This window comes from Mus caroli, unplaced genomic scaffold (assembly GCF_978045245.1).
Source record: "Mus caroli unplaced genomic scaffold, Mus_caroli_1 scaffold_7, whole genome shotgun sequence".
In the NCBI taxonomy this organism is placed as follows: domain Eukaryota; kingdom Metazoa; phylum Chordata; class Mammalia; order Rodentia; family Muridae; genus Mus; species Mus caroli.
The window spans coordinates 19,206,028-19,278,116 of NW_028227262.1; the positions used below are offsets into that span (position 1 = coordinate 19,206,028).

At 37.0% G+C, this 72,089-nt stretch overlaps 1 protein-coding gene, 2 non-coding genes and 1 pseudogene across 3 annotated transcripts; 2 read left to right on the top strand and 2 right to left on the bottom strand.

The window, feature by feature from the left end:
• Positions 1-2,795: 2,795 nt before the first annotated feature.
• On the bottom strand, positions 2,796-2,936 carry LOC115030332 (small nucleolar RNA SNORA48). Its single transcript, XR_003835912.1, has one exon. It is a non-coding gene; the product is annotated as a small nucleolar RNA SNORA48 (small nucleolar RNA).
• A 4,981-nt stretch (positions 2,937-7,917) lies between these two features.
• LOC110295816 (killer cell lectin-like receptor subfamily I member 2) lies at positions 7,918-17,757 on the top strand. The gene is made up of 5 exons (XM_085839577.1): positions 7,918-8,131; positions 9,195-9,287; positions 9,427-9,495; positions 16,334-16,488; positions 17,642-17,757. The coding sequence occupies exons 1-5, from the start codon at positions 7,918-7,920 to the stop codon at positions 17,648-17,650; spliced, it is 540 nt and encodes a 179-aa protein (XP_085695703.1). The 3' UTR covers positions 17,651-17,757.
• A 10,442-nt stretch (positions 17,758-28,199) lies between these two features.
• LOC147003790 (natural killer cells antigen CD94-like) lies at positions 28,200-37,024 on the top strand (annotated as a pseudogene).
• Positions 37,025-57,439: 20,415 nt separating this feature from the next.
• On the bottom strand, positions 57,440-57,580 carry LOC115031384 (small nucleolar RNA SNORA48). The gene has a single exon (XR_003837025.1). It is a non-coding gene; the product is annotated as a small nucleolar RNA SNORA48 (small nucleolar RNA).
• Between the last annotated feature and the right edge of the window lie 14,509 nt (positions 57,581-72,089).

The window sequence follows — 72,089 nt, forward strand, 5'->3', positions numbered from 1 at the left end:
AAATCAGTCTGTGCTAGGTATTTTTTTAATATATATTTTAAATTTTACTTTAAACATTTATCTTATGGGTGTTTTGCTTTAGTGTCAGGGCACCACACACATGCAGTTTCTGCTGCACAATGAGGATAGTGTTGGATACTCTGGAACTGCAGTTACATTCCTTTCTTAAGCACTTTGCTGTTTTCCGTAACTCAGGAAATTAAGTTTTATTTCGATTTATTTGAAAATATACTTTAAATCCCATTGGTTTTCTCTTATGGCCAGTTACTCCACAGTCCTTGGGTTATAAACACAAGTATATCACACCAAGGAACTTGTAATACTCATAGCAGAGGACATGGGGTGAGAGCATGGTAAGAGTGTGGTCTTTTATGTCAGTGGGGTATGGGGGTGTTTAAAGTGGCCACACTCAGAACAGTAGCAAGTTGTTGACTATTAATGACCAAAGAAGAGTGCGAAATGAATATATCCAACAAGACACTGAGTTCAAAGACACATTTCAGTGTTTTCCATAGGCTCCAGAAAAGCTACAAATAGTTGACAAGATATTTTTTCACTATTACAGACTATAAAGAATCAAAAGAGGAAGTATAAGCTGACACTTGCTTGGGAAACAAGTGCAAAACAAAGAATCCATTGCAATGTGTAAAAACCAAACACATAATGTGCAGACCAAATTGTCAACAGAAACGTAACATATGGTCTTGACATTTCTGCCCACATCTGGCAACACAGAAAGTACTCACTGTTGCTAGGGATGTGGGTGGAATCTGTGGCTTTCAGAGGACATGAAGCTCTGCCTGTGATGTCAGAATGGTCAGAGGTGCTGTTTGCTATTTGGCTGAAATTTGGCCTCAGTTACGTGTGAAGTCTTTCACCTATGAAATTTTTTTGAGTCAATGACCCAAAGTGACATTATAAATTTATTGCAAATGTCTATACATTATTAGCTTAGTTGTGTATGTCCTTATGTGTATGTATGTATACATAAATGAAGCTGACCTCAGAGACCAATAGAAGACTTTAGATCTTCTAGCACATGAGTTATAGGTAAGGAAACAGTCTCATATGCTGGGAACTGAAGTTGAGTTCTCTGAAAGAGGAGCTATCACTCTTAAACATTAAGTCATCTCTAGTCCCTTACTCCAAATAAGTAATATTGTATTTCCCTAAGTACCAATGTTTCTTTATTTGTTTCAATATATGAGGTCTACTATATTAACATTATGGGTCCTCCATAAAATCTGTGTTGTCATGCACATGGGTTTTGAAAATAATGCTAAAATACTTCAAAACTGAAAACAATTTTGTATCTCTGTTTTCCAGGTTAAAATAACTTTTAAATTTTTAAATCTTTAAAAACTTTATATTGATCCTTTATGAGATTCACAGCATGTCCCCCATTCTCACTCATCTTGATCCTTCATATCCTATCTTTGCTTTTGCAAACTCCCTCCAAAATAACATACAACAACTACAACAACAAAGCAAAGCCTATAAGGCATCTCATTGTGGAAGCTGTAATATGTCTCAGAGTGTTCCACAGTATATCCCTCTGTCCACACATCTTCACTTTCAAGGGTTCATTACAATGAGCACTTGATCTGGGTCTGGGTCAAGATCTCTGGCTTCTGTGACACCATCAATACTGGATCCTCATCAGGACTCCTCCCAGTTATACTGTAGTTGCTCTGTGTCAGACAGACTCTCCAGTTTTGGAACAGTAAGACTGGCCTTTTCACATGTCTCAATGATTGAAAGATGATAAAGATTTTGGGGTGGGCCATCTCAGAGTCCTGGAACTGAGCCCGGGTGGTAACATAGTTGGTCAGCCCTATGACTCTCTCTTACCTGCACCACTAGGGTGAGCTCTCCAGCACTGTTCTGGTGATGACACCCAGTACTGCCATCAGCAGGGTGCAGCTTTAACTCTCATGCTCTCATGCCCTCAGTGCTGGCTCACCTGTGCCCCCACCACCAGGCATAGCTCTTCTTTGCTGTTCAGGCAAGGTTCAGAGCCCACTATCCAAAGTGATACAGTTGATGAGGGTGAAGGATAGCTCTCTCTAGCCCTTGCCACCACATTGCAGGCTCTTGGCTGGGTCCCCTCTCCTACTCTCCTGACCCCAGTGCCCAACTTACCCACACACCTGCTATTAGATACAGCTTTACTGTCCTGCCTAGGCAAGGCCCAGGGCCTGCTCTCCCAAGTATTGCCTGCTATGAGAGATGGAGCCAGATCTTCAGAAGGCTCCATCCATGAGGTGTTTAACTAGGTCTAAAGCTTTAGAGCATCCAGATGATCCACAGTTGCTGGCCTAACCAGCAACATCTCCATGTTGTGTAGTGATAACCGGAGTCACAGAAATCAACAACCAACCCAACCTGTGCCATGCATAGCCACAGTCCCAGACATGACTTTGAGTGGTAGCTCAGGCTGGGAAACTCACCGTTTCCCCTGGTGACAGGGCTGGCTACTCAGCAGTTCACTGTTCTCCAGCCATGAGGCTTCAGTTCCATCTTTCTTCATATGCTCAAGATGCTCCATTTGTTTTCTTTTCCATATGACCACCATACACTCAACAATCTGTGGTGGCTCCAGCTCCAGCTTCAGGCTGTCTCACATGGCTGTCGGGCCCCTGGGTGACATCCTCCTATACCTGTAAGCAGGAGTCTATGGCCTACCTGTGTTGTACACTGGAGTGCAGGTCTGTGGGTGGCATGGTAGTCTGCAGGTTTGTATCTTCCTCCTTGCACATTATGTTGCCTGGGTGTGATTTGATTTGGTTTGGTTTTTATGAGTCTTAGACATAAAATAGCTCTGGTCACCAAGCCAAGCATCAAGCTAGGATGAACAAAGGACTGCCATCTGCTCTGCTCCTGACTGATATAAGAACACTAATAATAAGGTGCCTCTCTGTCCATTGCCAGGGATTGGATGAAATAATAAAATTTTCAAATTATCACTTCAGTGAGTTAAGAAAATAATTGGGCTTTATATACTTGAAGTATCTTATATAGAGAGAGAGATAAGATTTAAGGGGGATTAATTCAAAGTGTCATTTTCTGTCTATGTTTTGTTTGATTGATTGATTGTTTGTTTCTTTGTTTGTTTTAATGCTGTGGTGAATGTTTTGCTCTGTTCTTGTTTCTAATTTCCAGTGAATAGATTCGACAAAATTCATCTATGCAGATTATGGGAGGGTCTTTTCTTTAGTTAAGTCACACAAAATCAATTAGAGATGGAGTGAGGAAGAAATGAGAGAACACAAAATTGAATTCCTTAAATGCATGGCTGCCAAGATTTTCTCAATTACTGGGATTCTCCTATGAAATGCAGTGACAGATGCTGGTATATATTTGAGGCTAGGCTGGTCCATAGGAAGTCCCAATCTTCCCAGAACTACTCTGTCTCAAACAAATAAAAAACAAAATCAAATACTGTAGTTAAATGTCAAAGAATTTTAAATATATCATGAGAAGAATGATTCATCCCATATGAGGAAAACCCCACAAAATTTTAGTACATTTTTCTGCAGAAATTTTATGGGCCAGAAAACAAAACAACAACAAACTAAAAAACTAGTTCTCTCAATCTCTCTGTCTCTCTCTCTGTCTCTGTCTCTGTCTCTGTCTCTGTCTCTCTCTCTCTCTCTCTCTCTCTCTCTCTCTCTCGGTGTGTGTGTGTGTGTGTGTGTCTGTGGTGTTTGGTTTATCTTGAGACAGGGATTGTCTAAATAGCTTTAGTTATAACAGAACTCACTATAAAGATCGGGCTGGGCTTGAACTCACAGAGTTACCCTTGCCTCTGCTGCCAGACGGCTGAGATTAAAAATGTAGAAACAACTCAGTGTAATATTTCTAGAACATAAGGGTTGGACACTGATAGAGTGACCATGCTCAGTGAAGAGCCCCATTTCCATGAACTGGAATCTGTAGATTATAAAAATTAAAACAAATAAAGAAGATGCAGAGTTTGTAGGGTGAGGCAAAAGGGTGGTTCTTGGAGGAATTTGTGGGAGGAGTTGTGAGAGAAATATATGACTAAAACACATTGTATGAATGTATACTATTCTCAAAGTATACTACTCTTCAACATTAGGATAAATGTAAAAGTTCTGGCAAACAAAAACTGGGAAACTTCTTATAACTATGCTTGCTTAGCAAAAGATATTCAGTTTAAAATGAAATGATTCCACATAACACAAAAACATATGAGGTCAAATGTCAAGACAAAAGTAAATAGGAAAAAATACAGCATAATTTGTTAGTGTAAATGTAATGTGTAATTTGCCTTTATTCTTATATGAAATTAAGAAGAAAGAAAATTAAGAATAGAAGGATTAGGAGATATGCCCTTACTGGACTAGGTGAAGCCTTGTTGGAGAAACTGTCTCACTGGGTTGAGGTGGGTTTGGGGTTTGAGGTTTCAAAAATCCCACACCAAACACAGGAGATCTCTCTCTCTCTCTCTCTCTTTCTCTCTTTCTTTCTCTCTCTCTATCTCTCTCTCTCTCTCTCTCTCTCTCTCTCTCTCTCTCTCTCTCTCTCTCTCTCTCTCTCTCTCCCTCTCTCTCTCTCTTGCCTATGGGTCAGAATGTAGCTTTCATCTACTTCTCCAACTGTCTTGCTTTCTTCTGTAATGATAATGGACTGAGCCTCTGAAACTGTAAGCAAGCACTCAGAATGCTTTCCTCTATAAGAGTTGCCTTGAGAACGGTGTTTCTTCACTGCACTTGAACAGTGCCTAAGACAACAACTAAGGATGGGATTTTAAAGGAAGGTTAGTGGGGAAACTATTTGTGAAATCTGCCAGACAGGTGCGGTGGTTTCAGATGAGATGAGACTAACATTTTCAGAGAAAAAGTGCACAGTATACTGAGAGGACAGGATCAAGGCCTGACAATACAAACATGCAGGGAGTGGCTAAGAGTATGTTCATCAGATACCCTACAGGCTCTTATTTCCTTCTGATATGACTCATCCATTAAGAATGAAAGATAATGTGGAATAAACAGAGATTTGACAATATTGGAGGACAGGCAATAAAATAAAAATCAGAACTGTGAGAGACCAATGAACAGAAATTTTATAACAGCATACTTGTCAGAGTCAAAACAAATTTTTCAGTTTGATGACCTTGAATTCTTATCATAGGAAATTGTGTCTATTCTACAATCTCTTGGCTTCTCGTACAAGATATAACTTCATAAGGAATTATAATTTTACTAAGCAAGAAAAGACCAAATAGGTAAAGATCAGTGTAGAGTGTTGGAAGAGGTTTTCAAATAGACTCCTAGAATCATCCTATCTCTATAGGGGGAGAGTCATCCTAGATGCATAGGTCAAATGGAGTCACAGAATCATCCAGCTGTATAGAAAGGAGATAGTGGGTGGAGACTTACAAGTGTCCCCAGTATCAGGAAAAACCCAAATGAGGCAGGACTAGAGATCAGAATCATGTTTAGGTCTATATAACCTACAATGCTGCTTCAATATTTTTGGCTGTGAGTTTAACCTTTAAAGGCTGAATCATCTTCCCTGACCATGCCTGAATATTTTAAAATTGGAAAATAGCATAATTTCTTAGTCTGACACATCTTGGTCATAAGATCTCATATCTAGTTTGACTCTTCCAGTGGGTGCTTACAGTTGATTTTATTCAGTTGTTTCATCTATGTTTCTGATAGCTGTCAGTTTTGGATGTTACACCACACCCCATTCATGTAATCTGAAGGGATATCTTGAGGGAAAACAGTTTTTATGAAGTCATGTAATGTGATCATTCTATAAGCAATAGAGTGACGAGTCCAATCATCTTGGAGTTGGTTTACTTCTTTTGCCCTCGACCTTTCTTTTTTTGGTGGCTGGGGAAGAAGAGTTATTGAGCTTAGGCTCAATAACATCTACATGATTTCTACATCACAGAAATCATGACAGGAACTCCAACCGGTTAGTGATCTGGAGTCAGGGGATGATGCCATGTTCATGGAGGGGGTGCTGCTTACTGACTTGCTCCTCGTGTCTTGCTCATCCTGCTTTCTTAGAGAATTCAGTACCACCAGCCCAGGGGTAATAATGGGCTGTCCCCTCCCCCATAAATCATTAATTTAAAAAATGACCAAGGCAGTCAACACAATCAGGGAAAAAACCCACTCCCATAGTTAGAAGACCTGCTTGAAGACCATGCTGGCTTCATATCTGCTCTGTATGTAATATGTGTTGGGGTTAGGTCAAGCTCTTGCATGCTCTTTGATAACTGTTTCAGTTTCTGGGAGCCTGCAAGACTGCAGACTAATTGTTCCTCTATCCCATCTGCGATCCTCAATCATTCTGCAAAATCTTCCACAAAATTTTCCAAGCTCCATATAATGTTTGTCTATAGGGAAGAAGAAGGTCAAGACATAATGTGAACAAAGCTAAAACAATCTCCAACACAATAACTCAATATTCAATGTCTTGAACTCATTCTCAATCTGCTGAGTTCCTCCAAGAGATTTGACTCACTTTACTAGTCTGCTGTCTGCAACACACACAGCTTGGCCTCTAAGCTCAGGCAGGATCTACTCTAAAACTGCTGCTGTTCTTGTTGGTCATCCCATTGTACTAATATCTCTAAATGAATGAGGTCTTCTGTTTTCACTGAGGATATAACCTCAGACAACAGCCTTCTCAGGCTTCTCACAGTGCCAAGCCTCAGATACTCTATATGACCCCTTCACTCTTTCAAAATTCATGTCATCTAGGTGGCTCTTACACTACCAAGTTCAGCTGATACCCAGAAGTACAAACTTGACCACATCTGAAACACATCATTGATGTGCTCTCAGGAAACACTTCCAAGATTTTACCTCAGTACTGATGGTCTCTTCCTAAACACAATGAATTTCTAAGCCCCAGTCTTTACTTTACACTTTCAACAATTGTCAATCTTCCCAATTATCAAACAATATATAAGTAGACCGCTATTTTCTCAGTGTTTACAGTGGTTCAATCAGTAGGGTACACATATTACTTAGCTTTCTGCACTTTCTGACAAATTCTTTCCTAGAAAGATGGACAATACAGTTAGTATTTTATCTAGTTGCATATGCCAAAGATACACATTTTGTTTTCCTCCATGCTCACCAACATGTGCAATTACAGATGATTTTCCAGTTAAGAATGTCATATCATAGACCTTTTCATTTGCATTTCTTCTTCTTTTCAATTAATGATAGAAAGCTTTCGTTTTTCTTTTGTATATAATTTTATTATTAACAAAATGTATTTAAAAACTTTTTCTCTTCTACATATACCTAAAGCTTAAACAATTTATCTATTCTTTTCAGTCTTTTATCATGTCTTTTTATTTACACATTTTGGTTTATTTAAAGTTTGTGGGTGAAAACCAAATGAAGTTAGTAATGCAACTCTGTGTGAGATAGAATTTTAACTGCTTCCTTCTAGTTTTATCACTATGATTATTTTGTCATTTATTTTTAAAGTAGTGGATATTTTAATTTCTCCCCTATAAAATTATATAACTATAATTTATAAATATTTGATCAGCAATATTTGTATAATCACACCACTCTTTGAAGTAAACTAATATGTGTGTGTGTGTGTGTGTGAGAGAGAGAGAGAGAGAGAGAGAGAGAGAGAGAGAGAGAGAGAGATATTCACAGAATAACATATTATGCCTGTAGGTAGCTTCTCATTGTCAGTGTGTATTTCTTTTTACCATCACAGATGCACTTGTCATTGTTCCCTCTGCATAGACTGTATCAGAACTAGGGCATCTCTCACTGGTGTAGTAGGAAGTGAGAACTGTACACTTCTTTATGTTTTTGTTGCATGGAGGAGGTTACAGAGCAGTAGAGGCAAGTTACCAAGACTGAGAGGAAGGTAGTCCAGTCTTTTCAGGACAAAAATAAAATGCACAAGAAAGAGCAAAATAAACATGGAACAAAGAAGCAGGAGATTATTAACATAGGAACAGAATCTCCCACATTTCAAGAAAAGCAGAGACCCTCGAAGACAGAACAAAGATCTACTGTATGGAGAGAAGAACAGAAAAAAAAGGAACTGAAAGTTCACAGAGTATTCCACCCCCAGCCCAGGACAGGATTCGATGTGGGCAAAGGAACAGGTATGATAATATATTTTGTATGTATTTTGTAAAGGCTAGATCTCAATTCTTGCATGTGGGTTGTTATCTCCTCAAAACCATTAGATTGTGACACTATTCTAAAGGTCTGGTTTTTTTGGCATCTTAACTATTTCAAGATACTACCATGAAACAGATTAGTGCTTAAAGAGTCTCTGTTTATTACCCCTAAAAATATCATTGACTCAGGTCTCAAGAGATTGTATTACTTGATGGAATGGTGCACATAACTCTATAGAAGTTGTATTCTTTCTATTTATCCCCATGGTATTTGAAAAGTAATTATTGATTTACAAAAATACTATTCATCATAATTCAGCCCCACACAAACACATGGCACATTATAGAAAAATTGTAAAATACATTTTGGAAGTAAAACTTATACGATTTCATACTTAGCGAGTTAATGGTACTAAAATTTAGAGGTTGAGTGATGTTAGAATATAGGGTAACAAGATTCTTAGTTTAAATGATTGTTTAGTTTAGTAAATTTACCATCCATGAGAAAACGGTTTCTTACTATTGGTTTATGCAGTGAGATTCAGAAGATGAACAGATGCAGCTCAGTAACTAAGAGGGAAATACCCATAAAGACATTGTATTCAAGCTGCTGATCTCCAACGTGGAGCCAGGGATGGTCAAGAAGGACTGATGTTAGAAGGCAGTACTGCAGATAGAAACTACTGAGAGAAAATGTTTATCAGAGAGAAGCAACTTGCAAGATTTCATCATAAAGAAAGGATCACAACAAGGAGATATGAATTTACAATGAGGAAAAATTAGAAGTAAAGTATATTAAAATAGGAAGAGGGGTCACACAAGTGTGATAACCAACCCTGAACTTCAATGTGTAGAAAGAAAAACAACAAGGAGTTGACATGAAGGACTTTGGAGCACAAAGGGGGCTGGTAAGGCCACCAAGAAACTTCAGGATTGACCTCTGAAAAATTAGACAGTATGATGAAGATTTGGGTGACTCAGAAGGAATTGTCTTCAAGCCTTAAAAGTGAGAAACTGTCTCCTGTCTTCTTTTTGTTGTGTCTAGATCCCTGGTTGACAACATGGCGAATGATAACTGTCATCTTAGCAACCTTGTACATTATTTTGCTTACAAAACTGGGCTTCGTGATTCCAAGCTGTAAGTAACTATAAAAAGAATTTGTTCTTCTTATAATCAGCCTACTGTTGCTATAGCAACTAACTATGAAGACAATATTATATTGCACTAGCAAATGTATGCTAAATACTACTTATTATTGATGCAATTTTTGTTACAGTATTTTCTAGAGGAGAAAAACAAAGCAGAAATTTCTTCCTTCTTGATCCTCTATGTGACAGGAATGATGGTAAGTATGTGCTTTGTACAATTAATTTCCAGCACTTTTGATTTGGGGGTAAACTCTTCCTTAGATCCACAGACTTCAATGAGAACAATGAACAAATGTAGTGTTCTATGTTCACTTTTTTCCTCAGGGCAATAAAAAAATAACAGTAGAATGTGAAAAAAACTAAATTATTATAAATAAAAGTGAATACTGTTTTTTTAATTGTTAGGTATAAGTATAGTGAATGCATATATGAACTATTCCCATTGTTTCCCCTTATCTATATAGCTTGAAAACAATATCAAATGTATTGTAATTAACCAGCAACAAATATAAATCATAATCCCAAGTGTTAGGACTTCACACTATGAGTACAGAAAATATGTGAAAAGACGGGCATGTCAGAATATGGCCAGCATGCTATGCAAGAAGAGTTTGCCCACAGCCAAGCAACTCTTCTCTTGGACATTAAATAAAGAAAATAAAAAAACAAATGTCTTGGAGACAAGTGAGTCAGTAAAGTGCTTGCATTTCAAGCATGAATATCATAACTTCCCAGAACCCATGTCAAGAAGCCAGGCAAGATTGCTTTTAAAATCCTAACCCTCTTATGGTTAAAATGGAACTCTGGAGTTCACTTCTTGGTGAGTTATAGGTCAGTGAAAGATCTTGTCTCAAAAGTCAACCAAGAAATCCAAAAGCTGCAATGAAAATTTATAAACAAACAAAAATACACACAACACAAGGTGGGAGCGGCTACTTGAAGCTGTCTTCTGATCCCCACAAGTATACACATAAACATGTGTACATGCACATGCGCATGCACACACTAACATATACAAAGAGCTGTAGAAAAGTTTTCAAACATTCCTACTTCCTGTAGTTTTACTAGCTGTTTATCTGATTGGTTGGATTATCGCTTATTACCCCAACCTTTAGCTTTATTAGTTGTTTTGCGGATTTTATGAAACATGATGGAGTCTTTTGTAGTTGATTTAACCCACTTGTTCAGCTCATGAAATATATTCTTTCCTGCTTCTATCAGTTAACTCTGTTTTACTTACAATCCATGCTTACAATTTCTGTGTATTTTTACAATGCCAATTTAATCATCACAAATTGCTTTAGCTTGTATTTGCCCTGAAATACGTAAAATTTCCCAGTTGATGTTGACAGATACCTTTGGTGACTACCAAAATCTTGGTTGGCTATCAGTTATTTATTATTGGGTTTTTAGCTATCTGATCTCACACTTTCTTTACTTTTTGGATTTTTTTTTTAAATCAGGCACAGTTTAACATTTGCTGTTATGTTTTTTCCTCACTGATTTTAACATACTTTCATTATATTGTATTCTTTATATCATTATTATATTATTCCACACAGGGATTCTCTACTCCAGTCTATTTTGGTGCGAAGTCTTTCTTTGTGTACATTTCTGCTACAATTTAATTGAACATATTTTATGCCCTATTTTTCTACACCTTATTTTATTTTTCTCTGATCCTTCTATCGACAGATACTTAGCTTTTGTCTCTTTTTCAGATATGAAAGCTGTACTTACATTTCCATTGATTGCCCACATGAATTATAGCAGTGAATGTGTTTCTTCTTGACCAGGCCCTTCACCTTTGTTCAGTTCATTTTCTTTTCTATTTGTCCTTATTTAATGATGATATTTTTATTGTGGCTTTTTATTTTGTTCTGGTTTGGTTTTTGTTTTGTTTTTGTTGTTGTTGTTGTTGTTGTTGTTTTGGTTTTGTTTGGATTGGTTTTGGTTTACTGATTTTTTTCAAACATTTTCATTTATTTACTTATTTGCGGTTTTTTTCAGAAATTTAAATTTTATTGTGGCTTTCTCTTCCATAATACTTTTTCCTCTATATTGTTGATTTCTTTCTCAAGGTCATGATTTGATTGTATTATCTCATTCATTACTAATCTCTAATAAGTCACTGATCATTTTACAAGTAGAATAGTGAATAGTTTTTCCTTGCATTTTACTCATTTGGGGGCATTATTACTAATAGTTCATCAAAGATGTAAAGAAACATCTATACACATCACATAGGATACTGACAAACTACAGAAATAATTTTATTGAAATCCATTTTGTTTATCATTGTGCTTATTGAGGTTACTTTAGGAACATGGGTGAGTAAGGAAAACTGTATCACTGGAAAGTCCCACACTAGCATTGGTAATATTACACTAGCACACTGGAATTTCACCCTCAGCCAACACTCCCCTTCCTATATAGTCTAGCATTCACAGAGACCATGCTCAGCAGAAGGCAGTGCATCAGCATAAGGCAGTGAAGGGTAGAGTGCCCACTACCTCATGAGGGATTATTACCAAGTCCAATATCATAAGCATGGCTTTCTGCATTACTCTTGGGTTTTGTTATTTTTAGCTGCCATACAGCAGACATACAGCCATACAGCATTAGATGGTGACCTCTTTTCCATGATTGCCAAGAAGAAATAACTATACCTTGACACCATGCCCCTCTCTTTGAGCTCAGCAATGACAGAGACCTGCTTTTGGGAGATGATATTTTCCATTGCTTTTTCATGTTTTTGTGCTTCCATGCTGTGATGGTGCATCATTCGTTTAGATGTCGTCCCATCTCATTTGGGGCTCTTCTTAGTGAGCAGCCTGTTACTGAAGACATAAAACCCAGAACAAATAATAGAGGAGAGGGGGAAGAAACTATTGTTACATCAAAAATATATTCAAGCTCACTACTAAGTCCTCAATGACCAGAGATAGAAAATGGCTAAGCTAATGCAGAATGTGCAATAAAATTAAAAGTTATCTGGAAAAAATGCACGAATAGCAAATTTATAAGACATTTTAAAATGCATAAAAAGGCCATAAAAAGGTGTGGTGGCACACACCTATAATCCCACCACTTGTGAGGCAGAGGCAGGTTGATTTCTGAGTTCAAGATAAGCATAGTCTACAAAGTGAGTTCCAGGACAGCCAGGGCTATACAGAGAAACCCTTTTTCAAAAAACCAAAAAAAAAAAAATGCATAAAAGGGAGAAATTGCTGCAGAAGCAAGGCTAAATACAAGAACAACAAAAATGAAATTATCATCATAATAAGTACATGAAAACAGCAATAAATTTTAAAAGATTTCCCAATAAGAAAAAAATTGTGTTTAGCAGTGGTGGTGCATGCCTTTAATTCCAGCACTCAGGAGGCAGAGGCAGGCAGATTTCTGAGTTTGAGGACAGCCTGGTCTACAGAGTGAGTTACAGGACAGCCAGGGATACAGAGAGAAACCCTGTCTCAGAAAAAAAAAATACAAAGAAAGAAAGAAAGAAAGAAAGAAAGAAAGAAAGAAAGAAAGAAAGAAAGAAAGAAAGAAAGAAAGAAAGAAAGAAAGAAAGAAGGAAGGAAGGAAGGAAGGAAGGAAGGAAGGAAGGAAGGAAGGAAGGAAGGAAGGAAGGAAGGAAGGAAGGGAAAGAAAGAAAGAAAAGAAAAAATGCATAAACATACAAGTAGAGAAATGATAATGAAGTTTAAGAGCTTGTGTTTCATTTTGTTTGTATTTATTAAAAATAAAAGAAAAAGAAAAAGTTCTCTTAAAAGTGCAATTAAAAGAAAAAAGAACAAAAATAAGATGATGCACTAGAGTAGTGTTTGATTATCTAAATTGGATTCTGCCAGCTGGATCGTGAGAAAGGATCTTTTGTACTTGAAGACTTTTTGTTTCATATATATATATATATATATATATATATATATATATATATATATATATATATATATGTTGAGACAGGGATTCTCTGTATAGCCCTGGCTGTCCTGGAATTCATGAGAAAGAATCTTTTGAAATTGAAGACTTTTGTTTCTGATATATATGTATATTTTTTTCAAGACAGGGTTTCTCTGTGTAGCCCTGGCTGTCCTGGAACTCACTTCGTAGAAAAAGGCTGGCCTCGAACTCAGAAATCAGCCTGACTCTGCCTCCCAAATGCTGGGATTAAAGATGTGCACCACCACCGCCCAGCTGTTTCTGATATTTATGATGATGCCTAAATACTGGACAAGTGGAAATCAGAGGTTTCTTCACCTCAGTATCCTTCCTACTAGGAATAGCAGAAGCCTCTTCTCCTGTGAAGGCTCGATGCCACAGTGTAGGGGAATTGAAGAGCAGGGAGGCTGGAGTGTGTGTTTTTTGGGGGGAACACCCTCGTAGAAGCAGGGGAAGAGGGGGAGGAGATAGGAGGTTTCTAGGGGGGAACTGGGAAAGGGATAAAGATGTGAAACGTAAATAAAGAAAATATCCAATTAAAAAAAAATGAAAACTTTGCAGATTGTGGACTGGGTAGGCTCTCCCAACCTCCTCATGTACTTATAGAAACATATTAGGAAAAAAAATGTGGCAAGACATTTGATGCACACTTAGTAAAATGACTGAAAACTTTAAAACAATATAAAATATACATTGTGAGTTATTTCAGATATATGGGCTATATCTTATAAAATAATGTACATCTGTCTGCTTTTCTTAACATGATTATTATCTGCAAAACAATGGGTAAAAATGTACCACAAAAGTAACTTTTATTTGCCTGATGTAATTGTTATTTCAGAGACTTACTGCTGGATAAACTAACCCTTTCTAGTTCCTTCTGAACTCTGGCTAGTTGGTTAAACCCAGCAGTTTTAGGTCAAACTCCTCCCCAAGGTGACTGTCACAATGGGGCTTTTCTTCTTAGCTTCACTCTTAATTGCACTGCTTGAACTTATATTAACTTTGGAAATATGTTCTAATCTTCTGGCTCCTTCTCATTCTTAGGCTCATTCTACCTTCAATTGGAACCTGTGTAAAATTGTCCCGGTAAAACCGAATCCCTCTCCTTGCTTGCTCTCTTAAGTTGCCTCCCTTTTCTATATTGTTCTCATGAGAGCTGGGTATAACCTAACTCTGACTTATTCTGTCAAATATTTCTGTGATTCACCACTTTGCTTGCCCCTCAGTTAGACATCACTTTCAAACATGATTGCTTCCTCTACAAAATCACCTTACCTACACTCTTTGGGATTAAAGATGTGCATTAAGGGTATCTCTGTTTTTCAGCCAAACCATATTGTATCCCAGTGCATGTCTGCATTCCAGCTGGATCATATAGACATAAAAGGTCTTTGGATGTGATCCCTAGCCAGAGCAGTCATGTTGCTGGATTAAAACTCCTTTGCAAGATACTTTTGTGTAAAAAATAATGCAATTTATATTTCAGTGAATACATTATTATTAAGTAACTCTTAAGAGATGAATAGAAGCCAATATTTCTCATCACATTTGACAGAGGGAGCTACAGCCATGTTAACAATAAACTAGCTTTGTTTCCTTTGTTGTTATTTTTAAAACTTACAAACATGAGACAATGGGCATATGGTACATGCTTACTGAAATGCTAGTGTGTACATCATAGACATCAGCTATTATGTACATATTTTTCTACCAGGCATGAAGGTAAAAATGAGGAATCTGTGTTATTTACATACTATCTTTATCTTATAAACCATTAGCTTTATCAATTTTTATACACTTTCCTAGACATATATAAGCTGTAAAATATTTTTCAGTGGTACCAATGCTAACTCAATATTAATTAACCAAATTAAGAAACATAATTTATACTTAATAAATACCTACTGTTTTCAAAATAATCATGTGAAATAAGAGACAGAAAGGAAATGCTCATTTTTCTGAGGACAATGATAACTAACTTGATCTTGGATGATTACATATGTTATAGAAATAAAAAGCACACAGTTCATTTATTGAATAGTTAGAATGCCATTTGAAATGTACTTAAGCATTTTAATTTGGGGTACTCAGAGCCATTATTGACCAAAAACCAGTTATAGATTTAGAATCACTTCAGTACCTGATTTTTTATATTTATATAATTATATGACATTTAGTCGCTTAAATGTGTATATATTATGACAAATATATAAAAATGTGTGTCTCACAAGTACTAATTTATTTTGATTTTATGGAGTAAAATTTAAAACAAAAACTTGAATCATTAATTGCTGTCAGATAAAGATTATTTAAAAATTACTCATCAGTTTTATACCTTCTTTTTTGTTTTTAATTTGTTTAGACTTTACTTTTCTGAGTTTTGTTTATTTTTTCCAATTTACATAAATTTATTTCTTTATTTATTTTATTAGATATTTTCTTCATTTATACTTCAAATGCTATCCAAAAAGTCCCCTATACCCTCTCTCCAACACTGCTCCCAGCCCACTCACTCCTGCTTCCTGGCCCTGGCATTCCCCTGTACTGGGGCATATAATCTTCCCAAGATCAAGGGCCTCCCCTCCCATTAATGGCCTACTAGGCCAAACTCTGCAACCTATTCAACTAGAGACACAAGCTCTGGGGGGTACTGGTTAGTTTATATTGTTGTTTTATACCGTTTTGTTTTGTTTTGTTTTGTTTTGTTTTGTTTTGTTTTGTTTTGTTTTGTTTTGTTTTGTTTTTTGAGACAGGGTTTCTCTGTACCATGGCTGTCCTGGAACTCACTTTGTAGACCAGGCTGGCCTCGAACTCAGAAATCTGCCTGCCTCTGCCTTCCAAGTGCTGGGATTAAAGGCGTGAACCACCACTGATTGGCTGTTTTGTACATTCTTAAGACTCGAGAATAGGTCATTGGCAGGAGACAGGTTGAGAATCCTTGCACCTTTCATCAACCTGGGAACCAGCAAAGGCACTTGTGAAACTTTGCTCTCTATGTAGGAGTCATGAGTTTCACAAAAGCCTAGTAACCATGCTAATAAATAGTCATTATAGTGATGAGCACTCATTTCACAAATGTTCATTTTCTAGACTCCTCCTGTGATTTTTGTTCCAGTGACTGGATTGCTTTTGGAAACAATTTCTATTGTGTTATTCGAGAAAACTCAAAAACCTGGGCAGAGAGTCAGTCTGCCTGTGAGGAGCTGAATTCTCATCTTGTGATCATAGACTCCAAAGCAGAGCTGGTAAGTCACACACTTCTGCCTTTCTGTCTCTTTGTAACTGTTGGCACTGGGAACAAAGGCCAAGAAGATCAGAATTTGACAGACTGAATCTTCTGGAGGTCATGTGACACCTGCTCATGTGGATTTACTATTATCCTTAGAGAGAACATAGTGAGGGCTCTCCAGCATTCCAAGACTTGATGCTATAAGAAATCCAAAGCAGGAAATGACCTCCAGCTGGCATATTCTATGCTGTAGGACCCAGAGCTGCTCTTCAGTAAAGAAGAGACATTTTACCCAGCACAGTCACTACTCCCTGTAGCCCTAGCACTTGAGAGGATGAAACAGGAGGACCACCATGAGTTTGAGGCCAGTTTGGATTACATAGTGAGACTCCAGCCCAACTTGGGTTGTGGGGAAAAACTATGTCTTAAATGTTTGGATAAAATGGGCTTTGCTGAAGGTAGAGGGATTGCGGAACATGTGTGCTCTGTCTCTATGCAGCACAGAGGAAGCATTGAGAAGAAAGGAAAGCACTCGGTTATGGAAGGAGTACTCTGAGGGCCATAACAGAGAAAATGTTAGCCCTAAGGAATCTTACCGATAGAACATTTGTGTTTTTATTCTACTAGATTCCCGGGAGACATTATGTATCATTTAAGGAAGTTTGTAACTCAAAAGCAGTGATTCTCCATCTGTGGGTTGTGACCCCATTAAGTGCTGAATGACATTTTCATAGGCGTTCCATAGACGATATTCTGCATATCAGATATTTACATCATAGTTCACAACAGTAGCAAATTTACAGTGATGAAGTAGCAACAAAATAATTTTATGGGGTCACCACATCCTGAGGAACTGAACTAAAGGTTCTCGGCACTAAGAGATAGAGAACCAGTGCTCAAGCCTTGTACCATTTCCTAGTGATTTGAATCCCAGTCTCACTTTTGCAGACAGTGTAGCATTAGTTTGTGTGTGGTGTTATATATTATCAGTACTGTTTGACAATTAAAAGTTATCATCTACTCATGACTTTTTGTTTTCTTCCTGTATCAATACATTTTCATCTCTTTGCCCTGTGCTAGATTTAGCTAATTCTAACACTAAAATTAAATATGGGATCTCTAGTTATTACCTTTTGATTTCTGATTTTTTTTAAATTGTTTTTACACAGAATGAATGATTCAGAAAAGAAGAATCATAGCTGCCATTATCTGCGTGGAAACCTAGACATTCCTGGTGACTGTTCATCTAAGAAATCATACACTTGTGAATTTAATATATGATGACACCTATTTCACTAGAATAATTTTATTTAATTATGAAAATCAAAATTTCTGTAATTTGTTGAGTTTATAAATTTTACTCTCAATCTTAGTCAAAAGGCCAACAATGATGGTTTTTAAGTTTTGAAGATTTTTTTACTGAATTGAGAAGATGCTGATTATTAGTTTTGTCTTCCATATTGTATTGGATTTATTAATATTCTTACCAGAGAGCATCACTCTTAAATATTCAATACCATTTATGTAGAGTAACTTTATAACACTCTTAAAGTAATGAAAGAATCCCATATCAATTAAGTGGTATTTTTAAAACTTATCTGTGTACTTTTCATGTATAAGAAACGGACTCTACAGAGCATGTGGAGGTCAAAGAGCAACTTGGTGGAATTAGTTCTTTTCTACTTTTATGTGGTAGACCAGAAATGCAGCCTCACCCAGTGTGATATTCCTACTGGGCAGATATATCTGGAGATTGTTCAAAAGACATATTGATGATTCTGCTTGAAATAGCAAGAACTGGTTTAGTGGGAAAACAATAAATAACAAATGCAACTTTGGTTGAAATAGTTAAGAAGCTTAGAGTCTGGAGCTCAGTCCCAGTGAAGGCTTTGAGGTATAGAGTGCATTCGGCTCTGCAGAGGCTATGGGTTCAATTCCCAGCACCCATTTGCCATCTCAAAAAGCAGCCTCTAACTCTAGTTCCAATAGATCTGACATCCTCTTCTCATCTTCCTGGGCTCCTACATGAACATGGTACACACAAAAACTCACAACTGTACTCCCAGATCTATTGAAGTGACCACCACCATACAATATTCATACCATATTCTTCTGACTCCATTTTGTACTTGCTTACACCACCTACCCTAGAAACACAATTAAATTCCCATGTTCCAGCTGTACTAGCCAGAATAACAAATATTTATACCAATTTAAGGTAAGCTAAATAACTGGAGAAGGTATGACTCAAAAATTGTCATGCTGTGTCTAAAATTATTAGAATGTTCTACTAAAAATTATTGTTTCAAGGTTACTTTGATCCTTGTCTAACCTTGATATAAATTATGGTCTTTGTAGGTTTTGCCTTTAAAAATACTGTGCCCTTGAGTTTCAGCATCGAGATGTTGAGACATGAACTTGCTCTTGGTCAACAGCTAATAAAGGATTCATATATTTCCACTTAGCTTTTTTAAAGGAAGGTTTGTATCTTTCTTGTATGGATTATTACAATAAAAAATACCAAGTAAATCAACTTTTGAAACAGAAACTCAGTTTGGCCACAATTGTAAGGCATTTCCTTTTCTGGAAAGCAGCTAATACTGCACTTTCAGCCATTTGAAAGGTGACATGGTGATGAGAGAACAGATGAGAGAGCCAAGAAAGGAACCAAAACTATCATGGGAAAACACAATACTTGTGCTAAAACGTCCCAAACTGAACATTTAAAATTCTTATAGTTCAAATCTTTGAAGAAACAATGGTGAACAGTTCTCCAAATGTGGTTCTAAAAATTATTATTTGGGTTAAAATACAATAAGCTGTAAAACTATGAAGAGGAACTTCAGAGAGGAAAACCACAGCTATGAGCACCATTGTCATACTGCTGACATTTAGAGATGATGACTGTGGGGTTGGAGCAAAGGCTCCATGACTGAGAGCCCTGTCTTCTCTTCTAGAGGACTCAGATTTACTTTCCCGTGCATCAGAATAGCTCATAATCATTTGTAACTCCAGTTCCAGCGAATCCAATGTTCTCTATGTTTTCAGAGGGCACACATATGGTAAAGACACAGCCAAAGGCCCATACACATAAAATAACAATGGTGATGCTGGTGATGACTATATAAGGAAAAACTAATAATAAAAATAAAGATGATGACTCTACATGCAATACATCCAAACATAACTGTTATGATCAATAGAACAATAATATAGATATTTTATCAGAATTAGTAAATTTAAAAACCTCTTCAGACTTTTGATTTGAGCCAACAAACACTGGGTGCTTTGAAGCAAAGTAATATAGCAAACAAACAAAAGAGTCCATGACCATAATGAAGGATTGTTCTTACACAGTATCTTCTGTACATTGCATGTTTGTGGAACTTGTGAACTTACTGAAGCTATGGTAATCAAGGCTCACTCCTGGTTTAATGTGTTTGTATATATGTGAAACACATGAGTTTGGTTTTTCCTACTTATGTAAGCAAGCATGGGTTATTTACTGGAATATAGGCAACTTCCCCGTAGCCACACCACTGAAGAAATTGATACATCATACCCTAACACACATTTATTTCCCTAGTTTTTTTTAGTAAGATATGAGGCCTCATGAGTGCATTGCCATTCATGATGACAGGTCTAAGGAAGTCTCTCTCGAGGGCCAACTAGAGATTCCAGCTGCTCTTAGGATTGGACTGATGAAAATTATTTTTTTTCATTTGTCTTTACAAAGCATCCAGATTACAGTGTTCTGTTACACCATGTACTGGCTGGTTTGGGGTGTCAACTTGACACAGGCTGGAGTTATCACAGAGAAAGGAGCTTCAGTTGGGGAGATGCCTCCATGAGATCCAGCTGTAAGGCATTTTCTCAATTAGTGTTCAAGGTGGAAAGGCCATTTGTGGCTGAAACTGAACTAAAGGTTCCCAGCATTAGGTAGATGGAGAACCAGGACTCAAGCCTTATACCACATTCCCTGTTTATCTGAATCCCAGTCCCACTCACACAGACAATGTAGGATTAGCTTGTGCCTGATGTTGTCCAATAAGCTTACTGTTTTACAATTAAATCTCATCATCTGCTCATGGCTCTTTGTTTTTGTCCTGTAACAATATATTTTCATCTCTTCAGCCTATGCTGGTTTTAGCTAATTCTACCTCTAAAATTAAAAATGCGATCTCTAATGACTACCTTATCATTTCTGATTTTTTAAAATTGTTTTTGCACAGAATTGATGATTCAGAAATAAAGACTCATAACTGCTATTATCTGTTCACGTGCATAATTTTATTTAATGATGAAAATTAAAATTCCTGTTATTTGTTGAGTTTATAACTTTTACACTTTATCTTAGTCAAAAGGCCAATAATGATGGTTTTTAAATTTTGAAGATTTTTTTTACTGAACTGAGAAGATGCTGTTTATTTTTTTTGTTCTCTATATTTTATTAAGAGTTATTGATATTCTTACCAGCAATCATCACTCTTGTCATACTTTATGTAGTTATTGATAAATGAAATATTCAGTACCATTTATATTCAGTAACTATTCAAAACTCTTAAAATAATGAAAAGATCCCATATCAATTGAGTGGGATTTTTAAAAAGTTATTTCATGTAAAAAGAACGGGGATTCCACAGTGCAATTGGAGGTCACAGGACACCTTGATGGAAGTGGTTCTCTTCTTCCAATTTTATGTGGATTCCAGAGGTCCCCAGGCTTACCTGAAGTTTGCTACCTACTGAGCTGTGTTACTGGCATGGTTTTTGGTTTTAGAGTATGCTTACACTATGTTGTTCAGCCTGGTCTGTATTCCCAGAGCTCAAACTAGTTTTGATTCTCAGCAGACCTAGTAGATAGACTAGAGATGCAGCCTAGCTTACCCAGAGTAATATTCCAAATGAGCAGATATCTTTGGAGTTTTTTCAAAAGACATATTGATGACTCTGCTTGAAACAGTGAGAACAGGTTTAATGGAAAAAGAATAAATAACAAGTGCAACTTCAGTTGAAAGAGTTAAGAAGCTTAGAGTCTGAAGCTCAGTGTCAGTGAAGGCTCAGAGGTTAAGAATGCATTACTTCTAGACCTGAGCACTTGCTCAGTGGTTAAGAATGCATACTGTTCCTGCAGAAGTTACAGATTCAATTCCCAGTACCCACTTGGCATCTCAAATCAGCCTGTAACTCTAGTTCTAGTAGATCTGATATGTTCCTCTCATCTTCCTTGGCTCCCACATTCACATGATATACATAAAAGTTCACATATGCACTCACAGATATACTGAAGTGACTACCATCATACTGTCTTCTCCTTACTCCATTTTGTGCTTGCTTTCATTTCTACCCACCTACACCATCTACCCTAAAAAAAAAACACAATTGCATTCCCATGATCCAGATGTATTAAACAGAATAATTAATGTTCATATCAATTGTTGTAGGGTTTTACTGCCATGAACAGACACCATGGCTAAAGCAACACATTTAATTGAGAATGGCTTACAGGTTCACAGAAGTGGTGAACCCATTAAGGACTGAATTGCACTTTCACAGGGGTCCCATTGAAGATATCCTGCATATCATATATTTACATTATAATTCACAAGAGTAGCAAATTTACAGCTCTGAAGTAGCAACAAAATAATTTTATGGAGTCACCACTTCCTGAGGAACTGCATTAAAAGTCCCCAGCATTAGGTAGATGGAGAACACCTGCTGAAGCCTTGTACCATTTCCTGTTTATGTGAATCCCAGTTCTGCTTTCTCAGACAGTGTAGGATTAGCTTGTGCCTGATGTCCTCTATTAACATTACTATTTGTCAGTTAAAGCTTATCATCCACTCATTGCTCTTTGTTATCTTCCTGTAACAATACATGTTCATCTCTTTGCCCTGTGCCAGTTTTCGATAATTCTAACTCTAAAATTAAATATGGGATCTCTAATGACAGCCTATGATTTCTGATTTTGTAAAACTGTTTTTACACAGAATTAATGATTCACAAAATGAGAGACAAAGCTGTGATTATCAGGTTGGAAAACAATTCATTCTTGGTGAATGTTAATCTAAGCGACAATACACCTGTGCCTTTAATACATGATGACACCTATTTCACTGATATAACTTTATTTAGTTATGAAAATCAAAATGTTATTTGATGACTTTTTGCACTCAATCTTAGTCAAAAGGCCAAGTAATGATGGTTTTTAAATTTTGAAGATTTTTTTGACTGAACTGAGAAGATACAGATTTTTTTTTTAACCTTCTACTTTGTTTTCTTACAGGTGATCATTACTCTTATAATTTATGTTGTCAATGATAAATTAAATATAACATGCCATTTATATTCAGTAACTTTATAAAACTCTTAAAGTAATATAAGGATTTCACATCAATTGAGTGGGGTTTTTAAAGGTTATTTGTGTACTTTTCATGTATAAGGAACAGGGACTCCACAGAGCATGTGGAGGTCACAGGGCAACTTGGTGGAATTGGTTCTCTTCTTCCACTTTTATGTGGATTCCAAGGCTGAACCTCAGGTCCCCAGGCTTATATGAAGTTTGCTACCCACTAGCTGTGTTACTGGCCTGTTTTTTGGTGTTGGAGCACACGCTTACACTATGTCTGTCAGCCTGGTCTGTATTCCCAGAGCTCAAACTAGTTTTGAGTCTCAGTAGATCTAGTAGGTAGACCAGAAATGCAGCCTACCTCACCCAATGTAATATCCCAAATGATCAGATACCTTTGGAGATTGTTCAAAAGACATATTGATGATTCTACTTAAAACAGTGAAAACATATTTAATGGAAAAATAATAAATAACAAATATATCTTTGGTTGAAATATTTAAGAAACTTAGAGTCGTAACTAACCCTAAGTAGTTGCTCTGAAGTGAAGAGTGCTTTTAGACTTTTAAAATTACTGTTCACCCGAGCTTCAGCATTGATATGTTGAAGTATGAACCGGTTCTTGGTCACCAGCTAATAAAGAAAACACACACATACACACACACACACACACACACACACACATATATATATATATATATGCATATGTATATGCATATATGTGTATATGAGTATATGTATATTTGTATATATGTATATGTGTATATATGAATATATGTATATATGTGTATGTGTGTATGTGTATATGTGTATATGTGCATGATATATGTGTATATGTGCATATGTGTATATATGTATTATGTATATATGCATATATGCATATATGTACATATGTATATATATTACTTGGCTTATTTAGTGTGGTTTTCTGTATCTTTCTTGTATGGATATTACAATATAAAATACTAAGTAAATCAATTTTTAAAAATTAACACAGTCTGGCCACAGTTGTAAGGCATCGCCTTTTCTAGTGAGCAGATAATACTGAACTTACAGTCAGTTGAAAGGTGACTCAGTAATGATGAGAGAACAAATCTACTGAAATATTAGCTCAGTATCAAAAGACAGTATGTCTCCATTTTATAAGCAATAGTGTAGGGTAAATCGAGCTATCCTTTCTGTACAATTTTTTCATTATAATTTTAATTTTTCCAGCTGCCTAGCCTCTCTCGAAGTGAATTAATATGTCTCTGTTTGTTCACTACCTTCAGGTGTTTGCCGAGCAGGTGGGCATGTCGTTTTGTTTTTTATGCTTACTGACAAATTCCTTTCCTGACAAGTAGATAAAATAGTTTATCGTGTGTGTGTGTGTGTGTGTGTGTGTGTGTGTGTGTGTGTGTTAGTCTGTGCCCATTGGTCTGACTTGTACCTTTGAATTTAGTTTTTAAGTATTTACTGGTTTGATAAAGGAAATGACATGTCATTGATTATTTGTTTGTATACCTGTGACTAATGGTGAAAGTCTTTCCATGTGAGTCTATGTAGTTACAGCTCCATATATTTATCAAATATTTTCCTCACTTGTGTGTGTCTAAAATTTGCTGGAATTAATTTAACATTTTTACTGTTCTTATTATATTCATTTAATGAGTTACATGTACAGTTCTCAGACATTCAATCATCTGATCTGCATAATAATTTTCTTGTTTCTTTTATTGAAAGTAAGTTTTTTCTTACATAATATCTGAAAATTACAGTTTCCCATCCAACCCCTTTATGTTTATCCAGAGAAAACAAACAGACTTCTTCACACTGTTCCTAAGCTTTTGCTATGGGAACTGTCTTCACACACTACTTCAGGTGTGTGAAGACAGTGTACTCATTTAAATAAAAATAAACAAGTAAATAAAAAAAAGTTTGCTTCAATTTTGTCTTTTCATAAAATGATTCCCTAGGAAAATTCATCAATATCAAAAGTGCTTACACCTCAAGACGTTTTCTACTATTCTAAAATATTCAAACTTAAGCAATTTTTAAAGATGTGCTTTAATTTCAAGTGAAGTAGAAACCTTTTGAAATTCCCGCACAAACCTGCAGCCACAGCATACTGCAACTACATGAGTTTTTATGCTTGACAAGAATATCTGTTAGCATTAGTGAGCCACCTGGTAGGCTAGTGTCTCAGATACTGTAACTTACTCAACTCCTTACTCAGGACCTTTTGTTTTATTTGTTTATTTTTTATTTATTTATTTGTTAGTTTGCTTATTTATTAGGTTACACTGAAATGAATTGATATTTTAAGTACCAGTGAATGAGCGTTTCTGTGTCTGTGCATGTGAGTGTTTATGAATATCTGTATGTGAATGTAACTGTGTATATGTGTCTGTGTGTGCGAGGGTGTGTATGTGTCTGTGTGTTTGTGAATATATATATGTGTGTATACATTTTGATGATAGGAAATACTTTTAGAGAACATATTTTGATAATCAATATATACTCCAATAATATTATGCTTTTATCTATAGAAAATAATATTAGTCAAATGTTTAGCTCATCATTTGTTAGATGTTTTAGAATACTTTATATTTATTTTAATTTAATAAAGTTGGTAACAGCAAAAACTAAAATATAATTCCTTGTCTTTGGCTGTTTGCCATAAATTTTATTTTTATATATAATTTCTATGCATGTAATTTATACATATCATTTATTTATCATGTACGAGGTACATATTGTATGTATCAGAGGATTTGATAATACTAAGAATTTTAAATGTAAAAGTAGATAACTTTAAAAACAGAGAAGCAATGCATTACTACAATTACTTACATGCTAAATTTAAAACCAATTTTCTATTTGCTGTTAAGGGGCTGGAGAGATAGTAAGAGAGCTTGGTGTTTTTTCAGAACCCAAGTTTGGTTTTCAGTAACCAAGTCAAATGGCTCATAGCCTTCAATAACTCCAGCTCAGAGGATCCAATGTTCTTTTCTGGCCTCTTGGGAAGGTACATATATGTGGCATACATTCTCACAGACATGCACATGAACTTGCTCATGCACAGACACATGCACATACACATAAAAATAATTCTAGAGAAAAAGTATGCTATTAAATATTCATTTGTTAAATGACACATATTGATTTTCACAGACTGAGCTGAGCATCATGCAATGCAGTAATCAATACCTAATGAGCTCAGAGCATGGCTCATGACCATGTCTATAGACCTGTGCCTGGATGTAAGGAACCTGCCTGGAGAATTCTACAATGCTTCCTTATTATTACTTATGTTGTAAACTGACTGCTGGAAAGAATCCCTTAATTCTTACATGGGGAAGAAAAAAACACAAATTAAGTCAAAAGCGAGTCTACCTTCAAAAAAGGCTAGAAATTTCTAAAATATTTCCTCTGAGTTAATTAGTATTCAAAGCTAGCTCAGTATAGTCTGCATTGCTATTCATTATAAGTAATAAGATTATCTGGACCTGCACTGAGTGGTTGAAATTACTGGCTAGAACTTACTTGCTCTTTGATGTTTCTGCTTTTCCAACAATAGAAAGCTGTTGCAGGGTTTTTTTTTTTTTCAATTCTATAAAAAATAAAAATTTTTCCAGACAGGATATATAAGCACATACCTCTCCTACTTTTGATCATTTATAAAACTTAGCTGTTAATTAGTTCCCATATTCATCAAATTCTGAGATTATACCTTCTTCAAACTCACTAACATCAAGATTTCAAGAAACAAATGTTTCCTGACACAGGTTTTGTTTCTTACTCTGAATTGACACCAAATTGGAAAATGTTATCCTGACTTCCTTGAGACTTTTGATATAGGAATGCAGACTCAGATCATAGACTGTCCTCTGCTATCATTACGCTGAGGCAGTGACAAGTACCAGTAAGCCCCTCCCAATGTCTCTGTGCAGATAAAAGACTAGCAAAGCTAGCTCATCGTAGGTCTCAGCTAGCTTCCAGACCATCCCTGCTGTCCAGCCGGTGAAAACCAAAAGTAGACTCAGGAAACATCAGAGACTGTGAGTGTGGGATGGGGATTGTGCTCTCATGCTGTCTGGAACAAAGGCATAAAGTGGAATGCCATAGGAAGCTGGATAGAAAGTTTGGAGGGCTTTGAAGGGTTGCCAGAGAGAACTGACCTGAGCCTGCACACTCATATCCAGGTTTAACTTCATCCCAGAGGTGACATAAGACTGGATCATAATGAGCATGTATTTAAAAATTATTTACCATGTAATGTGCAGATGATTTTTTAACTTATCAGATAATTTAGAAAATATTTATTATTTTGTAGACATCCTAAATAGGCATTATTTCCTCCACTGTGAATCTAATTTCTTCAAATTCCAGAAGAATCACATAGCTAGCTACTAATGCATATGTCATCAGTAGTTTATTTTGAATTTATCCAAATTATATTCTAAACATGACTTTTATGAGATGCATTAAAATATAACTGTAACTAGGCTACCTTGTCAAGCCTCAATAGAAGATGCGATGCACCTAACCTCACTGCCAGTTAATGTGCTTGGAGGAGTAGAGAGAGAACAAGCTGTAATGTAAAAATAAATAAATAAATAAATAAATAAATAAATAAATAAATAAATAAATAAATGGAAAATATGAATGCAACAAGATTTTAAGTACTTCTTATGAGATTAAGAATTTTTCAATACTTTTCTTTTTGCAGATCTGGGGACCAAACCCAGCTTTCAAATACTTGTTAATTTGTCTCTCCCCAACACCTATTTTTTTTGTAAAGTATAATCTTGTTAAGGCAAAAACTGTGTCTCAAATGATCATATTGCTTTAGGAGACAAAGAAATTAAAGTTCACAAGATTGGGATATCACTGTTTCTTTTGATAGATTTTGTTTTCTAGAAATATTGCACTCAGCCTGTAGAGCTCCAGGGTTTCAAGCACATACTTCTAGTGCTGATAACCTGGTTTTAGTGTTGCCCATCTGTACTTTCTTTGATTGCCTGCTCCTGTCTTGGAAGAAAAAAGTTTTTGTTTTTTTTTTCTTAGTAGCAGTTATTAGCTCAGAATAAATTGTTTTCTATGGATTCAGACTCTTCCCTTGATTTCTGGTGAAGGGAGCTTATTTTACACATTTTTAGACTTGCTTGGATGAGTTAAATTTTTGAATTTATGTATATCCACAGAATCTAAGGAATGTCTATTATTTGTTGTCTAATTTGTGGAACACTATTTTATTAAATATGTTATCTTAAACTAATAAACATTTTTGAAATAATTCTATTGGTGGCTAAAATTTAGAAATAAATATGCATTATTTCCACATACTTAGATTCATATACTTGTAAATGTTTGCTGTGCTCCTTCTTATAGCAGCTATCAGAAATGAATGAGGAAAGACCAACATCTGCAGAGCTAAAATTATCCCTGAAGAGTAAGAAGAACAAAAACCAGTCCACTCAGAAAAAGAGAGGTAACATTTTTCTACCTGACTCTGTATGTGTATGAGTGTGTGTGTGAGTGTGTGTGTGTGTGTGTGTGTGTGTGTGTGTCTGCCTGTGCGTGTGCATGCATGCATGCACACACAGAAAACATAATATCAAATATGAAAAAGATAAACTCATATTAGTCATGTTCATATATATTTGATGTTACATGTCTGTCTCTTTCACATATTGAAAAATATTTTTATGGGTGAATAGCCAATGAGAGGAGATCAAATCACAAACCTCATTCAAAAACATCTATTCTGCTCTAATTACAAGGTTTTCTTGTTTGTTATGTATCCTGCCTGTTGGTCTCATGCAGAATATCCATGGCGCAGAACTGTTGTGATCCTGGGAACAGTATGTCTTTGTCTTCTAATATCAAGCAGAGTCAGGATATCTGAGTGAGTATGATATGTAAATATTTTATGGGAATAATGAAATAATAAACAGAATTACAACTGTTAAACCTGTGTAAGTTTTGAAATTCTGTAGACATTCTAGCAAGTATGGGTATTGGTGATACTGATGATGGTGATAAAGATTTTAGTAGCATCTTATATTTCTGCTTTTATGATATATAAAAGAATATACTGCTATAATTACATAGAAATATCATGAGTAAGTATAATGCAGATTGATAAATATATACATATGTATAATTTATATATAATTTCAATGTGTAAAATATCAGTGTACTTCTTAAGTTGGGTAGATTGTTCTTTCTTTCATGTTTATAATTCAATGTATTATTGAATTGACTTCCAGTCACTCAAGAGTCACACAAGAGTCTAGAGAGATGTCTCAGTGATTAGGAGCATTTGTTCTTGCAGTTCTTGCAGTGGTTAAGAACACAGCTCTAGTAGGATGATGGTTCAGTTCATAGCACCCATGTGATGGCTCACAAGCATCTAGAACTCTGATTTCAGGGGGATTTTGTTGTGCCCAGCTCGGACGGCAAGGAAGACACAACACGGTCAGATTCTTCTCAACAGCCTTTATTGCAGGAACACCTCGATGCTGCTGAAGGGACCCCGGGAAACCAGGGAGAACTGCTTATATGCACCCCAGGACAGGAGAAGGCTCCGTGGTCCCCTGGGGTTGGTCAGTCTGCTGGCACCTAATTTGCATGCACCCACTCGGGAGGGGTTGGCACCAGATTCAGGCTAGCACCTTAGCAGTGATGTTGTTTACCACAAAGGCACACTGGAAACCGGTGCCATCTTAGAGTTGGCTTCCTACAGGATTTAACTTCTGGTATTCAAGGACTCTGAATGGACATGGTGTACATACATATATTCTGGCAACACACACACGTAAAATAGATTAAATGAATAAAAATTTAAAAGTCAGACAAATGCTTAACAAAAGACTTCATTAAGCAGGATATATGCTGTAGGAAAAGTGAGCAAGTCATTTAATAAAACTTGATATGCATGTGCACTTCAAGTTCTCAGCTTCCTGCAGAACCACTAGAACCACAAGGCAGACTAAACCCTTTGCTCCATGAGCACAACACCATTTATCGATTCTGATACATCTCTAATCAGTTAGTTTAATTGCTTATTTAGTTGGTTTTGATGTTTAAACAGGATCCTTTCTGGTGGCCCTGGCTAGCTTGGAACTCACTGAGATCCACTTGCCTTCAGCCCCTCTATCCCCCAGTGCTAGGAATAAAAGCTCAGTTTTCTTGCCTGGCTGAAGGTTTTTAATAATTTCTCATCTTCTTGTCTTTGTCTCCCAGTGAAGAGATTAAAAGGCTATAGTGATACATCTGGCTCTAATCAATTTTAAAAATTGTACTCTTTAATTCCTTTAAGTAATCTTTTTCTATTTGTTTAAAAACATTTTGCTATAAAGTATTTGGTTTATACATTTAATAAATAACTTTGTTTATCTCTCCTGAGTCAAAAACTATGTGTATCACCAATCATTTTTTAAAATGAAATGATTGCAATTATAAGGGCATAAAGAGATTTTATGTGAGTGGCTTGTAGCATCTCAATGTTAAGAAAGCTTCCTGCTGAAGACAGTAATGTACGTTAAATAAGAAACAAGAATTAGGATACTGACAGAGAAAACCCATCTAAGTTGAGTGAGCTGCACGAAAACGGAACAGATTTAGAGACTCATAGACAGTTCCAGGTTAGTGGAAGAATAAGTTAAATGTAATCTTGGACATTCAAATTGCTTATCAAGGGGTGTTTGCACTGGGACAAGGAACTTTAGAGTTCATCTGGAAGCCAAATGAAATAAGAAGTTACATGGGCTGATAAGGCCTTAGGAATGGGCAGGCTCAGTAGATTGGAAATGGTTGGGGATGTGAAGGAAACTGTTTCAGGAAACAAATTCAATGACCATGATTGTACACGCTAGCATCATGATAGAATTATTAAGTCATACAGGGAAATATAGGAGGAATGGATGAGATACAGAGGGACTAGAGTGTACTTGGTCAAGTAAGGGAGGGACAAGATGGAATCAGTGACTTAGCTTCATGTCAGGCTCATGTATCTGTGCAGGCAAAGTATTAAATGTTAGAGAAAACATGAGAACACTAACCTATGATATGACATCTATCGAGAGACAGAAACAGAGACAGAGAGAGAGACAGAGAGAGACAGAGAGAGAAAGTAATGGCAAAAATTAAAGATTCAGGAGCATATGGCACATCAATGAACATAAACACAAATCTTAGGTTTGAGTTAATTCTTTAAAGTAAGCTGTTGTCAATAGGTTCAGAGCATCAACACACACATGAGATTAAGATAAATATCTAGATTAGAAATATTATTTTTGTTGATTTGTGTTCAGCAAATTCATGTAGAGTAAATTCATGAAACCATAATAAAATGAGATGGAAGGCATATCATAAAAAAAATTCAAAACCAAGGGGAAATATAGGAGGAATGGATGAGATACAGAGGGACTAGAGTCTATCATATTGTTGTTCCACCTATAGGGTTGCAGATCCCTATAGCTCCTTGGGTACTTTCTCTAGCTCCTCCATTGGGGGCCCTGTGATCCACCCAATAGCTGACTGTGAGCATCCACTTCTGTTTTTGTTAGGCCCTGACAATGTCTCACAAGAGACAGCTATTTCAGGGTCCTTTCAGCAAAATCTTGTTAGTGTATGCAATGGTTTCAGCGTTTGGAGGCTGATTGTGGGATGGATCCCTGGATATGGCAGTCTCTAGATGGTCCATCCTTTCGTCACAGCTCCAAACTTTGTCTCTGTAACTCCTTCCATGGGTGTTTTATTCCCAATTTGGAAGAAGAGGTATGCTCAGTGAACACAATTTGTCTGTGGAGGTGACTATGGAGCAAACAATGAAACACTAAATATCCATGTCTTTAAATGAGTCTGTGGATAATGGTTGCTTTTATTTTAAGGAAAAGGCTGCTGTATGTGTCAAGGAGGATGGTCTTGCTGTGGAGAAAAGTGTTACTACTTTTCAGAAGCAGAAAAGACATGGGATGAGAGTGAGGCATCCTGCAAAGTCCTGGGTTCTCATCTCGCTAAGATTGACAGCAGAGAGGAGCAGGTGTGTGCAGTGTTGCGTGTGTGTTTTACAAGAAGTATGGTTGTGCAATGATAATAATCTTTGTTTCTATGCCTTTCTCTGCTGCTTAATGGAATCACTTGCATATGTTGGTACAGACTTATCTGAAAGAGAGATGAGCACAGATATTTAAAAAAAAATACTCCGGAGGATGATTTTATATCACAAGAAATAGCCCTAGTGTGAGGATCAAGGGGCAATTCTCTGCCGTTTTATTTGTTTTTCCCCTTCAGTTTTTATAGAGCAGATCATTTATCATTAATGAAAGCTACTCAGAAAAGCTAACTTTGATGATTCAAGTGGTCCAAAAAGGCAACTATTTTTGAGTTCTCTTCATTTGCCATCAGGACTTGGAAAAAAAATGTGCTTCCAGGGTGAAACATGATCTCTGTCATTGAACATAGGAAAAATGGGATTTAAAATAACGACAAAAAAATACAAGGTAGAATCATCCAGCAGAAATATTTTTTTTTTTTACATGTAGCTCAGGATGACAAGAATTTTTATTGTTCTTTGTATGCAAATGTGACACATGTTATTAGGTCCAAAGATTATGAATGAAAGGGTCACTCTAGGTGATTCTGTAGATTTATTTCCAACAATTCAAGTTATGCACTATATCCCAATTTTATGTTTACTTTTAGAAATGTTTCTAATAGTTTCCTATGGCATATATATATATATGTATATATATATATATATATATATATATATATATATATATATATAACACCATGGTTATTAACGTAACTATTTTATTAACTATTTTATTAAAATTCATTTATTTTAGTAATTATTGTTTGAATATCGAGTTCTGTGCCATAGCAACTACAGCCAGCTTTGCTTTTTTTATTTATTTATATATTTTACATTCTAATTGCAGCTTCTTTCCCTCCTTTGCTCCCTGTTCTCTCTTTCCTCTCCCCACCACTCTAAGAGAAATGGAGGTCTCCCATGCATATCAACCTGCCTATCAACGTGCAGTAGGACTAGGCACACCGTCTACTATTGAGCAAGACAAGGCAACACAATTAGGGAAAAGGGATCCTGCTCCTACTGTTCGAGGTCCCACATGAAGACCAAGCTGCAAATCTATTACATATGTGTATAGGGCCTAGGCCTGAAACATTCATGTTCTCTGGTTCATAATTCCCTCTCTGAGGAGACCTATGGACCCAGGTTAGCTGATTCTGCAGGTTTTTGAGCAGTGTCCTTGATCTTTTTGGTTTCTTCAGTCCTTCTTCCCCCTCTTCAATAAAAGTCCTTGGGTTCTGCCTAATGTTTGGCTGCAGATCTCTTGCATCTTGAGTGAAGCCTCTCAAATGACAGTTATTCTAGGCTCCTGTCTACAAGTATAGCAGAATATCATGAATAGTGTCAGGGGTTGGCTGTTTATCATGGCATGGGTCTCAAGATTGGCCAGTAATGGGTGTCCAGTTTCCTGTACCTACACTTAGAGGTTGATATGAGTCACCAAATTCATGTGCTTGGAATCAAACCCAAATCCTCTGCAAATAGCAACAAGTACTCTTAACTGCTGAGCCATCTCTCGAGAAGCTGCACGTGATGCATTTTATCATTTCTTATTGTGGGTTTTAGAGAAAAACTTGTTAGACTAGACATTGCCTGAGGAGCCTGTGGTTTGTTTCTCTCATGGACCTTGTGAAGGAAAGCAGGATTTTTGATAGCCTAGAGTGGAGAAAACATGGTCCTAACAGACAGAAGTAACAACATGGTGTCTTGTCATAAGCAAGTAAAGTTTTGACTCTAAAGAGAAAGGAGATGGCTTTTCCTGGACACAGGTGTTAAGTTTCTGGGAAGGGAGCAAGGAGCACTGAGGCCTTCTGACAGGACTGAAACAAGTATTACCTCATGGTAATATAGTGGTAAGGCCTGAGGAAAGGAAAATAATATTAGGTGGCCTAGGAAGGAGGAAGGAGTAGGCCCTATTCAGTGGCACCATAGTCACCAAAGTCCCAGGGAAAAGAGATGGGGTCCTGGTCAGCCTAGAGAGGAGGAAATGTCTTACACAATTGATGTGAGGTCTACATCTGCATTTTATACCTAGAAGATGTATGTAAATGAAAAAAATTATGGTTATAAAACTTGTGTGATTTTAGAGTTATAAATATATACTTTAATATGTTTCTATGATGTCCATGCATTTTTCATGTGTTGCAAAATTTTTCTTGTAAACATTAATTACACTGCAAGATAACAGAGACTCTGGACTATGTAGACTCTCTTTCTCTGAGAGAGAGAGAAAGAGAGAGAGAGAGAGAAAGACAGAGACAGAGAAACAGAGAGACAGAGACAGACAGAGAGAGATGCTCAGAGAGGAAAATAAATAAGAGAGGAAAACAAATAAAAGTATATCACTCTTAGCAACAAAATTAATGGCCAGATGGTTCCCTGACTATGGACTGAGATCATTCCCCCAACCCCTGTGACTAGCTCTACCATGCCACCAAAGACTGCTCTGGCTTTTCCTTTTTCCTCCTGTCTCTCTTATTGCTGCACATGGAAAACATGAGGCAGTTTTAACACAATAACACAATTGCTGGACATAGAATCGATTGCCCTAAACTTATCAGCTATCCTGTATCAGAATTCTGCCGTGTGGTGGAGGCTGCTACTTATTCTCACTGTCCCCAGGCTTTACGTTGGTGTTCATGCTTCTCCCTCCAAAGGCTGACCAAAAAGTCCATCTCCTTTTCATCGCCACCCCCCTCTTCTTCTTGAGACTTGGAAATCCCACCTTTTTAGCTTCATCCAGCAAGTATATTCAGCTGTCTTTATTGACACAGTCAAGAACCAATTAGGGAAACAATACATTTATCTAGTCACAGTAATTTCCTTTTATGTCAATATTCTCAAACTTACCTTTTGTGCAATACTGTTCTATGTCTTCTCTTTGTCTAACATAACTGTGGGAGTAGAAATATTACATAATAGGGTATATAATTTTTAAAATAATGTCCCAGTACTCTTCAATGTAATATCAATAACATTAGTAAGAATATTCCTCTGATCATACCAACCACTGAACTTCTCTTGTTATTCTATCTCACTTGAAGTAATTAATTGGAAAACATAATGCTAAAACTTTAACTTGACTCCCTTGATTGCCATAGGCATGTCTGTGTTTACTGACCTAGATATGCGTGCAACTTAGCAAGTACAATTTCTTGGTTTTTTTTCCACATTTTTTCCTATAGAACAAATTTCTTCATGCTAACATACAAATATTTATTGTCCTTTAAATAACTACAAGGATCTCCAAATCTGAGGCTTCTTTTATTAGTTTCTAAAGTATCTTTTTATATTGAGAAATAAACTTAGTGTAGCTGGACTTTGAACCTGATGTATGATATCTATGATGATAATAATGGTATTACTAGGAATACTAAAATTCTAATTTTCTTTTTTTTTTTTTTTTTTTTTTTTTTTTTCCAGAGCGGAGGACCGAACCCAGGGCCTTGCGCTTGCTAGGCAAGCGCTCTACCACTGAGCTAAATCCCCAACCCCAAATTCTAATTTTCTCACAGAACTTTATTCAGTCACAATTGAATTACAGCTATTGGGTTGGATTACGTAAAAAAGGAAGCCAGTTCCAATGGGTACACCATAAGGATGCAAAACTATCTTCAGATTTGTAAGTTATTATTTCATATACTTAATTAATAGCTGATTTATATTTTATAGCCTAAGGGAAGAGCCTTAGGCTACCTTTAGTTCACTATTACTATATTTAGAAACTTATGCAATATTAAGGCCGAATTAAAAAGACTTGTGCATGTCACATTTATTTCCTCAGATGAGGGGATGAGATGAGAGCCATACTCAAGATGTGGAAGTATATGGCTTGTGCTGAGCCCAGAGCGTTTCATTTCTTTCTCTGTTCTAACTAGCCCTAGACCCAGGCCTGGAAGCTTCTAGAATCTACAATCTTACTCTTCCAAGCTGACTGATTCAATCCAGCATTTCTTGGCTTCTGAATGAATTGCTCCACTTGGCTTCGAACTAACTTGGGCTTTGGCAATATGTTCCAATCTTTTGGTTCCTTCTTATTCTATAGCTTAATCTGTCTTCACCTGTCTCTCTTTTGTTTTCTCTGAAATCTATCTATATAAAACTGTGATACATTCCTCTCTCTCTCTCTCTCTCTCTCTCTCTCTCTCTCTCTCTCTCTCTCTCTCTCTCTCTCTCTCCTCTTAAGTGCCTCTCTTTGTTGTGCTTAGCTCATGTGAGTTGGCTATAACTTATCTGTGACTCATTCTGTCATATTTTATATGATAGATTCTCTGATTCATCACTTTCTCTGCTCCTCAAATAGACATAATTTTAAAACAAGACTACTTTCTTAAACACACTATCTTTTCTTTTGTTGTTTTGCATTAATATCTGTAATAAGGGCATGTCTGTATTCCAGTCCCAGGGATTAAAGTTGTATTTTTCCAATGGATTACACAGACATAGAAGGTCTTTGGATGTGGTCCCTTTCCACAACACCCATGTTGCTGGATTAAAATTCCTCTGCAATGAACAAAGAAGACTTTCTTTCCATGTACCTTTAGTTTTTCTATTTGTTATTTTATTATCATTTGTAAATGCCCATGCATGCTTCACACATGTCTGTGCACCATGTGACTGCCTGATATAGAATAGGGCATTAAGTTCTCTAAAACTGAACTTACAGATCACTGTGAGAAATCATGTGGGTGTTGGGAATTGAAACAGGCCCTCTGGAAGAGCAGTCTAGAGCCATCTCTAACCTTTCTGTTAATAAAAAAGACACTAAATCCCTATAGTAGTTATTACCATTTAGCAGCTATCATCAGAGTGTTGTAGTGTCCACTGAAATAAAGAAATATTTATGGTTTTAGGTTGTGAGAATAAAATTATGCCTAATGAGTGATATTTCTAAAATAACCTTTCTTTTTCTTTTCCCTTTCTCTTTCTTTCTTTCCTTCTTTCTTTCCTTCTTTCTTCCTTTCTTGTTTGACACAGGGATTTTCACACAGCAACACATGTAGCAGATGCAGAATGTGGATATATCAATCCAAGACATCTCAACCTTGTTCCATGTCATAGATATTTCCACTACATTTGTAAAAAGAATTTTACCTGCCCAATGACTTAAGAGAATTGGTAAAAGCAGTTTTACTTTTTTTTTTATTCCTTAATGGCTATTAGTAAAATAAAAGTCATCCAAGTTGATAAACTCCACATGACTTATGAAGACTTATTCTCCTGAAGCAAGGACAAAGCACAGATTTTAAGATAGTAAATGAAACAAATTCAAGAAGTACATGGATATATATATATGTGTGTGTGTGTGTGTGTGTGTGTGTGTGTGTGTGTGTGTGTGTGTGGCAAGGATCAGTAAATGGAAAGAAATGAAACACTTATTTTGGTGAAAAACATTACATTTATTTCTCTTAATGTAGAAAATTTTAATTCAGTGTGAACATTTTACTTATATTGTTTGAAATACAAAAGAAAGTCTTCCTGTCGCCATCTATACCCTGTAGCTAAGGCTGTCCTACAGCCCTCTGTACCCAAATCCTGCCTAGAGAGAGCTGCTCTCCCCAGGAATGCTGACACACCCAATGAAGGAGTTACAGAAAGGATTGAAGGAGCTGAAGAGGATTGCAACAATATCAAGCAACCAGACCCCTCACCCACCCTCAAGCTCCCAGGGACTAAATGACCAACCAAAGAATACACATGGTGGAACCCATGGCTCCAGCTGGCTATGTAGGAGAGGATGGCATTGTCTGGCAGAGAAGCCCTTGGTCCCATGAAGGCTTGATGTTCCATTGTAGAAAAATGCCAGGGCCCTGAGTTGGGAATGGGTAGGTGGGAGGGGGAGCATCCTCATAAAAGCAGGGAAGATATGATAGTGGATTTCCAAAGGGAAAGTGGGAAATGGGATAACATTTGAAATGTAAATCCATAAAATATCCAATGGAAAAAATAAATTAAAAATACAAAAGAAAACATTTTTTTTCCTGTTACATCTCCTTTCCTCTTGTCAAATTCAAATTCAAACTAAATTTTATATATCATTTCTGGGCTTTTATATGGATATCCATCACTTGTAAAGAAAGTACTACAAATGCATAAAGTGTAGTCTAGGTTTGTTTGTTTGTTTGTTTGTTTGTTCTTTCATTATGTAGCTTTAGATAGCCTAGAACTCATGTAGAACAGGCTAACTTGAAATTGGCAGTCCCCTCACCACCACCACCCAGACTCCTCAATGCTTGGATTGAAGTGACCCCCAACTTCAATTTTGCTAATCAGTATTTAGGCATTGCAGACTGTTTCTTGTAGGATATAGGGAGATATTGACTTTTTGGAAGCATCTATAAACATTATGCTACTAAGAGATGTGTCAAAAATGCACTATTCTTATTACAATGGATATTTAGTCTTCTTCTAGAATTTACAATTACATAAAACTGGGACTGAGTTAAAATTCACACAGTTTTATGTAGAATGGGGAATGTCTTCATGGTAAACTTCTGCCAATACAATTACTAAACCAATATTTGGTGTTTTAGTAGAGATTTAATAACTATCATTCACATTGACCATGCCTTTAACATTCTCAAAAAAATCACCAATATTTTGTTTGTCACATTTTAAACATCAATATAGCCAGATGTGGTGGAGCACACCTTTAATCCCAGCACTGGGAAGGCAGAGGCAGGTAGGTTTCAGAGTTAGAGGCCATCCTTTTCTACAGAGTGAGTTCTAGGACAGCAAGGAGGATACAGAGAAACCCTGTCTATAAAAACCAAAGCCGAAACCAAAACCAAAAAAAATAAATAAATAAAAAATCAATATATTGTCAATACATTTTATTTCGTTAAGAAAATATTTTCCCCAAAGAGCTATTTTTCATTACTATAAAAGAATATTCTTTTATTAATTTGTATGGCATTTGTTTGAGAAGTTACTGCATGTCTGTATGAATTTATGCTTGAACAAAAAGGCTTGCAATTTTAAATTTTTTCAACAGTTTTAAGTTCAAAACAATACATTATAAAACAATACATTAACTGTAGGTAGTTATGGGTAGTCGGTAATTTGATACATGTGTATAATGTTTAACAATCAACTGAGAGTGAATACCATTTGTCATTTCTTTTTCCATTATTTTTATTTACATGGCATTCCTATCACAGGCCCCCTTTTCTCACAGTCCCACCACTGCAAATTTCTCCCCCAATTACTCCCTCCCCTTCTAAGAGAAAGAGCTCAGCCCCTGTATGCTTTTTGCCTGTGAGTTCCCATGGGCCCAGGTTACTTGACTGTAGGTCCTTTTGTGGTGCCCTTGATCCCTCTGTCTTACTCAATTCTACACCTTCTTTTCCACAAGATTCTGAAGCTCTGCCTGATGTTTAGCTATGGGTCTCTGCATCTGTTTTCATCAGCTGTTGAATGAAGCTTATCAGGAGACATTTTTGCTGGGAGTTCTCTTGATTTGCATTTCCCTGATGACTAGGGATTCTGCACAATTCTTTAAGTGTTTCTTAGACATTATAGATTTCTTTGTTGGGAATTCCCTATTTAGCTCTGTACCCCATTTTTTCATTGGATTACTTGGTTTGTAGATGAATTTCTTGGATTCATTATATAGTTTGAATATTAGTTCTCTGTCAGATGTAGGGTTAGTGAAGACCTTTTCCCATTCTGGAGGCCGTCGTTTTGTTCGATTATGTTGTCCTTAGCCTTGCAAATGCTTTTCAGTTTCATTAGGTCCCATTTATTGACTGACTGTTGACCTTAGTACCTGAGCTTTTGGGGTTCTGTTCAGCAATCTATCTCTTGTGACAATGATTTTGAGGTAGCTTCTGTCTTTCTATTTTATTAGATTTAATGCCCAGTTTTATGTTGAGATATTTTATCAGCTTCTACTTGAGTTTTGTCCAGGGTGATAGATATGGGTCTATTTGCATTCTTCTACATGCAGACAGCCACATAGACCAGCACCAATTGTTGATGATGCTTTTGTTTTTCAAATATAAATTTTTTGGATTCTTTTTCAAATATAAAGTATCCATAGGTATGTGGATTTATTTCTGGGAATTTTATTCTAATTCATTTATTAACCTATCTGTTTTTATGCCAATACCATGCAGTGTTTATTACTATTGCTCTGTAGTATGACTTGAAAGCATGGATGGCGATACCTTCAGAAGTTCTTTTACTGTATAGGATTGTATTAGCTATCATGAGTTTTTGTTGTTTTTGTTGTTGTTATGTATATGAAGTAGAGAATCACTCTATCAAGGCTTGTAAAGAATTGTGTTGAAATTTTGATGGAAATTGAATGAAACTGTTGATTGCTTCTGGTGAATGGCCATTTTTACTATATTAATCCTACTTATCCATGAGCAGGGGAGATCTTTTCATCTTCTGATATCTTCCTCAATTTCTTTCTTCAGAGACTTGAAGTTCTTGCCGTATAGATCTTTGACTTCCTTGGTTAGAATTGTTTATATTTATAAAAAGCCTTAAATAGCACTAGAGCTGGGCAGATGTCTACCCTATATGCTACTAAAATCTACTTCCCCATCAATAACCCCACTCTATTCAATTGGCCATGTTTTCATGACTCACCTACACCATGGCATCTTCTCCTATCTCCATCTTCTCCCTTCTTTTCTACTTTGTGGTCCTGCCTCAGACTGCAAGCCCAGTGATGAAAACTAGTCTATCTTTCATCTGCCCAGCTATAGGCTGTAGGCATCTTTACTGACCAATCAGGAATAACTTGGGAGACAAAATTGAGTAACATAACTTGGGTCTATGTGAGAATCTCTTTATACCTAGAGGCAACTTGGGTCAGTATTTAGCATTACAATACATAGCAACAGACCAAACCTCAACATCTTACTTGTGAATTTGATTTACATTTCTTTGTTGGTTGATTGCATTTTTTCATGTAATTATTAGCCATGTAGAAGTCTGCTTTTCAGACATTTCTTATAAAGCCTCAGGCCAATTTTGAAATAATTTATTTTTGTTATTAAGTTTAAGAATTCCTAATGGATCTTGGCCCTTAACCCCTTAACCAAAATAATGTGAGAATATTTCCCACTACAGCTGCTTATTCTGTACAATTGTTGTTTTCTTTTCTTCAATTAGATCATACTTGTCTGATTTCACTTTTGCTGTTTACTGAGTGGACCTAATATTAATATATCCATCATTCTCAATCAGGTCTATATATGTAAAGCAATTCCTATGGTTTATATGGAATTTCAAAAGTTCTCAAATACAAGGAAGATAATGGTAAACTTGTCATGTTTCTTAATTTAAACATAAATAATAAAAGCAATATCAATTAAGTCAGTATAGTACTGGTTTAAAATCACATATACAGATAAGCAGAATGAAATATCTAGAAACAGCTGTGTTCAGGTAATTAAAATAATTTGATTAATTTTTAGAGAAATGCATGTAACATATTTTGATCATATTTAATTCCTCAGTTCTTCTCACATTTTCAACACTTCTCTATGCTCTACTTTGTGTCATTTTTCCTTTTAAAATATAACCAAATGAGTCCAGATTGAGCTGTTCAAACACTGGAAAGCTGTAAACCCTCCAAAGGCCACCTACTTAAGGAAGCCCCAGAAGCTATCAACTGTTTAAAGAAAGAGACCTTGGGAGCGCCTCCCCCACATAGATTGTTGACTGGCTAGAAAATGTACAGGCAGCCACAGGTGCTTTGAGTTCATGAGTGTAGAGGTCCTGTCTGGTCTAGGAGACGCTGCCTCACAGCAGTCCTTCTAACCTCTGGCCCTTACAGTCTTCCTACCCTCTTTGTGATGATCCCTGAGCCTTGGAAAGGAAGATGATATAGGTATCCTACTTGTTGCTGATCACTCCACAGTATTTATTGTTTTAAAAAGTAATTGATACACTACTCTACATACAACTAGGTACAATATACTAAATGCATATAACATGTAATGGGTATATCACACCGATGAATATTTCTGTCTCCACAGACATTTATCCCCTCTTTATCAGCATAACCTATTACTAAAAATATTCCAATATTGTACTAAGTATACTTTACCTCTTTGTTCATACCTGAGCTATATGTAATACATATTCTTTCATCATAATAAAATATGTATAAGTAAAAATATCTCAAGAACAGATTTGAGAATAATTAATTCAGCAAATGCTTACTGGGTATTTGCTTTATGATAGACATATGTCCAGGCTCAAAGAATACCTGAAAGTGAGAAACAAAGTAAGAACACGTCAATGAAAATCATTGAAAGTCAGGGCAGATCAAGCCAAAGGAGAGAAGGAAAAAAACCTAAGAATGTTCTCTGAATGATCAGACTTGGCCTGCAGAGGACAACAATTGCAAGGCAGAAGAGGGTCAAATGGAAAGAAGCAATTTCAAATCTCTTCAGGGGAAGGGTGGTAGGAGAGTACCAGACACAATCACACTCAAACACACACTCTCATGTGAACACACAGACACACAGACAAACACAGATGCACACACACACACACACTGCACACAGCACACTTTTCCCTAAGTCCTATTAAGGAGCTGCATTGCACTATTTTGACAGAAGAGGATGCTCTTTTGAACAGTATCCTGCAAAGTTCCCAGACATCCCTGTGCATTAAAAGAATTTTAGAAATCAGTGTGAACTTATGATAAGAACAGAGAAAACAGGAATAAAAACTAATTATTCATTTATCTGTTTTTTTAAATATTTTTATTACGTATTTTCCTCAATTACATTTCCAATGCTATCCCAAAAGTCCCCCATACCCACCCCACTATTTGGCCCTGGCATTACCCTGTACTGGGGCATATACAGTTTGTGTGTCCAATGGGCCTCTCTTTCCAGTGATGGCCGACTAGGCCATCTTTTGATACATATGCAGCTAGAGTCAAGAGCTCCAGGGTACTGGTTATTTCATAATGTTGTTTCACCTATAGGGTTGCAGATCCCTTTAGCTCCTTGGGTATTTTCTCTTGCTCCTCCATTGGTGGCCCTGTGATCCATCCAATAGCTGACTGTGAGCTTCCACTTACGTGTTTGCTAGGTCCCAGCGTAGTCTCACTAGACACAGCTATATCTGGGACCTTTCAGCAAAATCTTGCTAGTGTATGCAGTGGTGTCAGCGTTTGGAGGCTGATTATGGGATGGATCCCTGGATATGGCAGTCTTCAGATGGTTCAGCCCTTCGTCTCAGATCCAAGCTTTGTCTTTGTAACTCCTTCCATGGTTTTGTTCCCAATTCTAAGAAGGGGCAAAGTATCTACACTTTGGTCTTCATTCTTCTTGAGTTTCATGGGCTTTGCAATTTGTAACTTATATGTCGGGTATACTAAGTTTCTGGGCTAATATCCACTTATAGTGAGTACATATCATTTGAGTTCTTTTGTAATTGGATAACCTCACTCAGGATAATGTCCTCCAAGTCCAAACATTTGCCTAGGAATTTCATAAATTCATTGTTTTTAATAGCTGGTAATTCATTGTGTAAATGTACCACATTTTCTGTATCCATTCCTCTGTTGAGGGGCATCTGGGCTCTTTCCAGGTTCTGGCTATTATAAATAAGGCTGCTATGAACATAGTGGAGCATGTGTCCTTCTTACCGGTTGGGACATCTTCTGGATATATGCCCAGGAGAGGTTTGCGGGATCCTCCGGTAGTACCATGTCCAATTTTCTGAGAAACCACCAGACTGATTTCCAGAGTGATTGTACAAGCTTGCAATCCCACCAAAAGTGGAGGAGTGTGCCTCTTTCTCCACATCCTCGCCAGCATCTGCAGTCACCTGAATTTTTTATCTTAGCCATTCTGACTGGAGTGAAGTGGAATCTCAGGGTTGTTTTGATTTGCATTTCCCAGATGATTAAGGATGCAGTTACATAAGGAAAATTTCACACAGTGTATAATGTACTTTGAACACATTTCTCATCTACCCAAATCATTTAAACTTATGACAATTCTTACACACATACACGCATATGCATTGTGTGCATATGCACACAATTACTCCTGCCTTCCCTCATATCCTAGAAAACACAGAAATGTATTATGAAACTACAAACTGCGTTAATTATCCCAAAAGAAATAGAAAATTCACATGGACCAAAATTTCACAAGGACCAAAACATATAAACCAGAAAGAAACATGATTACTTCTTTCTTTACCATCACCCACCTACTATATATTCTCTTTCATCTTAATAGCTACAACTCTCTTTCATCTTTGTAGCTACAACTTTCCTTTAAGAAGTACCTAGTGTTTCAGTCCTCTTCAACATTATTTCTGACATAAATATTGATTAAATGTATGTTCATCATCAAACAAAAATTTTCTGAATACATAAACATTATATCATTTCCTATATCAACAATCTCTTGCCTCATGTGTTTTATATATGTTAGTTCATATCACATGGCAAGCCTGAGACATTACTTTTAGATAAGGTTTTTTAATTTTCTTAAAGTATTTTATTTATAATCCAGGTGTTGCCTCCCTTCCATTTCCCCCCTCCCATAGTGTTTTATTCCATTCCTCCCCCACCCTGTTCCTGAGAGGATGCTCACCCACCACCAGGCCTTACACATTCCTGGAGCCTCAAGTCTCCCTAGGATTCAGTGCATCTTCTACTGAGGCCAATCTTCTGCTTATATGTGCCTGGGTCCTCCAACCAGCTTGTGTATGCTGCCTGGTTGGTGACTTACTGTCTTGGAGTTCCCAGAAGTCCAGGTATAAGAAGAACAGACTGCTGGTCTACTTATAGGGTGACCCTTCTCTTCTGCTTCTTTCATCCTTCCCTTAATTCAACCATAGGAATCCCTGACTTCAGTCCATTGGTTGGGTGTAAGTACCTGCATCTGTCTCAGTCAGCTGCTGGTTGGACTTGCATTAGATCTTCTAAACAGCATCATTTTATGGCTTGTGCTTTTTGTCTCTGTGATCACAGTATCCCTGGCATTTGAATACCCATCCTGAAATCTATAAAAAGATGACCTTTTCTAATATGTTTTCAGTTCTACTTATCTGGCAACTATAGATGTACAAAACCTCAGAAAAAAAAATCAGACCAACAAGAAGACAGATGTTCATAATCAAATGTTCAAGATTATATGTGGTGGATACAGTGGCACTTACAAAAGATACTAGAACTCAGAAATTTGAGGCAGGAGGATTGAGTGTTTGTGGCCCTCATAATGTATACAGTGAGGATATACCTGAGTGATGTTATATCTCTTATATACAACTTGATAAACAAAAGTAGGAGCTGAGAACGTGCAACTGAGGAGTGAAGAAATCATTTCTAGTCCAGGGTTTCAGAAAGAAGGGCAACACAGTTTAAGAAAGTTCCCCAGCCTTGTTGTTTGTTTTGACAATGACAACACACCATTGCAACTTTGTGAGTTTTCCCCCATAGACAACCACAATTCCCTATTTATTAATACTTTGTCCTCATCACAATTTACCTCCTCCAAAAGATGGAAGTTTATAGTTTATTCTATGAGAAAGTTATTTTTTCAGGATGAAAGTATATCTGCTTTTTGAGTATTTTGATGATTAAATCTGACAAATTAAACATTTAGTGCTCTGTTAAATGCTTGATTTCATTACAGCTCATATACTAATGGATGCATCTTTTAATGAAAATTCTCAGATCAGAGGTAGGTTTATATCCTTGAAGCATCACTACATTCAAGCCATAATATTTTCATTGCCTCTGAAAATTTCTTCTTGCAGGGTAAAAGGCCAGTGGAAAAATCACCCTTCCCCTGGCCGGACCTCAACCCAAGACTTGAAAATCCATACCCCAATGACTCAGGGCTAACAGCCAATCAATACTTCCGGCCGTGCTGTGTAGATCATGGGGTATGTTCTACTGGCTCACTGAAGATCCTCCAAAACTCCTATATCCCTGCCCTCTCCACCCAGCATGCTGCTGTCTCTCTTCCTGCTCAGAGGCAGTCCCATTATGTGTTCCTTCACAATGAGTCTTTTGTGTGTTGTTTGTTATGTGGTATGATTTTGTGGTATTCCTGGGCCTCAATTTCTAAAATACCCTTGTGCTGGAAAACCCTTTCACTTAGGACTCTGTTTGCATTTTAATAAAAAAAAAAGTTAAATTTGAGAGGGATTGGTGGTCTGATTTTGTCATACTTTGAATTGCTTTAACTATTATATATTGAGTGCATTTCTAGCTAAAAGATAAAATATTTTTCTTCACATATATAAAATAGCTTGGGTTCCGGGACTCCGTCGAACTTAGGAACTTAGTCTGCACAGGTGAGAGTAAGCACCACAGAGGCAGACAGCTTCTGGGATAGGCGGGAGCCACAGAGCTGCTGAGGCAGCACCCTTTTGGGGCCGCAGACATCCTGCACCCTCCCAGCTGGAAGTCAGTGGTCTGCCCTGCACAGGAGCCCTCTGCCTCAGGAGCAGGGAGCACATGTTGGACCCAGGACTCCACCGAACTTAGGAACTTAGTCTGCACAGGTGAGAGTGTGCACCACAGAAGCTGACAACTTCTGTGACCTGCCAAAGCAACACAGCATCTGGAAAAGGTCCTGTTTTGGGTCTTCTTCTTCGGCCAGGAGGAGGTCCAAACACCAGATATCTGTGCACCTTCCCTGTAAGAGGAGAGCTTGTCAGCAGAGAGTACTCTAACCACTGAAACTCAGAGGAGAGAGCCTGTCTCCCAGGTCTGCTGATAGATGGTAATCAGAATCACCAGAAGAACAATCTCTAAACAGAGACAACTATAATGACTCCAGAGATTACCAGATGGTGAAAGGTAAACGTAAGAATCTTACTAACAGAAACCAAGACCATTCAACATCATCAGAACCCAGCACTCCCACTTTGCCCAGTCCAGGGCACCCCAACAAACTTGAAAAGCTAGACCTGGATTTAAAAGCATATCTCATGATGATGGTAGAGGACATCAAGAAGGACTTTAATAACTAACTTAAAGAATTACAGGAGAACATTGCTAAAGAGTTACAAGTCCTTAAAGAAAAACAGGATAACACAATCAAACAGGTAGAAGTCCTTAAAGAAAAACAGGAAAAGACAACCAAACACATAGAAGTCCTTAAAGAAAAACAGGAAAACACATCCAAACAGATGATGGAAATGAACAAAACCATACTAGACCTAAAAAGGGAAGTAGACACAATAAAGAAAACCCAAAATGCGGCAACACTGGAGATAGAAACCCTAGGAAAGAAATCTGGAACCATAGATGCGAGCATCAACAACAGAATACAAGAGATGGAAGAGAGAATCTCAGGTGCAGAAGATTCCATAGAGAACATCGGCACAACAATCAAAGAAAATGGAAAATGCAAAAAGATCCTAACTCAAAACATCCAAGAAATCCAGGACACAATGAGAAGACCAAACCTAAGGATAATAGGAGTGGATGAGAATGAAGATTTTCAACTCAAAGGACCAGCAAACATCTTCAACAAAATTATAGAAGAAAACTTCCCAAATCTAAAGAAAGAGATGCCCATGAACATACAAGAAGCCTACAGAACTCCAAATAGACTGGACCAGAAAAGAAATACCTCCAGACACATAATAATCAGAACATCAAATGCACTAAATAAAGATAGAATACTAAAAGCAGTAAGAGAAAAAGGCCAAGTAACATATAAAGGCAAGCCTATCAGAATTACAACAGATTTTTCACCAGAGACTATGAAAGCCAGAAGATCCTGGACAGATGTTATACAGACACTAAAAGAACACAAATTCTAGCCCAAGCTACAATACCCAGCCAAACTCTCAATTAACATAGAAGGAGAAACCAAAGAATTCCACAACAAAACCAAATTCACACATTATCTCTCCACGAATCCAGCCCTTCAAAGGATAAAAAAAAAAAAAAAAAAAAACAACAAAACAAAAAAAAAAAAAAAAAAACAATACAAGGATGGGAACCACACCCTAGAAAAAAACAAGAAGGTAATCCCTCAACAAACCTAAAAGAAGACAGCAACAAGAACAGAATGCCAACTTTAACAACAAAAATAACAGGAAGCAACAATTACTTTTCCTTAATATCTCTTAATATCAATGGACTCAACTCCCCAACAAAAAGACATAGACTAAAAAACGGCTACACAAACAAGACCCAACATTTTGCTGCTTACAGGAAACTCATCTCAGAGAAAAAGATAGACACTACCTCAGAATGAAAGGCTGGAAAACAATTTTCCAAGCAAATGGTATGAAGAAACAAGTGACTTCCAACTCAGAGTCATCAAAAAAGACAGGGAGGGGCACTTCATACTCATCAAAGGTAAAATCCTCCAAGAGGAACTATCAATTCTGAATATCTATGCTACAAATACAAAGGCAGCCACATTCATTAAAGAAACTTTAGTAAATCTCAAAGCACACATTGCACCTCATACAATAATAGCGGGAGACTTCAACTCATCACTTTCACCAATGGACAGATTATGGAAACAGAAACTAAACAGGGACACAGTGAAACTAACAGAAGTTATGAATCAAATGGATCTGGCAGATATCTACAAAACATTCTATCCTAAAACAAAAGGATATACCTTCTTCTCAGCACCTCATGGTACCTTCTCCAAAATTGACCACATATTTGGTCAAAAAACAGGCCTCAACAGATACAAAAATATTGAAATTGTCACGTGCATCCTATCAGATCACCATGGACTAAGGCTGATCTTCAATAACAAAATAAATAATAGAAAGCCAACATTCACGTGGAAACTGAACAACACTTCTCAATGATACCTTGGTCAAGGAAGGAATAAAGAAAGAAATTAAGGACTTTTTAGAGTTCAATGAAAATGAAGCCACAACATACCCAAACTTATGGGACGCAATGAAAGCATTTCTAAGAGGAAAACTCATAGCTCTGAGTGCCTCCAAAAGGAAACTAGAGAGAGCACACATTAGCAGCTTGACAACACACCTAAAAGCACTAGAACAAAAGGAAGCAAATTCACCCAAGAGGAGTGGATGGCAGGAAATAATCAAACTCAGGGGTGAAATCAACCAAGTGGAAACAAGAACTATTCAAATAATCAACCAATCAAGGAGCTGGTTCTTTGAGAAAATCAACAAGATAGATAAACCCTTAGCCAGACTCACTAGAGGGCACAGGGTAAGCATTCTAATTAACAAAATCAGAAATGAAAAAGGAGACATAACAACAGATCCTGAAGACATCCAAAACACCATCAGATTCTTCTACAAAAAGCTATACTCAAGAAAACTGGAGAACCTGGATGAAATGGAGAAGTTTCTAGAAAGATACCAGGTACCATAGTTGAATCAAGATCAGGTTAATGATCTAAACATCCCTATATCCCCCAAAGAAATAGAAGCAGTCATTAATAGTTTCTTAACCAAAAAAAAGCCCAGGACCAGATGGGTTTAGTGCAGAGTTCTATCAGACCTTCAAAGAAGATCTAATCCCAGTTCTTCACAAACTATTCCACAAAATAGAAACAGAAGGTACTCTACCCAACTCATTCTATGAAGCCACAATTACTCTGATACATAAAACACAAAAAGAACCAACAAAGATAGAAAACTTCAGACCAATATCCCTTATGAATATTGATGCAAACATCCTCAATAAAGTTCTTGCTAACCGAATCCAAGAACACATCAAAACATTCATCCATCCTGACCAAGTAGGTTTCATCCCATGGATGCAGGGATGGTTCAATATACGGAAATCCATCAACATAATCCAGTATATAAACAAACTCAAAGACAAAAACCACATGATCATCTCGTTAGATGCGGAAAAAGCATTTGACAAGATCCAACACTCACTCATGATAAAAGTCTTGGAAAGATCAGGAATTCAAGGCCCATACCTAAACATGATAAAAACAATCTACAGCAAACCAGTAGCCAACATCAAAGTAAATGGTGAGAAGCTTGAAGCAATCCCTCTAAAATCAGGGACTAGACAAGGCTGTCCACTTTCTCCATACCTATTCTAATTCATACTTGAAGTCCTAGCCAGAGCAATTCGACAACAAAAGGGGATCAAAGGGATACAAATTGGAAATATGAAGTCAAAATATCACTTTTTGTAGATGATATGATAGTATATATAAGTGATCCTAAAAATTCCACCAGAGAACTCCTAAACCTGATAAACAGCTTCGGTGAAGTAGCTGGATATAAAATTAACTCAAGCAAATCAATGGCCTTTTTCTGCACCAAGAATAAAAAAGCTGAGAAAGAAATCAGGGAAACAACACCCTTCTCAATAGTCACAAATAATATAAAATATCTTGGCGTGACTCTAACTAAAGAAGTGAAAGATCTGTATAATAAAAACTTCAAGGCTCTGAAGAAAGAAATTATAGAAGATCTCAGAAAATGGAAAGATCTCCCATGCTCATGGATTGGCAGGATCAACATTGTAAAAATGGCTATCTTGCCAAAATCAATCTACAGATTCAATGCAATCCCCATCAAAATTCCAAATCCATTCTTCAACGAATTAGAAAGTGCAATCTGCAAATTCATCTGGAATAACAAAAAACCTAGGGTAGCAAAAACTCTTCTCAAGGATAAAAGAACCTCTGGTGGAATCACCATGCCGGACCTAAAGCTTTACTACAGAGCAATTGTGATAAAAACTGTGTGGTATTGGTATAGTGACAGACAAGTAGACCAATGGAATAGAATTGAAGACCCAGAAATGAACCCACACACCTACGGTCACTTGATCTTCGACAAGGGAGCTAAAACCATCCAGTGGAAGAAAGACAGCATTTTCAACAAATGGTGCTGGCACAACTGGTTGTTATCATGTAGAAGAATGGGAATTGATCCATTCCTATCTCCTTGTACTAAGGTCAAGTCTAAGTGGATCAAGGAAGTCACATAAAACCAGAGACACTGAAACTTATAGAGGAGAAAGTGGGGAAAAGCCTTGAAGATATGGGCACAGGGGAAAAATTCTTGAATAGAACAGCAATGGCTTGTGCTGTAAGATCGAGAATTGAATAGTGGAACCTCATAAAACTGCAATGCTTCTGCAAGGCAAAAGACACCATCAATAAGACAAAAAAAAAAAAAAAAAAAAAAAAAAAAAAAAACCACCAACAGATTGGGAAAGGATCTTTACCTATCCTAAATCAGATAAGGGACTAATATCCAATATATATAAAGAACACAAGAAGGTGGACTCCAGAAAATCAAATAACCCCATTAAAAAATGGGGCTCAAAACTGAACAAAGAATTCTCACCTGAGGAATACCGAATGTCAGAGAAGCACCTTAAAAAATGTTCAACATCCTTAATCATCAGGGTAATGCAAATCAAAACAACCCGGAGATTCCACCTCACACCAGTCAGAATGGCGAAGTTCAAAAATTCAGGTGACAGCAGATGCTGGCGAGGATGTGGAGAAAAAGGAACACTCCTCCATTGTTGGTGGGATTGCAAGCTTGTACAACCACTCTGGAAATCAGTCTGGCGGTTCCTCAGAAAATTGGACATAGTACTACTTGAGGATCAAGCAATACCTCTCCTGGGCATATATCCAGAAGATGTCCCAACCGGTAAGAAGGACACATGCTCCACTATGTTCATAGCAGCCCTATTTATAATAGCCAGAAGCTGGAAAGAACCCAGATGCCCCTCAACAGAGGAATGGATACAGAAATTATGGTACATTTAAACAATGGAGTACTACTGAGCTATTAAAAAGAATGAATTTATGAAATTCCTAGCCAAATGGATGGACCTGGAGGGCATCATCTTGAGTGAGGTAACACAATCACAAAGGAACTCACACAATATGTATTCACTGATAAGTGGATATTAGCCCAAAATTTAGGATATCCAAGATATAAGATACAATTTGCTAAACGCATGAAACTCAAGAAGAATGAAGACCAAAGTGTGGACACTATGCCCCTTCTTAGAATTGGGAACAAAACACCCATGGAAGGAGTTACAGAGACAAAGTTTGGAGCTGTGATGAAAGGATGGACCATCTAGAGACTGCCATATCCAGGGATCCATCCCATAATCAGCTTCCAAACGCTGACACCATTGCATTCACTAGCAAGATTTTGCTGAAAGGACCCAGATATAGCTGTCTCTTGTGAGACTATGCCGGGGCCTAGCAAACACAGAAGTGGATGCTCACAGTCAGCTATTGGATGGATCACAGGGCTCCCAATGGAGAAGCTAGAGAAAGTACACAAGGAGTTAAAGGGATATGCAACCCTATAGGGGGAACGACATGATGAACTAACCAGTACCCCGGAGCTCTTGTCTCTAGCTGCATATGTATCGAAAGATGGCCTAGTCGGCCATCACTGGAAAGAGAGGCCCATTGGACTTGCAAACTTTATATGCCCCAATACAGGGGAATACCAGGGCCAAAAGAATGGGAATGGGTGTGTAGGGAAGGGGGGGGGGGTATGGGGGACTTTTGGGATAGCATTGGAAATGTAATTGAGGAAAATTCGTAATAAAAAAGTAAAAAAAAAAATCTGTTGTGAAAGAGTAAAAAAAAAAAAATATGTTCCTAAATATAACCTTTACATAATGTAAAAAAAATAATAATAAAATAAAATAGCTCCCTGAAAATTCCATTTGTATTCCATTAACACTGTATTTCAAAATTGAGAACTGACCCATTAGTTAACAGTATTAAGTTTTGTATTGAAGCAACTGTTGAAAAATTGTAATTCAACAACATGTCTGCTCTGACAAGGGGTCACATCCAAATATATCATCTGGCAGAAATTCAGACATGCCCTGCATTATGGTATGACCTGGTTGGAATTCAGACACAGCCTTATTACACATCTTTAATTCCAAACAATGAAGGTAAAGTTATTTTGTAGAAGGAAGCAGTCAAGCTTGAATGTGACATTTAATTGAGAGGGAGACAGTGATGAATCAGAGAAAGTTTTATCAAAATAAATCACAGATAGGATATAACCAACTGCTATGAGAACAGCAGAGGAATAGAGGCTACTTAAGAGCATTGAAAGAATAGGGAAAGGTAGTAACATGTGTTGTATGTGTGTGGGGGTGTGTATGAGTGTGTGTGTGTGTGTGTGTGTGTGTGTGTGTGTGTGTGTGTGTGTGTATGTATGTATGTGTGTGTGCAGCAGTTTTACTTGGACAGTTTTACGAAGAAAGGTCATAGAGAGAACAAGCTAGACATAGGTGAATACAGAACAAACTGGAGAATAAGGAGTCAGAAGGCTATAACATACTCACAAAGTTAATGAGACCAGGAAGAACAATTCAGTCAGAAGCCAAGAGAAGCTGGGTTGAATCAGTCTGCTTGGAAGATTTGATTCTACAAAGTCTCTAGGCTTCCTGGCCTCGGCCTAGGGATAGTTAGAACAGAGAATGATATGCTCTGGGTTCAGCCCAAGCTGTGCATTTGCTTAGTTTGAGTACAGCTCTTATCTCATCCCTTTTTCTGAGGAAATGAAAGCAACAGAGCAACACAGGCTGTCTTTGCATTGATTTACACTTACTTTAATCCACTTCAGAGATGATTTAATTTAAGTTTCTGTTTATTCTTTGTTAGACACACAACTATGTATTTCATCCAAAAGTTATTTTTTTTTTTTTAAAAAGAGATTAATTGATATGTGGTTGTATTAGTCAGGGTTCTCTAGAGTCACAGAGCTTATGGATAGCCTCTATATAGTAAAGGAATTTATTGATGACTTACAGTCTGCAGTCCAATTCCAAACAATGGTTCAGTAGTATCTGTGAATGGAATTCCAAGGATCTAGCAGTTACTCAGTCCCACATTGCAAGCAGGCAAAGGAGCAAGAGCAAGACTCCCTTCTTCCAATGTCCTTATATGGTCTACAGCATAAGGTGTAGCCCAGGTTAAAGGTGTGTTCCACCACACCTTTAATCCCAGATGACCTTGAATTTGGAGATCTCACTGTCTTAATTTTCTGGAATCCATAGCCACTGTGCCTCAAGATTTCCATACCAAGATCTAGATCAGAAACTTCTATCTCCCAGCCTCCAGATAAGGGTCACTGGTGAGCTTTCCAATTCTGGATTGTAGTTCATTCCAAATATAGTCAAGTTGACAACCATGAATAGCCACTACAGTTGTATATTTGTTGATGCAAGAATAAACATAAATGGCATTGGGAAAGATAAGACCCTGATGATGTGTAAGAAGGTAGTTTCCTGATTACTCAGGTATTGAGACAAAAGAGGACGAGACTATGTTTAAGATAATAAAAATTTTCCTCTGTGCTTAATTAGTGCAGATGCCTTTATTGTACAAAATCTGACATTGCAAGGTTGTGCAATAAACTTGAGTTTGCTTTAAAAGGTACTATTATTATGTATATATGTGATGTATAAATATGGGCACATTTCCCATGGTAAATATAGAGAAGTCAGAAGACAGTTTTGTGGAGTATGATCTCTCCTTCTGTCTTTGTGTAGGTTTTAGATTGTACTCTTGTCAGGAGGCTTTCTCAGAAAGTATTTTTCTTATAGAGACATCTTGTCCTTCCTAACTATCCTATTTTGGATGCTACTGTAAATGTTATTTTAAAAACTCATTTATTTTAGGTGTATTGGGTGATCCTGGGAGCTGGTAGAGATTAAAAGAAGGAGATACCACAATGAGGAAAATGAAAATGTAAAGAAAAAATTAATAAAACCAAAACAGAACTCTTAAAATTCTCTATCTGTGCAGAGTTTTTGTTAAAATCAGTCTGTGCTACGTATTTTTTTAATATATATTTTAAATTTTACTTTAAACATTTATCTTATGGGTGTTTTGCTTTTGTGTCAGGGCACCACACACATGCAGTTTCTGCTGCACAATGAGGATTGTGTTGGATACTCTGTAACTGCAGTTACATTCCTTTCTTAAGCACTTTGCTGTTTTCCATAACTCAGGAAATTAAGTTTTATTTCAATTTATTTGAAAATATACTTTACATCCCATTGGTGTTCTCTTATGGCCAGTTACTCCACAGTCCTTGGGTTATAAACACAAATACATCACACCAGGGAACTTGTAATAAGCAGCACAGAGGACATGGGGTGAGAGGTGGTAAGAGAGTGGTCTTTTATGTCAGTGGGGTGTGGGGGTGTTTAAAGTGGCCTCACCCAGAACGGTGGCAAGTTGTTGACTATTAATGACCAAAGAAGAGTGGGAAATGAACATATCCAACAAGACATTGAGTTCAAAGACACATTTCAGTGTTTTCCATAGGCTCCAGAAAAGCTACAAATAGTTGACAAGATATTTTTTCACTATTACAGACTATAAAGAATCAGAAGACGAAGTATAAGCTGACACTTGCTTGGGAAACAAGTGCAAAACAAAGAATCCATTGCAATGTGTAAAAACCAAACACATAATGTGTAGACCAAATTGTCAACAGAAACGTAACATATGGTCTTGACATTTCTGCCCACATCTGGCAACACAGAAAGTATTCACTGTTGCTAGGGATGTGGGTGGAATCTGTGGCTTTCAGATGACATGAAGCTCTGCCTGTGATGTCAGAACGGTCAGAGGTGCAGTTTGCTATTTCGCTGAAATTTGGCCTCAATTACGTGTGAAGTCTTTCACCTATGAAATTTTTTTGAGTCAATGACCCAAAGTGACATTATAAATTTATTGCAAATGTCTATACATTATTTGCTTAGTTGTGTATGTCCTTATGTGTATGTATGTATACATAAATGAAGCTGACCTCAGAGACCAATAGAAGACTTTAGATCTTCTAGCACATGAGTTATAGGTAAGGAAACAGTCTCATATGCTGGGAACTGAAGTCGAGTTCTCTGAAAGAGGAGCTATCACTCTTAAACATTGAGCCATCTCTAGTTCCTTACTCCAAATAGGTAATATTTTATTGCCCTAAGTACCAATGTTTCTTTGTATCAATATAAGAGGTATACTATATTATCATTATGGGTCCTCCATAAAATCTGTGTTGTCATACACATGGGTTTTGAAAATAATGCTAAAATATTTCAAAACTGAAAACAATTTTGTGTCTCTGTTTTCCAGGTTAAAATAACTTTTAAATTTTTAAATCTTTAAAAACTTTATATTGATTCTTTATGAGATTCACAGCATGTCCCCCATTCTCACTCATCTTGATCCTTCATATCCTATGTTTGCTTTTGCAAACTCCCTCCAAAATAACATACAACAACTACAACAACAAAGCAAAGCCTATAAGGCATCTCATTGTGGAAGCTGTAATATGTCTCAGAGTGCTCCACAGTATATCCCTCTGTCCACACATCTTCACTTTCAAGGGTTCATTACAATGAGCACTTGATCTGGGTCTGGGTCAAGATCTCTGGCTTCTGTGACACCATCAATACTGGATCCTCATCAGGACTCCTCCCAGTTATACTGTAGTTGCTCTGTGTCAGACAGACTCTCCAGTTTTGGAACAGTAAGACTGGCCTTTTCACATGTCTCAATGATTGAAAGATGATAAAGATTTTGGGGTGGGCCATCTCAGAGTCCTGGAACTGAGCCCGGGTGGTAACATAGTTGGTCAGCCCTATGACTCTCTCTTACCTGCACCACTAGGGTGAGCTCTCCAGCACTGTTCTGGTGATGACACCCAGTACTGCCATCAGCAGGGTGCAGCTTTAACTCTCATGCTCTCATGCCCTCAGTGCTGGCTCACCTGTGCCCCCACCACCAGGCATAGCTCTTCTTTGCTGTTCAGGCAAGGTTCAGAGCCCACTATCCAAAGTGATACAGTTGATGAGGGTGAAGGATAGCTCTCTCTAGCCCTTGCCACCACATTGCAGGCTCTTGGCTGGGTCCCCTCTCCTACTCTCCTGACCCCAGTGCCCAACTTACCCACACACCTGCTATTAGATACAGCTTTACTGTCCTGCCTAGGCAAGGCCCAGGGCCTGCTCTCCCAAGTATTGCCTGCTATGAGAGATGGAGCCAGATCTTCAGAAGGCTCCATCCATGAGGTGTTTAGCTAGTTCTAAAGCTTTAGAGCATCCAGATGATCCACAGTTGCTGGCCTAACCAGCAACATCTCCATGTTGTGTAGTGGTAACCGGAGTCACAGAAATCAACAACCAACCCAACCTGTGCCATGCATAGCCACAGTCTCAGACATGACTTTGAGTGGTAGCTCAGGCTGGGGCACTCACCGTTTCCCCTGGTGACAGGGCTGGCTACTCAGCAGTTCACTGTTCTCCAGCCATGAGGCTTCAGTTCCATCTTTCTTCATATGCTCAAAATGCTCCATTTGTTTCCTTTCCCATATGACCACCATACACTCAACAATTTGTGGTGGCTCCAGCTCCAGCTTCAGGCTGTCTCACATGGCTGTCGGGCCCCTGGGTGACATCCTCCTATACCTGTAAGCAGTCTATGGCCTACCTGTGTTGTACACTGGAGTGCAGGTCTGTGGGTGGCATGGTAGTCTGCAGGTTTCTATCTTCCTCCTTGCACATTATGTTGCCTGGGTGTGATTTGATTTGGTTTGGTTTTTATGAGTCTTAGACATAAAATAGCTCTGGTCACCAAGCCAAGCATCAAGCTAGGATGAACAAAGGACTGCCATCTGCTCTGCTCCTGACTGATATAAGAACACTAATAATAAGGTGCCTCTCTGTCCATTGCCAGGGATTGGTTGAAATAATACAATTTTCAAATTATCACTTCAGTGAGTTAAAAAATTATTGTGCTTTATATACTTGAAGTATCTTATATACATATATAAGATTTAAGGGGGATTAATTCAAAGTGTCATTTTCTGTCTGTGTTTTGTTTGTTTGTTTGTTTTAATGCTGTGGTGAATGTTTTGCTCTGTTCTTGTTTCTAATTTCCAGTGAATAGATTCGACAAAATTCATCTATGCAGATTATTGGAGGGTCTTTTCTTTAGGTAAGTCACACAAAGTCAATTAGAGATGGAGTGAGGAAGAAATGAGGGAACACAAAATTGAATTCCTTAAATGCATGGCTGCCAAGATTTTCTCAATTACTGGTAATCTCTTATGAAATGCAGTCACAGATGCTGGTAGATATTTGAGGCTAGGCTGGTCCATAGGAAGTCCCAATCTTCCCAGAACTACTCTGTCTCAAACAAATAAAAAACAAAATCAAATACTATAGTTAAATGTCAAAGAATTTTAAATATAGCATGAGAAGAATGATTCATCCCATATGAGGAAAACCCCACATAATTATTAGTACATTTTCTGCAGAAATTTTATGGGCCACAAAACAAAACAACAACAAACTAAAAAAATAGTTCTCTCTCTCTCTCTCTCTCTCTCTCTCTCTCTGTGTGTGTGTGTGTGTGTGTGTGTGTGTGTGTGTGTGTGTGTGTGTGTCTGTGTATGTGGTGTTTGGTTTATCTTAAGACAGAGATTGTCTAAATAGCTTTGGTTATTTCAGAACTCACTATAAAGATCAGGCTGGCCTTGAACTCACAGTTTCCCTTGCCTCTGCTGCCAGACGGCTGAGATTAAAAATGTAGAAACAACTCAGTGTAGTATTTCTAGAACATAAGGGTGTGACACTGATAGAGCGACCATGCTCAGTGAAGAGCCCCATCTCCATGAACTGGAATCTGTAGATTATAAAAATAAAAGCAAATAAAGAAGATGCAGAGTTTATATGGTGAGGCAAAAGGGTGGTTCTTGGAGGAATTTGTGGGAGGAGTTGTGAGAAAAATATATGACTAAAACACATTGTATGAATGTATACTATTCTCAAAGTATACTACTCTTCAAACATTAGGATAAATGTAAAAGTTATGGTAAACAAAAACTGGGAAAATTCTTATAACTATGCTTGCTTAGCAAAAGACATTCAGGTTAAAATGAAATGATTCCCCATAACACAAAAACATATGAGGTCAAATGTCAAGACAAAAGTTAATAGGAAAAAATACAGCATAATTTGTTAGTGTAAATGTAATGTGTAATTTGCCTTTATCCTTATATGAAATTAAGAAGAAAGAAAATTAAGAATAGAAGGATTAGGAGATATGCCTTTACTTGAATAGGTGAAGCCTTGTTGGAGAAAGTGTGTCACTGGGTTGAGGTGGGTTTGGGGTTTGAGGTTTCAAAATCCCACACCAAACACAGGAAATCTCTCTCTCTCTCTCTCTCTCTCTCTCTCTCTCTCTCTCTCTCTCTCTCTCTCTCTCTCTCTCTCTCTCTCTTGCCTATGTGTCAGAATGTAGCTTTCATCTAATTCTCCAGCTGCCATGATTTGTTCTGTAATGATAATGGACTGAGCCTCTGAAACTGTAAGCAAGCACTCAGAATGCTTTCCTCTATAAGAGTTGCCTTGAGAACAGTGTTTCTTCACTGCACTTGAACAGTGCCTAAGACAACAACTAAGGATGGGATTTTAAAGGAAGGTTAGTGGGGAAACTATTTGTGAAATCTGCCAGACAGGTGTGGTGATTTCAGATGAGATGAGACTAACATCTTCAGAAAAAAAGGGCACAGTATACTGAGAGGAGAGGATCAAGGCCTGACATACAAACATGCAGGGAGTGGCTAAGAGTATGTTCATCTGATACCCTACAGGCTCTTATTTCCTTCTGATATGACTCATCCATTAAGAATGAAAGATAATGTGGAATAAACAGAGATTTGACAATATTGGAGAACAGGCAATAAAATAAAATTCAGATGTGTGAGAGACCAATGAACAGAAATTATATAACAGCATACTTGTCAGAATCAAAACAAATTTTTCAGTTCGATGACCTTGAATTCTTATCATAGGAAATTGTGTCTATTCTACAATCTCTTGGCTTCTCGGGCAAGATATAACTTCATAAGGAATTATAATTTTACTAAGCGAGAAAAGACCAAATAGGTAAAGATCAGTGTAGAGGGTTGGAAGAGGTTTTCAAATAGACTCCTAGAATCATCCTATCTCTATAGGGGGAGAGTCATCCTAGATGCATAGGTCAAATGGAGTCACAGAATCATCCAGCTGTATAGAAAGGAGATAGTGGGTGGAGACTGACAAGTGTCCCCAGTATTGGGAAAAACCCAAATGAGGCAGGACTAGAGATCAGAATCATGTTTAGGTCTATATAACCTACAATGCTGCTTCAATATTTTTGGCTGTGAGTTTAACCTTTAAAGGCTGAATCATCTTCCCTGACCATGCCTGAATATTTTTAAATTGGAAAATAGCATAATTTCTTAGTCTGACACTTCTTGGTCATAACTAAGATTTCATATCTAGTGTGACTCTTCCAGTGGGTGCTTACAGTTGCTTTTATTCAGTTGTTTCATCTATGTTTCTGATAGCTGTCAGTTTTGGATGTTACACCACACCCCATTCATGTCATCTGAAGGGATATCTTGAGTGGAAACAGTTTTTATGAAGTCATGTAATGTGATCATTCTATAAGCAATAGAGCGATGAGTCCCATCGTCTTGGAGTTGGTTTACTTCTTTTGCCCTCAACCTTTCTTTTTTTGGTGGTGGGGGAAGAAGAGTTATTGAGCTTGTACTTCTACATCACAGAAATCATGACAAGAACTCAAACCGGTCAATGATCTGGAGCCAAGGGAATGACACAAAGGCCATGGAGGGGTGCTGCTTACTGACTTGCTCCTCATGTCTTGCTCATACTGCTTTCTTAGAGAATTCAGGACCACCAGCCCAGGAGTAATAATGGGCTGTGCCCTCCCCCATAAATCAGTAATTAAGAAAATGACCAAGGCAGCCAACACAATCAGGGAAAAAACCCACTCCCATAGTTGTAAGACCTGCTTGAAGACCATGCTGGCTGCATATCTGCTCTGTATGTAATATGTGTTGGGGTTAGGTCAAGCTCTTGCATGCTCTTTGATAACTGGTTCAGTTTCTGGGAGCCTGCAAGACTGCAGACTAGTTGTTCCTCTATCCCATCTGGGTTCCTCAATCATTCTGCAAAATCTTTTACAAAAGATTCCAAGCTCCATCCAATGTTTGTCTATAGGGAAGAAGCAGGTCAAGACATAATGTGAACAAAGCTAAACCAATCTCCAACACTATAACTCAGTGTTCAATGTCTTGAACTCATTCTCAATCTGCTGAGTTCCTCCAAGAGATTTGACTCACTTTACTAGTCTGCTGTCTGCAGCACACACAGCTTGGCCTCTAAGCTCAGGCAGGATCTACTCCAAAATTGCTGCTCTTCTTGTTGGTCATCCCATTGTACTAATATCTCTAAATGAGTGAGGTCTTCAGTTGTCACTGAGGATATAATCTCAGACAACAGCCTTCTCAGGCTTCTCACAGTGCCAAGCCTCAGATGCTCTATATGACTCCTTCACTCTTTCAAAATTCGTGCCATCTAGGTGGCTCTTACACTACCAAGTTCAGCTGATACCTAGAAGTACAAACTTGACCACATCTGAAACACATCATCGATGTGCTCTCAGGAAACACGTCCAAGATTTTACCTCAGTACTGATGGTCTCTTCCTAAACACAATGACTTTCTAAGCCCCAGTCTTTACTTTACACTTTCAACAACTGTCAATCTTCCCAATTATCAAACAATATATAAGTAGACCGCTATTTTCTCAGTGTTTACAGTGGTTCAATCAGTAGGGTACACATATTATTTAGCTTTCTGCACTTTCTGACAAATTCTTTCCTAGAAAGATGGACAATACAGTTAGTATTGTATCTAGTTGCATATGCCAAAGATACACATTTTGTTTTCCTCCATGCTCTCCAACCTGTGCAATTACAGATGATTTTCCAGATAAGAATGTCATATCATAGACCTTTTCATTTGCATTTCTTCTTCTTTTCAATTAATGATAGAAAGCTTTCGTTTTTCTTTTGTATATAATTTTATTATTAACAAAATGTATTTAAAAACTTTTTCTCTTCTACATATACCTAAAGTTTAAACAATTTATCTATTCTTTTCAGTCTTTTATATTTACACATTTTAGTTTATTTAAAGTTTGTGGGTGAAAACCATATGAAATTAGTAATGCAACTCTGTGTGAGATAGAATTTTAACAGCTCCTTCTAGTTTTATCACTATGATTATTTTGTCATTTAGTTTAAAGTGGTGAATATTTTAATTCCTCCCCTATAAAATTATATAACTATAATTTATAAATATTTGATCAGCAATATTTTTATAAGCACACCACTCCTTGAAGTAAACTAATATGTGTGTGTGTGTGTGTGTGTGTGTGTGTGTGAGAGAGAGAGAGAGAGAGAGAGAGAGAGAGAGAGAGAGAGAGAGAGAGAGAGAGAGATTCACAGAATAACATATTATGCCTGTAGGAAGCTTTTCATTGTCAGTGTGTATTTCTTTTTACCATCACAGATGCACTTGTCATTGTTCCCTCTGCATAGACTGTATCAGAACTAGGGCATCTCTCACTGGTGCAGTAGGAAGTGAGAACTGTACTCTCCTTTATGTTTTGTTGCATGGAAGAGGTTACAGAGCAGTAGAGGCAAGTTACCAAGACTGAGAGGAAGCTAGTCCAGTCTTTTCAGGACAAAAATAAAATGCACAAGAAAGAGCAAAATAAACATGAACAAACAAGCAGGAGATTATTAACATAGGAACAGAATCTCCCACATTTCAAGAAAAGCAGAGACCCTCGAAGACAGACCAGAGATCTACTGTGTGGAGAGAAGAACAGAAAAAAAAAGGAACTGAAAGTTCACAGAGTATTCCACCCCCAGCCCAGGACAGGATTCGATGTGGGCAAAGGAACAGGTATGATAATATATTTTGTATGTATGTACTGTTTTTTAAATTGTTAGGTATAAGTATAGTGAATACAAAATATGAACTATTCACATACAAGGCTAGATCTCAATTCTTGCATGTGGGTTGTTATCTCCTCAAAACCATTAGATTGTGACACTATCCTAAATGTCTGGTTTTTTAGCATCTTAACTATTTCAAGATACTACCATGAAACAGATTAGTGCTTAAAGTGTTTCTGTATATTACCCCTAAAATATCATTAACTCGGGTCTCAAGGGATTGTATTACTTGATGGAATGGTACACATAACTGTATAGAAGTTGTATTCTTTCCATTTATCCCCATGTTATTTTAAAAGTAATTATTGATTTAAAAAATACTATTCAGCCTAATTCAGCCCCACACAAACACATGGCACATTATAGAAAAATTGTAAAAAATATTTTGGAAGTAAAACTTATACGATTTCATACTTAGTGAGCTAATGGTATTAAAATTTAGAGGTTGAGTGATGTTAGAATATAGGGTAACAAGATTCTTAGTTTAAATGATTGTTTAGTTTAGTAAATTTACCATCCATGAGAAAACGGTTTCTTACCATTGGTTTATGCAGTGAGATTCAGAAGATGAACAGATGCAGCTCAGAAACTAAGAGGGAAATACCCATAAAGACATTGTATTCAAGCTGCTGATGTCCAATGTAGAGCCAGGGATTGGCAGGAAGGACTGATGTTAGAAGGCAGCACTGCAGATAGAAACTACTGAGAGAAAATGTTTATCAGAGAGAAGCAACTTGCAAGATGTCATCACGAAAGAAAGGATCACAACAAGGAGACATGAATTTACAATGAGGAAGAATTAGAAATAAAGTATATTAAAATAGGAAGAGGGGTCACACAAGTGTGTTAACCAACCCTGAACCTCAATGTGTAGAAAGAAAAACAACAAGGAGTTGACATGAAGGACTTTGGAGCACAAAGGGGGCTGGTAAGGCCACCAAGAAACTTCAGGATTGACCTCTGAAAAATTAGACAGCATGATGAAGACTTGGGAGACTGAGAAGGAATTGTCTTCAAGCCTTAAAAGTGAGAAACTCTCTCCTGTCTTCTTTCTGTTGTGTCTAGATCCCTGGTTGACAACATGGCAAATGATAACTGTCATCTTAGCAACCTTATGCATTATTTTGATTACAAAAGTGGGCTTCTTGATTCCAAGTTGTAAGTAACTATGAAAAGAATTTGTTCTTCTTATAATCAGCCTACTGTTGCTATAGCAACTCACTATGAAGACTAAATATTATATTGCACTAGCAAATGTATGCTAAATACTACTTATTACTGATGCAATTTTTGTTGCAGTATTTTCTAGAGGAGAAAGACAAAGCAGAAAGTTCTCCCTTCTTGATCCTCCATGTGAGAGGAATGATATTAAGTATGTGTTTTGTACAATTAATTTCCAGCACTTTTTTGGGGGGGAGGGGTAGACTCTTCCTTAAATCCACAGACTTCAGTGAGAACAATGAACAAATGTAGTGTTCTATGTTCATTTTTTTTCCTCAGGGAAAGAAAAAATAACAGTAGAATGTGAAAAAAATCTAAATTATTATAAATAAAAGTGAATACTGTTTTTTAAATTGTTAGGTATAAGTATAGTGAATACAAATATGAACTATTCACATTGTTTCCCCTTATCTACATAGCTTGAAAACAATATCAAATGTGTGGGAATTAACCAGGGACAAATATATATCATAGTCCCAAGTGTTAGGACTTCATACTATGAGTATGGAAAATATGTGAAAAGACGGGCATGTCAGAATATGGCCAGGATGGTACGCAAGAAGAGTTTGCCCACAGCCAAGCAACTCTTCTCTTGGACATTAAATAAGGGAAATAAAAGACATATGTCCTTAGAGACAAGTGGGTCAGTAAAGGGCTTGCATTTCAAGCATGAATATCTTAGCTTTCCAGAACCCATGTCAAGAAGTCAGGCAAGATCTCTTTTATAATCCTAACCCTATTATGGTTAAAATAGAACTCTGGAGTTCACTCCTTGGTCAGTGAAAGATCTTGTCTCAAAAGTCAACCAAGAAATCCACAAGGTGCAACAAAAATACACACAACACAAGGTGGGAGTGGCTACAGGATGATACTAGAAGCTGTCTTCTGATCCCCACAAGAATACACATAAACATGTGTACATGCACACGTGCATGCACACACAAACATATACAAAGAGCTGTAGAAAAGTTTTCAAACATTCCTACTTCCTATAGTTTTACTAGCTGTTTATCTGATTAGTTGGATTATCGCTTACTGCCCCAACCTCTAGCTTTATTAGTTGTTTTGCGGATTATATGAAACATGATGGAGTCTTTTGTAGTTGATTTAACCCACTTGCACAGCTCATGAAATATATTCTTTCCTGCTTCTGTCGGTTAACTCTGTTTTACTTACAATCCATGCTTACAATTTCTGTATATATTTACAATTCCAAGTTGATCATTACAAATTGCTTTAGCTTTTATTTGCCCTGAAATACGTAAAATTTCCCAGTTGATTTTGACAGATACCTTTGGTGACTACCAAAATCCTGGTTGGCTAACAGTTATTTATTATTGGGTTTTTAGCTATCTCATCTCACACTTTCTTTACTTTGAGGATTTTTGTTAAAATCAGGCACAGTTTAACATTTGCTGTTGTGTTTTTCCTCACTGATTTTAACATACTTTCATTATATTGTATTCTTTATATCATTATTATATTATTCCTCACAGGAATTCTCTACTCCAGTCTATTTGGGGTTCTGAATGCTTCTTGTCCTTAGACATTCATTTCGAAGTCTTTCTTTGTGTACATTTCTGCTACAATTTAATTGAACATATTTTATGCCCTATTTTTCTACACCTTATTTTATTTTTCTCTGATCCTTCTATCAACAGATACTTAGCTTTTGTCTCTTTTTCAGATATGAAAGTTGTACTTTCATTTCCATTCGTTGCCCACATGAATTATAGCAGAGAATTTGGTACTTCTTCACCAGGTCCCCTCACCTTTGTTCAGTTCATTTCTTTTCTATTTGTCCTTATTTAATGATGACATTTTTTTTATTGTGGCTTTTTTTGTTCTGGTTTGGTTTTTGTTTTGTTTTTTGTTTTGTTTTGTTTTGATTCACTGAGTTTTTTTCAACATTTTTATTTATTTACTTATTTGTGTTTATTTTTTAGAAATTTAAATTTTCTTGTGGCTTTCTCTTCTATAATACTTTTTCCTTTATATTGTTGATTACTTTCTAAAGGTCTTGATTTGATTGTATTATCTCATTCATTACTAATCTCTAATAAGTCACTGATCATTTTACAAGTAGAATGGTGAATAGCTTTTCTGGCATTTTATTCATTTGGGGGCATTATTACTAATAGTTCATCAAAGATGTAAAGAAACATCTATATACATCACATAGGACACTGACAAGCCAAAGAAATATTTTTTTGAAATCCATTTTGGTATATTATTGTGCTTACTGAGGTTACTTTAGGAACATGGGTGAGTAAGGACAACTGTATCACTGGAAAGTCCCACCCTAGCATTGGTAACATCACACTAGCACACTGGAATTTCACCCTCAGCCAACACTCCCCTTCCTATATAGTCTAGCATTCACAGAGACCATGCTCAGCAGAAGGCAGTGCATCAGCAGAAGGCAGTGAAGGGTAGAGTGCCCACTACCTCATGAGGGATTATTACCAAGTCTGGTATCATAAGCATGGCTTTCTGCATTACTCTTGGTTTTTGCCTTTTTTAGCTGCCATACAGCAGACATACAGCCATTCAGCATGTTTCATGATTGCCAAGAAGAAATAACTATACCTTGACACCATGCCCTCTCTTTGAGCTTAACAATGACGGAGTCATGCTTTTTGGAGATGATATTTTCCATTGCTTTTTCCTGTCTCTTGTGCTTCTATGTTGTGATTGTGCATCATTAGTTAGGATGCCATCCCATCTCATTTGGGGCTCTTCTTAGTGAGAAGCCTGTTACTGAAGACATAAAACCCAGAACAACTAATAGAGGAGAGGGGGAAAACTATTATTACATCAAAAATATATTCAAGCTCACTAATAAGTCCTCAATGACCAGAGATAGGAAAATGTCTAAGCTAATGCAGAGTGTGCAATAAAATTAAAAATTATCTGGAACAAATGCAGGAATAGCAAATTTATAAGACATATTAAAATGCATAAAAAGGCCGGGCATGGTGGCACACACCTGTAATCCCAGCACTCGGGAGGCAGAGGCAGGTGGGTTTCTGAGTTCAAGGCCAGCATAGTCTACAAAGTCAGTTCCAGGACAGCCAGGTCTATACAGAGAAACCCTTTTTCAAAAAAACCAATATATACCTATATATATATATATATATATATATATATATATATATATATATATATGCATAAAAGGGAGAAATTGGTGCAGAAGCAAGGTTAAATACAACAACAACAAAAAAGGAAATTATCATCAAAATGGGTACACGGAAACAGAAATAAGTTTTAAAGGTTTTCCAATAAGAAAAAAAAATGTGTTTAGCAGTGGTGGCACATGCCTTTAATTCCAGCACTCGCGAGGCAGAGGCAGGCAGATTTCTGAGTTTGAGGACAGTATGGTCTACAAAATGAGTTCCAGGAAAGCCAGGGCTACACAGAGAAACCCTGTCTCAGAAAAAAAATAGAAAGAAAGAGAGAGAGAGAGAGGAGAGAGAGAGAGAGAGAGAGAGAGAGAGAGAGAGAGAGAGAGAGAGAGAGAAAGGGAGGGAGGGAGGGAGGGAGGGAGGGAGGGAGGGAGGGAGGGAGGGAGGGAGGGAGGGAGGGAGGGAGGGAGGGAAAGAAAGAAAGAAAGAAAACAAAAAATACATAAACATACAAGTGGAGAAATGATAGTGAAGTTTAAGAGCTTATGTTCCATCTTGTTTGTATTTATTAAAAATAAAAGATAAAGACAAAGTTCTCTTGAAAGTGCAATAAAAAGAAAAAAGAACAAAAACAAGATGATGCACTAGGGTAGTGTTTGATTATCTAAATTGGATTCTGCCAGCTGGATCATGAGAAAGGATCTTTTGAACTTGAAGATTTTTGTTTCTGATATTTATTTATTTATTTATTTATTTATTTATTTATTTATTTATTTATTTATTGAGACAGGGTTTCTCTGTATAGCCCTGGATGTCCTGGAACTCACTTTGTAGACCAGGCTGGCCTTGAACTCAGAAACCCGCCGGACTCTGCCTCCCAAGTGCTGGGATTAAAGGTGTGCACCACCACCACCCAGCTGTTTCTGATATTTATGATGATGCCTAAATACTGGACAAGTGGAGACCAGAGGTTTCTTCAGCTCACTATCCTTCCTACTAGGAACAGCAGAAGCCTCTGCTCCTGTGAAGGCTCAATGCCACAGTGTAGGGGAATTGAAGGACAGGGAGTGTGTGTGGGGTTTTTTTTGGGGGGGGGACACCCTCATAGAAGCAGGGGGAGAGGGGGAGGAGATAGGAGGTTTCTAGGGGGGAACTGGGAAAGGGATTAAGATTTGAAATGTAAATAAAGAAAATATCCAATAAAAAAAATAAAAACCTTTGCAGATTGTGGAATGGGTAGGCTCTCCCAACCTCCTCATGTACTTATAGAAACATATTAGGAAAAAATGTTGCAAGACATTTGATGCACATTTACTAAAATGACTGAAAACTTTAACACAACATAAAATATACATTGTGAGTTATTTCAGATATATGGGCTATATCTTATAAAATACTATACTTTTAACATTTGTCTGCTTTTCTTAACATGATTATTATCTGCAAAACAATGGGTAAAAATGTACCACAAAAATAACTTTTATTTGCCTGATGTAATTGTTATTTCAGAGACTTACTGCTGGATAAACTAACCCTTTCTAGTTCCTTTTGAACTCTGGCTAGTTGGTTTAACCCAGCAGTTTTAGCTCAAACTCCTCCCCAAATGTGACTGTCACAATGGGGCTTTTCTTCTTAGCTTCACTCTGAATTGCACTGCTTGAATTTATATTAACTTTGGCAATATGTTCTAATCTTCTGGCTCCTTCTCATTCTTAGGCTCATTCTACCTTCACTTGCAACCTGTGTAAAATTGTCCCGGTAAAACCGAATCCTTCTCCTTGCTTGCTCTCTTAAGTTGCCTCCCTTTTCTATATTGTTCTCGTGAGAGCTGGGTATAACCTAACTCTGACTTATTCTGTCAAATATTTCTGTGATTCACCACTTTGCTTGCCCCTCAGTTAGACATCACTTTCAAACATGACTGCTTCCTCTACAAACTCACCTTACCTACATTGTTTGGGATAAAAGATGTGCACTAAGGGTATCTCTGTTTTTCAGCCAAACCATATTGTAACCCAGTGCATGTCTGCATTCCAGCTGGATCATATAGACATAGAAGGTCTTTGGATGTGATCCCTAGCCAGAGCAGTCATGTTGCTGGATTAAAACTCCTTTGCGAGATACTTTTGTGTAAAAAATAATGCACTTTATATTTCAGTGAATACATTATTATTAAGTAACTCTTAAGACACAAATAGAAGCCAGTATTTCTCATCACATTTAACAGAGGGAGCTACAGTCATGTTAACATCAAACTAGCTTTGTTTCCTTTATTGTTATTTATAAAACTTACAAACTTGAGACAATGAGCATATGGTACATGTTTATTGAAATGTTAGTGTGTACATCGTAGACATTAACTATTAGGTATATATTTTTCTACCAGGCATAAAGGTAAATATGAGGAATTTGTGTTATTTATATAATATCTTATAATCCATTAGCTTTATCAATTTTATACACTTTCCTAGACATATATAAGCTGTAAAATATTTTCCAATGGTACCAATGCTGATTCAATATTAATTAACAAAATTAAAAAATATAATTTCTATTTAATAAATACCTTCTGTTTTCAAAATAATCATGTGAAATAAGAGACAGACAGGAAATGCTCATTTTTCTGAGGACAATGATAACTAACTTGATCTTGGATGATTACATATGCTACAGAAATGAAAAACAGTGCATTTATTGAATAGTTAGAATGCCATTTGAAATGTACTTAAGCATTTTAATTTTGTGTACTCAGAGCCATTATTGACCAAAAAACAGGTATAGATTTAGAATCATTTCAGTACCTGATTTTTATATTTATATAACTATAAGACATTTAGTAGCTTAAATGTGTATATATTATGACAAATATATAAAAATGTTTTTCTCACAAGTACTAATTTATTTTGATTTTATGTAAAATTTAAAACAAAAACTTGAATCATTGATTGCTGTCAGATAAAGATTATGTAAAAATTACTCATCAGTTTTATACCTTCTTTTTTTGTTTTTAATTTGTTTAGACTTTACTTTTCTGAGTTTTATTTTTTCCAATTTACATAAATTTATTTATTTATTTTATTTTATTAGATATTTTCTTCATTTACATTTCAAATGCTATCCAGAAAGTCCCCTATACCCTATCCCCACCCTGCTCCCCAACCTACCCACTCCTGCATCCTGGCCCTGGCATTCCCCTGTACTAGGGCATATAATCTTCCCAAGATCAAGGGCCTCCCCTCCCTTTGATGGTCTACTAGGCCAAACTCTGCTACCTATTCAACTAAAGACACAAGCTCTGGGGGTGAGGGGGTACTGGTTAGTTTATATTGTTGTTTTATACCTTTGTTTTGTTTTGTTTTGTTTTGTTTTGTTTTGTTTTGTTTTGTTTTTTTGTTTTTTGAGACAGGGTTTCTCTGTATAGCCCTGACTGTCCTGGAACTCACTCTGTAGACCAGGCTGACCTCGAACTCAGAAATCTTCCTGCCTCTGCCTCCCAAGTGCTAGGATTAAAGGCATGAGCCACCATGGCTTGTCTGTTTTGTACATTCTTAAGACTAGAAAATAGGTCATGGGCAGGAGACTGGTTGAGAATCCTTGCATCTTTCATCAACCTGAGCACCAGCAAAGGCACTTGTGAAACTTTTCTCTCTATGTAGGAGTCATGAGTTTCACAAAAGCCTAGTAACCATGCTAATAAATAGTCATTATAGTGATGAGCATTCATTTCACACATGTTCATTTTCTAGACTCCTCCTGTGATCTTTGTTCCAGTGACTGGATTGCTTTTGGAAACAATTTCTATTGTGTTTTTCAATGAAACACAAAAACCTGGGCAGAAAGTCAGTCTGCCTGTGAGGAGCTGAAATCTCATCTTGTGATCATAGACTCCAAAGCAGAGGTGGTAAGTCACACACTTTTGTCTTTCCGTCTCTTTGTAACTGTTGACACTGGGAACAAAGGCAATGAACATCAGGATTTGACAGACTGAAAGTTCTGGAGGTCATGTGACATCTGCTCATGTCCTTTTAGTATTATCCTTAGTGAGAACATAGGGAAGGCTCTCCAGCATTCCAAGGCTTGATGCTATAAGAAACTCAAAGCATGATATGACCTTCAGCTGGCATATTCTATGCTGTAGGACCCAGAGCTGCTCTTCAGTAAGGAAGAGACATTTCACCCAACACAGTCACTACTCCCTGTAGCCCTAGCACTTGAGAGGCTGAAACAGGAGGACCACCATGAGCTTGAGGCCAGTTTGGATTACATTGTGAGTCTCCAGCCGAGCTTGGGTTATGTGGCAAAATTCTTTCTTAAATGTTAAAGATATATATATATATATATATATATATATATATATCCAAAAATATTCAAATTTTGGAGAAGCAAAAGGAAAAGAAAAAGAATTAGGATTGTGCCCTCACTTATGGGTTGTGATTTTCTGTACTCAACAGAAAAATTTGTTACTGTTTGAAATGAATGGGTGGATTCTTCACAAAATGGATGGAACCAACAGTCCCTGGTTGTGTGAAAATGACATTAAAATACAGAACACCCTGTAAGTACAATGTTTGGATAAAATGGGCTTTGCTGAAGGTAGTGGGATTGCTGAACATGGGTGCACTGTCTCTATGCAGCACAGAGGAAGCATTGAGAAGAAAGGAAAGCACTCTCTTATGGAAGGAGTACTCTGCAGGCCATAACAGAAAATGTTAGCCCTAAGGAATCTTACCGTTAGAACATTTGTGTTTTTATTCTACTAGATTCCTGGGAGATATTTATGTATCATTTTAGGAAATTTGTAACTCAAAAGCTGTGATTCTCCATCTGTGGGTTGTGACCCCATTAAGTGCTAAATGACATTTTCACAGGGGTTCCATAGAAGATATTCTGCATATCAGATATGTACATCACAGTTTACAACAGTAGCAAATTTACAGTGATGAAGTAGCAACAAAATAATTTTATGGGGTCACCACATCCTAAGGAACTGAACTAAAGGTTCCCAGCACTAAAGAGATGTTCACAT

Coding starts and splice junctions, on each gene's coding strand:
- LOC110295816 (XM_085839577.1), top strand. CDS start 7,918: ATGCACAAGAAAGAGCAAAATAAACATGGAACAAAGAAGCAGGAGATT. Junction 8,132..9,194: donor CGATGTGGGCAAAGGAACAG/GTATGATAATAT, acceptor TGTTGTGTCTAG/ATCCCTGGTTGACAACATGG. Junction 9,288..9,426: donor GGGCTTCGTGATTCCAAGCT/GTAAGTAACTAT, acceptor TTTTTGTTACAG/TATTTTCTAGAGGAGAAAAA.